Source organism: Aethalodelphis obliquidens, unplaced genomic scaffold (genome assembly GCF_003676395.1).
Source record: "Aethalodelphis obliquidens isolate GAN/ISIS:26980383/991018 unplaced genomic scaffold, ASM367639v1 scaffold51, whole genome shotgun sequence".
In the NCBI taxonomy this organism is placed as follows: domain Eukaryota; kingdom Metazoa; phylum Chordata; class Mammalia; order Artiodactyla; family Delphinidae; genus Aethalodelphis; species Aethalodelphis obliquidens.
In genome coordinates, this window is record NW_020837995.1 from 791,982 (window position 1) to 860,206 (window position 68,225).

The following is a 68,225-nucleotide window of genomic DNA, read 5'->3' on the forward strand; positions in this document are numbered from 1 at the left end:
AGATTGTAAAGCACTTTGTACATGTTACATGCTATGGTTATTCACATTAAAGATCCAATCACAGCAGGAGTGTCTTCCTCTCTCCCCACCCGCTTCCCCTTACAGTTTAAATCCTTCTCTACTTGACTTTTTTTGGCTTTTTTTTTTTGTAAACTTTGGCCACACACTTTGAGATTCAGCATCAATGGGTCCTTTGGAATGATTGTGGCAGTGAATACTCCCCCAGGATCAATTTATTTATACTAACAATGGTCTAGCCTCATTCTTTTTAAGGATGCTTCCACAAAATAGCTTCAACTTCCCTCCGTACTGGCCATTCCTCCACATTCAATCAACTTTACAATTGCTTCCTTACCTCCAGATCTCAAAGCCTGGCCACACTATCTGAGAATGTCCCAAAGTCTGGAGGCTTTGGGGTCTCCAAGCTGAATTTTAGCATTGAGGTTCTGGGAAGGAAGGGCTCAGTTCCCTCTAATATCTTTGAAAAGTATGTAATAATACCCTGCAGGGACAACCTTGCAGGGCTCTTTCTCTGCTGCCCTCTTATGGACAGCTATCAAGTCAAAGTCCAAGCTATCAGTGTGGACTCATTTCTTTTCACCATCAAGAGTCCCTAACGCACTGCGCAGTTGTAACTATACGATAAACAAGTCATCGGGTACTGCATGGATAATCAATTAAAGGTCCCATTTAACTCCCAGTCAATAGTACAAACCATCTTTTCTCCTCCCTCATATCATATGCAAGTCCCATTTGGGGCCTCTCTGTTTCAAGGTGTCTCCCATCGTTAAAAAGTTAAAAAAAAATTTTTTAAGCCTCTTTCTTAGACCTCACATCTTTCCTCCAACCACTACTCCCCTATGTAGCAAAATTTCTCAAATGTGTTATTTGTACATGCTGTCTCTACTTCCTCATCTCTCATTCTTTCTGGTGTCCAGTCTAATCAAGGTGTTGAAGCTGAATCCGGCCTCTGTACCCCGACACCGAATTAAATCTCGGAGACAAAGTTTTGGATGCAGTAGAAAAGAATAGCTTTATTGCTTTGCAAGGCAAAGGGGACCACAGAGGGTTAATGCCCTCACAATTGTGTTTTGAGGCAACCTGGAGGGGATAGTGAGGAGTGTTATAGTAATGGTTCAAAGAGGGCGTGATCAGGTAGTGGATATTCTTCTGATTGGTTGGTGGTGAGGTAAGTGGGAGTCAGCCTCATCAACCTTTGGGTTCCAACCAGTCTACGCGCTGGTGGACAGCATACAGTTAACTTCTCCTACCAGGTGGGGGTTTCAGTATCTGCAAAACAGCTCAAAGATATTGTTATGCATGTCCCTTGAGGGTTGGAACCAGGACTCTGCCCCAAGGTTGCACTATTGTTTCTTGCCTCTTCCTCCCTTGTCTCTGCATCCCTTCCCTTCCCTAATTAGCATCTGTTTGAACCTGCCCATTGGAACTCAGAGAAGGTCATGGAGTCTGAAAGAAGCCTATTTCCTGTAACCAATAAGTGGGGGTGGAGGGGAATTCCATGGCGGTCCAGTGGTTAGGACTCCGTGCTTCCACTTCAGGGGACACAGGTTTGATCCCCGGTCCGGGAACTAAGATTCCTCATGCCACGAGGTGTGGCCAACAAACAAAAAAAAAGAAGTAGGGTCACAGAAAGGCTTTTGTGCCCAGGAGCCCCACAGGGTCCTGCTTGGTATCAGTGTCGTTCTTGTTACTCCACTAAGACTGAAACAGGAGGGAAGGGGGCAGGGCACGACATTTGAAAGAATGACATAGCCCAAGGACAGGATATAAATGGATTAGAACCAAATGAGTCCAAGATGGCGGACAAGTTGGCTTCCACTAGACCTTGAGCCTCAGTCTACGCTCACTGTAACACATCAGCAAGCTAAATGACACACCCACAGGTGCCATGACAGTTCCAAGGCCGACCATAAGGATCAAAAAGTGGGCGGTGGCCCAATTCCTGGAAATCCCCACCCCTTCCCCAAATAGCTGGAATACTCCTCCCACTTATTAGCCTATGAAATTACCCACCCCTATAAAAACTGACAATCCCATACCCTGGTGCCTTTCTTACCTTCTGGGGTGGCCCACACGCTGTCTGTGGAGTATGTTTTTCTCTAAATAAATCCACTTCTTACCTATCACTTTGTCTCTCACTGAATTCTTTCTGCCATGAGATATCAAGAACCTGAGCTTCATAAAGTCCTAAAACCAGGTGTGTGATCTCAGTTGGAAGACTGTGGGTTTTGGCTGGGTTCGAGTCCCGGCTGCGTGGGTTCAAGTCCCAATCTGAGGTGCACGGTTTCAAGACTACATGTCAAGGTAAGCAGTGAGTGACCTTGACTGCTCTCTTCACTTGTCCTCCAAGACATCCTATTTTCTGATTTTCCTCCTACCTCACTAATGGGTCATTCTCAAATTCCTTTGCTGAATCATTCCCCACATCCTGATTTCTGTCCCCTAGATAATATCATTTAGATCATTTGCTTTAATGCCATCAATATGCTAATGACTTCCAAATTTATGTACCTAGCTTAAATCTCCTCTCTTTGATTCCAGACTCATTTATCCAACTGCATACCCCACGTGTCCACCTGGAGGTCTAGACTTTTAAAACTTATCAGCTATAAAAGCAAACTGCTCCTCCCTAAGCGTCTCTTCTCAGTAAATGGCAGCTCCATTCACCTCACCTATTGGGGCAAAAATTTAGGAACAATTCTTGATTCTTCTTTTCTTCTCATACTTTTTTCCAATCTATCAGAAATTCTTGTCTACTCTATCTTCAAAATATCTCCAAATTCTGACTTCATCTTACCACCTCCTTCACCATCACTGATGCAAACCAACTTTTAACCTGGTCTACCACAGTGGTCTCTTATCTGATCACCCTACTTCAATTTTTGCCCCATACCATGGATTTTCTACAAAATAGGCAGTTGTGTTGTTTGTGGTGGTTGTGTTGTTTAGGGTAAATCAGTTTTAAAAATCCTTTCATGCTCAAAATAAAATCCAAACTTCTTACCATGACCTACAACACCTGCCCACATCTCCAACTTTGTCTCCCACCATTATTTCCATTGTTCACTCTACTCTAATAATATCGGCCTTCTTGCTGCTGCTAAATTGCTAAGTTCCCTCAGAACCTTCATGCTAGCTGCTTGAACACTCTTCCCTAGTCATTCCATTGCTCACTCCCTCCTCTACTCAGGTGTCTATTCAAATGCCAGCTCCTCAGGGAGGCCTTTCCAGCACTAACCTATTCGAGAAATCTCTTGCTTCTTTATTACTTTCTCTCTCTCTCCCTTTTTTCTTTCCCCTTGGCCACGCTGTGCGGCTTGCAGGATCTTAGTTCCCGACCAGGGATTGAACCTGGGCCCTTGGCAGTGAGATCATGGAATCCTAAGCACTGGACCACCAGGGAATTCCCTTTTGTTTAATAGCCTTAATGAGGTATATTTTGCATGTCATAAAATTCACCCATTTCAAGCGTACAATTCGATGATTTTTAGTAACTTTACTCGGTCGTGTGACCACAACCATAAATCAGGTTTGGAACATTTTTACCCCCTGAATAAGATCCCTTATGCCCATTTACATTAATCTCCTTTTCTACTCTGAGCCCCAGGAAACCATTAATCTACTTTCTGTCTCTATAAGTTTGTCTTTTCTGGATATTTCATATAAACAGAATCATAGGATACATGCTCTTTTGTATCTGAATTGTCTTACTCAGCATGTTTTTGAAGCTCATCCATGATGCAGCATGTGTCTGCAGTTTGTTCCTTTTTATTGTTGAAAAGTATTCCATGGTATGGCCATACGTTTTATCTATCCATTCACCAGTTGTTTCCAGTTTCCATTATTAGTAAATGTTGCTGTAAACATTTATGTGTTAAGTCTTTGTGTGGTTGTGTTTTTATTTCTCTTGAGTAGATACCTAGAAGTGGAATTGCTGGGTCACATAGTGGTTTTAATTTTTTGAGAAACTGTCAAAGTGTTTATCCAAAGTGGCTACGCCATTTTACATTCCCAGCAGTGATGTATGAGGGTTCTTGTTTCTCTGTATCCTGCCAACACTTGTTAATGCCTGTCTTATCTATTATAGACATAATAGTGAGTGTGAAATGGTATCTCACTGTAGTTTTAACTTGCCTTTCCTTCCTCTATTACTTTCCATCCCCTTACTTTGATTATTTTTTCTTAACACTTATTGTTACCTTAGATTTTTTTTTTACATTTGTATTTATTTGTCGTCTGACTCCTGAGTTAAATATAAACTCCTTGAAGGCAAGAACATTGTCTTGTTCTTCTCTGTTTCCCCAGTCTCTAGAACATTTGTTAGTAAATGGATAAACATACCCTCTTCACGTTTATCTTTCTCTCTGCACAGCAGCCTGGAGAGGTGCACTCAAGTTTTCATGGACAGACAACAGTTTATAAGTTGATAATTTGGGGGGTTAGCATACATATGTATGTATGTGTATATGCATATGTATGTACACACACACACACACACACACACACACACACCCCTTGGCATTTCTATATAAGCCTTAATACATCTGATTATCAAAAGGACATAGTTCAAAATAATTGCGGAAAAAATGAACAAATATCAATGCAATACAGTGTTGTCAAGTAAATGTTATAGTTATGAGTGACCTTCGTTGAAAAATGTCAATACTGGGTAAAGGCTGATGACAAGACCTGACACAAACGTCACTTGAATAATCAAACAGGGTTATTTATCCAAAGGGCACAAAATAAAGTCAGCTCAGTCAGAGAGATGAATAAATGTTTCAATTCAGACAGAAGTACAGACATCTTAGAAAACAAGCTTATGCTTACCAGGGGGGAAAGGGGGTGGGGAGGGATAAATTGGGAGACTGGGATTGACATATACACACTACTATATATAAAATAGATAATAAGTACCTACTATATAGCACAGGGAACTCTACTCAATACTCTGTAATGGGCTGTATGGGAAAAGAATCTAAAAAACAGTGGATATATGTATATGTATAACTGATTCACTTTGCTGGACACCTGAAACTAACACAACATTGTAAATCAACTATATTCCAATAAAAATTTAAAAAAAAAAGCACAAACATCTTGACTCCAGCACCTTCACCAGAAGGTGTATTATTACTGAAAACTTTAAGTAAGTGAGAGTCATATTAGACTATGGAAATATAACAGTATTTCTCAGTCTAGTCCACTTGTACTCCTAAGCAAGTGTGGATATGCCCAGAGCCCCTCCTTGGGTAGAAGCACCTCAAGTTTCTGGTTTATACAATGTACAATCCTATTGCAGGGTACAGTTTTGTTCTCTAAGGCACCTCTCTCAGACTCTCCAGGCTAGTATATTCTGGTCTGAGAACATTCCTGAATCCAGTATTGTGTAACCTTACCAAGGATCAGTTTTCTAGATCTTTGGGAGTCCTGCTAACAAGCCTTTAGACCAACCGTAGAGCTATCCTGAAGTAACGAGTCAGTAGGTAGGAAATATTTTAGAAGCTGGATGCCATAAAGAATGGCAGAATGGCAGAACATATCCAAAATTACCGTTACCATAATTCCATATTTGTTTTTTTAAACAGTGTTGGTTCCTATCTGTTTGTGAAGGAGGAGGGTAATTTAGGGGAGCAAGCATCCAAGGAAACCTAATGACTTCCCTCTGTCCCTCCAGATTCATGATCTTGCAGGTCTATCAGTGAAACTCCAGAGTGAGAACCTTCCCACCTCCAAAACAAGTATATCAGAAACAACCACTGTGGGCTTCCCTGGTGGCGCAGTGGTTAAAAATCCATCTGCCAGTGCAGGGGACACGGGTTCAAGCCCTGGTCCAGGAAGATCCCACATGCAGTGGAGCAACTAACCCCATGAGCCACAACTATTGAGTCCACGTGCTGCAACTACTGAAGCCTGCGAGCCTAGAGCCCATGATCCACAGCAAGAGAAGCCACTGCAATGAGAAGCCCGCGCACTGCAATGAAGAGTAGCCCCCACTTGCCGCAACTAGAGAAAGCCTGCACGTAGCAACGAAGATCCAACACAGCCAAACATAAATAAATAAAAAATAAATTTATTAAAAAAAACAACAACCACTGTGCCAAATATCAACTACATTCCTTGATGGTAATTAAATTATTTTCATACTTCATTTGATGGAATGGGTAGGATATTAACAATGGTAGTAGCTCTACAGTATTATTTGGAGGGAACAGTGGAGATTAATACTGTGAACTGGAATTGACCTGGACAGTCTTTGATGGGTAAAACGAACACTGGATAGAACTAGAACACCTCAGGCTACATATAAAGTCGTACTATATTCCTACCAATCTTTTATTATAAAATTATAGCCAAAGCTCAAGTAGAAACAGCTCAAAATAAAATAGGAAAAGCAAAGACAAAGGCCAATATCAAATAGCTGGCTGACAAGCAAAATGGTATTTTAAAAAATGAATAAAAGAGAAGGGAAAGAGGACAAGAAAAAAAGTGATTTGCAAATGAGCTAAAGTAAGCCTCCTAAATGAACAAACTCAGAATGGAAGTGAAAATGAAAACCCGATGGAGGAGTGGAGGAGTTCTCTGACCCCAAAACAAGAGAACAAAGGCAGATTAATACCAAACAATTTCAAATCTAATTTAGACTAAAGCTAAAAGTCTGGCAAAAAGATTAAAGACAGGAAATTTTCCATTTTTATTAAAATCCAAATTTACAATAACAGAAAAACAAGGCAGGTAGCCAGTGTTTATTCAAATGGCGTCCCTTAGAAACAAAATGTAATTATGAAAAACAGAGGCCTATTTACAAGAAAGAGCAATGCAAATCTAAGCCAGATCAAATTTAGATGCAAGGCACAGCACGGAAGGAACAGTTCCATTCTTCTTCACCTTCTTTTAAAGGGGCAGCAACTCTTTGAATCTATTTGTAATAGTAATCAACTCAGACTGGGAAATAGCTAAAAACGAACAAACAAAAAACAAAAAAAACCCAAGCATACTCTTCCTTTGGTTCTAAAAAATTTGAGTGACAGACATGTATTCTTGACAGCATGGACCTAATTCATCAAGTAAGCACAATAATTAATAGATGTGAAAAGATCTCCAAGATACATTAAGGTAAAATAAAATAGCAAGGTGTAGAACAAGAAGTATAACATGCTAACTTCTGTGTATAATAATAGGAGAAAAAATAAAAATATGTATTTTTATTTGTTTATATTTTTATAAATCCTGGAAGAATGCACAAGAAGCTAATAAAAGTGATTCCTAGTGGGGTGGGGAAGGAAGGGCAGATGGAGGAGAGGACTGAGATGAACATTTTCACTGTATACATTTTTTGTGGCATAATTTTTTAACTATGTGATTCTATCACCTATTCAAATTTTAATCCAAAAAAAAGAGAAAACTAATTTGACTTAAGTGTATATTTTTATTTCTAAATTGCTTATGCTCTTGTCTTTATGTTTTTTTTTGTTTTGTTTTGTTTTTTTCTGTGGTATGTGGGCCTCTCCCGTCGCGGAGCGCAGGCTCTGGACGCGCAGGCTCAGCGGCCATGGCTCACGGGCCCAGCCACTCCGCGGAATCTGGGATCTTCCCGGACCAGGGCTCGAACCCGTGTTCCCTGCATTGGCAGGTGGATTCTTAACCACTATGCCACCAGGGAAGCCCTGGCAGGTGGATTCTTAACCACTGCGCGACCGGAGAAGTCGGAAGCCTCCCCGCTTCTGGTTAGGCTTTAGTCCATCAAAATACTACAGTGTGATTTTCCCATCAGTCCTTAGTTAAAAAGCTGGCCACTTGCCTAGAGAATAAGGTTCGCACTCCTTAGCCTGAGATCAGAGCTCTAAACAATCTAGCCCCTCTCCACCTTATCTCCAACTGCTCGCATTCATGATTTCTTCATTTTAACCTTTCCAGTCTGTTAAATTAGACATCCCTGAATTGGCCTGCATGTAGTGCTTTCAGCTATATCCTCCTCACCTCTCTTTCCTATAAAGCCTAACTTGAGTCCTACCAATCCTTTACCCATTCCCCATCCTCTGTAGCATGTTATCATTGGCACTTAGCATGTACTACTTTTCACACATTATTGTATTCCTCTTTCAAAAACAATTTTTCTAAACAATGACAATATAACACACAAAAAGACTAAAATAGGCATAGAGGGTACCACTAATTCAACCTTGTTTTTCCTTTTTTATGCATATATCCTGTCCCCTGTCTAGACTGAAAGCACTTTGTCTTATTACCAATTTATATTATGGTTTTTAAGACAATGTTCTATACAAAATACATGATTAGTAACATTTGGGTTTTTTTTTGGTTTTTTTGTTTTTTTTTTTTTTCAGTACGCGGGCCTCTCACAGTTGTGGCCTCTCCCGTTGTGGAGCAACAGGCCGGACGCGCAGGCTCAGCGGCCATGGCTCACGGGCGCAGCTGCTCCTCGGCATGTGGAATCTTCCCGGACCGGGGCACGAACCAGTGTCCCCTGCATCGGCAGGCGAACTCTCAACCACTGCGCCACCAGGAAAGCCCAGTAACATTATTTTTTTTTTAATAAATTTACTTATTTATTTTTGGCTGTATTGGGTCTTTGTTGCTGTGCGCGGGTTTTCTCTAGTTGTGGCGAGCGGAGGCTACTTTTCGTTGCGGTGCGCAGGCTTCTCATTGTGGTGGCTTTTCTTGCTGCAGAGCACGGGCTCTAGGTGCATAGGCATCAGTAACTGTGGCACGTGAGCTCAGTAGTTGTGGCTCGGGGGCTCTGGCGCACAAACTCAGTAGTTGTGGCACATGGACTTAGTTGCTCTGCAGCATGTGAGATCTTCTTGGACCAGGGCTTGAACCTGTGTCCCCTGCATTAGCAGGCAGATTCTTAACCACTGTGCCACCAGGGAAGTCCTAGTAACATTACTGATGTAGGTAAAATGACCATGATAGGGTCAGGGAAGAGAACATGACTTGATGGGGTAAGTGTGTTTTGACACATATGATGAGGCTCAAGAAACTGAACCCATATTTTCGGCATTCTGTAGGCCCCTCTGGAGAGTTTTTTTTCGAGAACTACCCTTCTGTAGGCGGCCCCCCCCCCGAGACCTATCTCCCTGACTTTGTGTTTTTATTCTTTTGCACACCTCAATTGATACATTCATTTTGGGCTGGGTTCGTTGGCATTTTGAAACTGAAAATACTTGATAAACCAAATGTGGTGTAGCCATACAAGGGAATATTAGTTGGTTATAAAAAGGAAGGAAGTACTGATACACGTTACGACTTAGATGAACCTTGAAAACATTATGCTAAGTGAAAGAAGCCAGTCACAAAGTCCACATCATTCCATATATGATTCTATTCATATGAAAGCCCAAAATAGTTCACTCTACAGAGCAGAAAGTAGATTAGTGGTTGTTTGGGGCCAGGGAGGGTGGGAGTGGGGGTGGAGTGTACAGTGACAGCTAAAAGGTACAGGTTTCCCTTGGAGGTGATGGAAGTGTTCTAAAATTGACTCTGATGACGATTGATTGTACTTATCTGTGAACATACTAAAAATCTTTGAATTACACACTTTAAATGGGTGAATTTTATTTTATGTGAATTATATCTCAGTAAAGCTGTTTTCTAAAAATATTGAAGACACTGTGTGGTCATGTTTTTCCTCCCCAGCCCATACCCACCTTGAAACTAGAATTCTAGTGAGTTTAGAATTAATAATTATTATCTATAATTAAATGACTAGGGACTTCCTTCGTGGTCCAGTGGTTAAGACTCCATGCTCCCAACGCAGGGGGCCCGGTTCGCTACCTGGTCAGGGAACTAGATCCTGCATGCCGTAACTAGAGATCCCGCACATCGTAACTAAATATCCCGTGTGCCGCAACTAAGACTCGGAGCAGACAAATAAATATTTTTTAAAAAATGACTATTACTTGCCTGTAGCTACTTTCCTTGTCATAGCTTACTTTGTACTATAAAGAATATATAATTTTGTTTTCTGTCACCATGGGGGTATATTTAATGCCCTAACATGAATATAGTAATATATACTTGTATAAAGTAGGTGAGTTCTAATTTTTGTGCTTAGATCTAAGGAATTAGACTCTTGAATTAGGACATCAAATGCATAATCTTCTTCATTAATCTAGTATTCTATTATGAAATACAAGATATCTTCTAAATCTAAAAAGGTAGAAATGCCCTTAAATATTCCACTCAAGTCTCTCTGGGACGTATTTTTCAGATGACACCATTCTGATTCCTGATCCATCTCACCAAGAAGCAGATCCAGGGTAAGAAAGCCAAGCACCAAATGCAGCCCTCCTCTAACCCCCAAGTACCCATCTGCTATGTCTCCATGTCTTCTGTTCTAGTCACACCTGTTGTGACAATGACCCACAAACATTGTGAGCGCTTCGGCTCACCCTGATGTGAAATCCTTCCTCCCTTTCATCCTTGAAGACTAAGCTCAAAGTTAAACAACCTTTCTCTCAATAACCAATCTCAAAGTCCAGTGCATACTTATAATCAGTTCATCCTTTGGACTCGCATAACATGTGACTTGTACCTATTTTATACTGCCTTATATGAACAATTAATAGCTTTACAAATGTGTATCTGTTAAGACTGTAGGGCCCTTGAGAGGGAAAGACCATTTTTATATTCTCAATTTAACATTTTATTAGGCTAAGAGTGTTATACAGAAATATTCAATAACTTGATTAAAAAGAAATGTAACTGTGAATCACTATTGTACATCTATAACATAGAATATTGTACATCAACTATATTTCAATTAAAAAAATAAATTTAAAAAATGTCTATAAGCATCTCATCAGATGAACAAGTTACTGTGATGTGTATGTATCTAAAGGATGCACAGTCCTTCCCTCTACACCAGCTCTCTCAGAGACAAATGACAGACGCTAGCAGATTGCCAGGTAGGGTTTTAGAGGTGGATGAAGGTACAAAGAACGGATGAAAAGAAGAGTAGTTACAGGGCCACTTCAGGATACCTTTTCTTTGTGCTGGGCTCAGCTAGGTAGGTCAGGTAGCAAACAAAGGATGATTTGAAAGTTTTCGAAAGCTTTCCTGCCAAAATGCCTCTTGCATGTTTCGGGGTTTTTTTATGCGGTACGCGGGCCTCTCACTGTTGTGGCCTCTCCTGTTGCGGAGCACAGGCTCCGGACGCGCAGGCTCAGCGGGCATGGCTCACGGGCCCAGCCGCTCCGCGGCATGTGGAATCTTCCCGGACTAGGGCACGAACCAGCGTCTCCTACATCGGTAGGCGGATTCTCAACCACTGCGCCACCAGGGAATCCCAGCTCTTCCATGTTATACTACTAACTGAAATGTTACCACTGTTGTAGAGTCATCCAGCTCTACCCGCTGTCGAAAGGCAAACAGGCCTGAGTGGGTGGGGATAGTATGATTTTCAAACGTGCCAGCCAGCTGAATGCAAGTTGATAAGCGCCAGCAGTGCAATGGGCCAACAAAAGGTAATGCCTAGGCTCCTGTCACAGGGAGGTTCTGACCAAGAATGGTGAAAAGGAAAACTAACACCCAGGAAAAAAGCAATAGGAGGCAAGGAAGTGCTCCAAGAGAAGAGGCCAGAGTATGAGTCAACTTCACAGGGGCTGGCAGGACGCTAATCAGCAGTGGAGCTGCCGGCAGCAGAGAAAGGGGTATTTGCCACTGCACTGTCAGAATGGAGTGACAGAATGTATGGGTGTCACGAACTATGGCAGAGGTTAGCGGCGGCGGTGGGGGGGGAACCGAAGGAAACCAACAAGAAATACAATTAGGGCTTACCAAGGATGTGGCAACTGTGGAACATAAGCTGAGATCAGTGAACGAATTCAGAGATTCATGAGAGCTGACAGAGAGAGAAACAACCAGAAAGCAAAAGGACAGAGGCAAGACTGATCTGAGGGAAGTGGCCATCATGTACAGTCCTTCCTTATCTTCTAACACTGTCTTTCACCTCTTTGCCTTTCCTCCATCCTTTCCTGCATCCACATACCATCTACCTCAATTCTTAGCTGTCTGAGAGGCAGAGAGTCAAACCACAAGACACGTGGTCTCATGATTGGTTTCATGCCAGTCTTGGCCTGTGCCCCACCCTTATCCCAAATTACACAAAAATAAAGAAATTATTTCATCTTTCTCTTTATTCTCAAAATATGATAGTATAAAACTCCAAAAGGAAGAGGCTGTTCCTTGTGTGGTCTCCAGTGCTTTGAGGAGCAGAGCTGAGCCCCCAGGAATGTAAGAGGATCATCTCAAAAAGCTAGCAGTAGCTACTAGGCTGAGTTCGACAGCCCCAAGTCAAATCCCTGGATGTGTGGTAGGGCTTGGGCTCTTGAAGAGGAATAGGGGTGGAAATCATTTTGTGATGACAGCTGAGCAGAAGAGCACTCTGTATCAGAAAGGTCTGGTGGGAGAAGCAGGGCAGGTGACACTCCTTTCTGCCACTACCTAAGGGCAGAGGCACGTGACTCCAGCAAGAGGCCAAAGTAGGTAGCAGCTCCTTGGATCCCAGAAGGGAGATGCCAGACCACTCCAGGGCTGGTTAACTGGCATTGTCAGGCAGTGGAATGCTAGCCATAAGAATGGAGACAAATTGCTCCAATTTCTGCGTAACTTGCTTCCCGGCCTCTAGTACTTCCTTGTGATTGGCCTTCTCCTGGCTTTCATAATCCAAGATGACCTTGTTAGTGATGAGGGAGAAGCCAAAGACTCGAAGTCCACAGTGCCTTGCAACTATAACTTCCGGTACTGTGCTCATGCCTGATGTGGAGAAAGAGGGAAACCAACTGTCAGGATCCGCAAATGACTCTTTTCCTCACCCTTTAGCCTCACCTCCATTAATCACCTCGTTGACAATTTAGCATCAAGAAAACATCCAAAGAAACAGCTAAATTCGTGTCAAGCTTAGGCTGTTCTGTACTGCCTAAAAGAGTCGGGCCTCAGAGGGCCTTGCACATCTCTTATAAATAGAAATTTCTATCTGTTTGTGGTCATTCTAAAGTCAGTTCTAATGATGCAATTCTATCTTCCAGCCAAAGGGTACAGAAGGTGGCTATAATGATATTTGTTAAAATAATCAGAAACAGTCATCAAATTATGGACCGCTCATTAGCATTGCAGTGGTTAGAGCCCTTGGTGGTGGGTGGTGAGTTGATGCTACGATGCAAACCTTCCACCACCTTTCAAGTCAGTTTAATTCAATCTTCCCTTAAGTCAGGCCCTCTTTCAGTTTATCATCTAGGTCTATAATCTTTTTCTCTTTTCCATCTTATTTTGCCAGAACCCTCCCTCTTCAAGCCTCCAGCCAAGTTCCCCTCCTCACCAACAGCATCTGCTCCCAGCTTCTGCAGCAGACGACACTCTGCCACAGTCTCAAAGCTGGGGCCTGCCACCATCACATAGGTTCCTTCCCGTAACTCTCTCTGCTCTCCCATTTGTTTCCAGGTACTGTGAGCCTTCTGCCTCATATCCCGGTCGTAGGCATCAGACATGGCAGGGAAACGAACTCCAAACCTAGGGCACAGGTTGGATTATCTCAGATTAATGGAATAGAATAAGCTCTCTCCCAACTCCCAGACAAGTCCTTAGAGCCCACCCATCTATACAAAAAGGAGCAGGATAGCTACCTTTCATCATTGGGCCCTCTGAGAGGGTTCTCACCGCAGAAACCAGGTAGATTGATGTGATCGCGGATCAGCATGATATCTCCAACCTCAAACTCGGGGTTGAGCCCTCCAGCTGCATTGGTGACCACTAGAGTGTCCACACCCAGAAGATGGAAAACCCTCACTGGGAATGTCACCTTAGAAGCAAAAGATAAAAGATCAGAGAGTGTTCTTTAAAATGTCACCAATCCACCCATGCAGATGATACAGCATGATACAGCATAAAAGACGAGATACAGCATGATACGGCATAAAAGACGAGAAAGAAGGGGACCAAAAATCTACTTTGCCTGGGTAGTTAGGTAATAAAATAGGAGAGCTCTCTCCCGCTTCGTCCAGACCCAATCAGGTTTGTGTCCCTGATTTACCTTCCAGAGCGGGTAGCCTTCATACATGTGGAACCTGCCCTGCATCATCACACAGCCTCTGCCATTCAAGATCCCAAACACCAGTCGGCCAGCATGACCTGGCACTGTACACAAAAAAGAAAGGGAAATGCATGGACAGATGCTTTCATACAACACATATCCACTGAGTACCTACTCTGAGCCAACTCACTGTGCTCAACAGGTGAGGGTATACTTAATCAAAAGAAAACATTATCATCTCCACTCTCAGAAAGTTTAAGTCTGGTGGGGGAGATAGAAACTAATCATAAACTTAGATATAAGTACATCCTGAGATTAGAGCTATGGGGGTGAGGATGTTCAATGTGAACACACATCAGTTTCTTTTTAAAGAAATTTCAAAAGAATGAGAAAGCCATACTGTAAGAGAATAAAAGAATAAAAAATAGAATAAGTGAGTAATAATGAATGCAGTGAGTGTCGTAATTATAGACCTCTTTTCCAAAATTTCCAAAACTCTCAAAATCTGTATCCTTACTACCCTAACTAAACTATATGCTTCCTCCCTCCTGAGAGGGAGCTCATGGTATATTCTAGCTTCCTAAGGAGGCTAGGAACAAGGAAAGGGGCTGAGGTTGGACCCATACAAGTCTCCTTTGTTACCCACAAAACAATCCTGTGGGAATACGTACCCTGAATGGGGCATGCAGGGGCATGGGAGTGCAAAGATAACTCTCCACACAGACACAGTAACCATTATTACCATTTCTCTCATCTAACATTTCTCCTTTAATGGACATGGCTGACCTATCCCTTAGAGAATGGATGGTCTGGGAGAGGGACCAAAACAAAGAGGGAGAGTTGAGGGATACTCAGAGATTGAGGAGCTTATAAAAAAATTACAGGGCTTCCCTGGTGGCGCAGTGGTTAAGAATCCGCCTGCCAATGCAGGGGACATGGGTTCAAGCCCTGGTCCGGGAAGATCCCACATGCCACGGAGCAGCTAAGCCCATGAGCCACAGCTACTGAGCCTGCACTCTAGAGCCCGACAGCCACAACTACTGAGTCTGCGCTCTAGAGCCCGCGAGCCACAACTACTGAGCCCACGCGCCACAACTACTGAAGCCCGTGCGCCTAGAGCCCGTGCTCCGCAACAAGAGAAGCCACCGCAATGAGAAGCCGGCACACTGCCGCGAAGCCCACACGCAGCAACAAAGACCTGACACAGCCAATGAATAAATAAGTAAAATAAATTTATTTTAAAAAAAATTGCCAGTAGTAGAGCAGAGGTGACACAGTTAGGGAAACCCAAATAAAGTATAAAAAGTAAATTGATAAAGTTTTAAAAAATTAATCCACTTAGTTAGTGCAGTGCCCTTCTCACTGCAGGTAGGAGTGGCAGGTGGAGCCAGAGTCACTACTATCTCTCTTAGAAAACTTTGCACTCCCTTCTCTCACTTTTTAATATTTCCTTCTCCAACCCCATCCCCACCTCCCTGCTCTGGTCTCCCAGTCTTGCTCCAAAGGGCATGAAAAATATCTGTTAAAACTCTTAACTCTCCAGGGAAAGAGGAAGGAAAGTAGAATCTGAAAAATTAATAAATAAACCAACAGAAGTTAGTTATCTGAGAAATTAATAAGTAAACCAAATAAACTACTCTTGTCCTTTACTTGGCCCTTTCACCTGGCCCTTCTCTAAGCCTCATCCACAGCATGCGGAACGTCCCCGACCAGGGACTGAACCCACGCCGTTGCAGTGGAAGTGTGGAGTCTTAGCCACTGGACCACCACGGAAGCCCAGCCTTAAGCTTTTGGCTGCTATCAGGATGCTGGATACACTATGCTCAGAACTCCACTGTGCATAGGGGGCCCTTTCCCCCTCCAAAGGGTCAGTGTGAATCAAGTCCTGTGTATTCATGTATCACCTGGGTATTTGTCTGCAAGAACGTGGCAGTCTGTGTGTTCATTTGTTGCTGTGCACCAGTGTGTGCCTTACCCTACGACTGGAGTTAGAGCTGGGGAGATTGGGAATGGCAGGAACACATGGGACAGGGAAGGCCTGACTTTGTCTGGGAGCTTACAGGCACTGCTCTTTCCACTTAGGCTACAGACTGAAAGAAATGAGAGAGGTGTATGAGGATATGGTGACCATAGTGTGTATGGGGAAAGAGTGTGCAGGGGAAGTGTTGTAGAGCTTTAGGGAGCTGAGTCATTAAAGCACAGGAAATATGTCATCATACAGTAACATAAACATGCCCTACTAAAACATTTCTACTGGGGGAATTTCCTTCTAAAGTCATTCTGATTCTTGGTGGGTTTTTCCCTCTGTTACAACAGTTGTCTCTAGTCAAATGCTATAGAGGATAGCCAGGGTGTAGAAGCATTGCCCTCCCATCAGAATCCCATCAATATCCCTCAGTCCTATCCCTCCTCCCCCTTGCCAGCACCTGTACTTTTGGGAAAGTTCGGTATTTCATTGTAGTCAAAGATCTGGGCCTGAGTTAATCTGTCACCCAGACCTCCTAACCCAGAACCACAGATCACCGCCACTTGAGGTCGGTGTTTGGTGTGAGACAAAAGCCATTTTGCAGTGTTCTGATAATCTTCATACTTGAATCTAGGAAAAAAAGGAAAACCAAGGTGAGTTTCACTTCCATGCCAAGGGTATCATAAACTAATGACCTTCAGCGTAGAAAGGCTGACTGAGGTACTAAGGTGACAGGGGACAGAGAAGTGGGCCAAGGAGCTAGACAAGCTACTGCACAAAAAAGCAAACCCAGGCCACAACTTTGGTTGTCAACAGCTGGAGCAGAACTGACTGCATAAGTTTCTCAGCAGCTGCTTGTGAAAACTAGACTCTGGAGCCCACCCCTACAGAATGGGGAGAGACCCCAGAATCGCTATTTCCTACAAAAGTGCCTCAGGTAATTCTGATTCAAAAACCAGGTTTCAGAATTCTGGTCTTGAGGAAGCAGAACTCAACAGGGATTCTAGTCCCAATTTTGTCTTTATTAGGCAGGTAACTTGTGCTTCAAATTCTTTCCTCTAATGTAAAGCAAGGGAATGTAATCGGCCTCACTTATCTAACAGGCTCAGTTTGAAAATGAATTTAAAATTTACTAACAAGCTCCAAAGACCTTTGACTCCATAAATCATGGTTCAGGTCCACAGCACCTGAACCTCTTTTACAACTTTCCCCCCCTGCCCGTGTTTCCTCCCTGCCTTCTCCCATCTTTCCTTCTCTTCATCAAGGTCCAAGGTCCTTTGCCCTTCAGAGACCTAAAGGCATACGCTTACGCAGAACCCAGACATCCCCAAGAATCAACTGGGAATTTTTCTCACAATTCCAGTCCAATTCTCTCATACCTAGCTGGAAAAAACAAGGAGAAGGGACGGGGCAGGGGAGGAAACGACGACTGAGGTGTGACAGAGCTGAACACAACTAACCAAGCCTCCAGAGGAAACCTCTTTCTTCAAAAGTGCTGCCTTTACAATACACCGGGCTACCCTCAGGGAAGTAGCTGGGTAAGGGACCGGGTCGGGGCAATAGAAGCGGGGTCATAGAATGATGAAGAGAGAAGCGGTGAGATGGTAAAAGTGAATCAAATAGCATCCCCAAGAGGCGCCAAGGAAATGAAATATGTGTGAAGCCCTGGCCACCCAGCGCATCTAGCCACAGCTTACAGGACTTCCTCATTGGCCAGCAGTCTCCCAAGAATGCCCTGAATCCCTTGGGCACCCAAAAGCCACTTTGATCCCTACTGCTGGAGACTTGGGCTGGGACTTCAAGGACCAAAGCCGAAATAAGCGTTTTCAAAGGTGAAGTGGGGGGAGGAGGCAGGATCTGTTGCTCAGTTCAGTGAATAAGAATTTCCTTCTCTCCTTGGAGACGACATCCCCAACTTAATTGAAACTCCACCTTGGAGGAAAGAGAGGCGTTGTCGAGGGACGTGAGCAATCTCTCCTCTGAAGGAGGAACTCCAGATATGGGCGCCAAAAGTACCTCACGGCTTTACCTAGACTCTAGAATGGGAATCTGTGACGAGCACGTGGGTTGAAAAGACCTTCTCTGTATGTGGGTGGGGGAGTACGCTCCCTCTACACTCACATCGCAACGCGTGCGTGCACGCACACACACCGGCTTCTTTGGCGAGTCGTCTACGGTCTACTAACCTGTCCCCTTCCTGCTCTGGTGGCGCCACCCCTGCTCGATTCCCGCGCGCGCCCCTGCCAGCGCTGGCCGCCCCACTGCTCTGCCGCCTTGCCCCTGATACTGGGCTCCGAGCCAGGCCTCTCTGCATCCCCGGGGCGCTCGTTCCCTCTCCTGGCCCCCTCGGTGCCCAGAGTGCTGGGTTTCCAGTTCTCGATGACAGCCATTTCCCCTCCCCAGGGGCCTACGGGGTTCCCTGGGCCTGGTACCCGCCTCACCCGTCGTCCATGGTCCCGCCGACGCCCTCTCGATCAGTTTGCCCTTCTCCGCTCAGACCTACTCCACTGAGCTAAGCTACCGCCAGTCACCGGGTACGATCCACACAGCGCATTGTTTGCAACGCGCTGGCTTATATCCCCAGCTCAGGAGTCCCAGCCAATGGCAGGCGAGTACGCGACCGGCCCCGTCTCCATGGTGACACGCCCCGACTCAATCGCCGGAGGCTAGGGTGTCAACCTAATCTGAGGTCTTCCCAGCTGCAGTACCTTTCTCGATCCTCACCCTACCCACCGCGGGGGAGGGGTAGGAGCATCCAGCATTTCGCCGCTGCACCCATTTTTAACTGCAGGTCCGGATTTTCCGGCACGGAAGCCTATGAGGGAAGAGGGTAGGAGTCGGGAGGAGAGCCCCCGAACCATCTACCTGAAACCCCGTTCCTGGTTGTGTCTACAGCAAATCATGAGATATTTGAACAGAGAAAAATTTAAACCTTACGTGGTGCAAATCCAGAATAAAATTAAGTGAGCCTGTGTCTGAGTTGCTTCCTGGGCAAAGGAAAAAGGGTCGACTCTAGCAATAATGCTGCTCTGGAGGTTACAGGATATGGGAGAACATATAAGGGGTCTAAATCCAGGCCCAGATGAGGAGAAGACAAATTTCTGCGGGTAAGTATCCCGGGATCCTCGCAGGAGGATGCAGCAAATCCCCTTCTCCAGGTGTTTCCAAATTCCCTGTAGATATTAAGCTTTGGGATTTGGGAATGAGAAATAGGAATTTCCAGGAATTTCCCCAGTATTCCCCAAATTATAAGTTATTCATAGAATACTTACTTCCATACATTCTTTACTCATTATTATGGATATCTAAAAAAATTGTTATATAAATAAGAAACAGTAGTATTTACAAAGAATTGTAACCTATAATAAAGTTTTATTGGAAAACACACACACACAATTCCTGGATCCTTGACACAGACAAAGGATGGGGATAGGGTGGGGATGGGATGGGGAAATGCAGACAGACCCTTGATTTACACATACTCAATCCAAGGAATTCAGATAATTACAGAAGGATTCTTCCCCAAAATGAAAATTCCTGTAACAGAACTACGCAGCATAATGTCTTTGTAAGAATTTAGCTATTTTCTGCCTCCACTTTTATAATTTTAACCAAATTCACATCAAATCACAAATTGTCCTTGCTTAGCTATTGGAATCCTCCACCTATTTCCACCCTCCTGAGCTCTAACCTTTCCTGCTTGCTGTGTTAGCCAACACCATGACCCAAACCACTGTTTCCCAGCCCCGTTTCTACCTCATTCATGTAACAAATACTTATTGAGCATCAACTATGTACCAGAACTGTTCTAGTGTTAGGGACACAAGAGTAATGACAATATATGTAAACACAAAAATAACATATATAAAGAACTGAGCACAGTGCCAAATGAACGGTTTATTCTACTGTCATTATTGGATTATTATTATTATCCTTATTCATCCAGTAATTTTAGCAAAGGTAACAATAGGGTGATCTAAAGGTAAAGTTTCACCTTAGTAATGTGACTCTGTACAATTGAGACACTGAAAGCATGATTTTGAATGATGGGTAAATTCAGTCATAAGTAAAAATCAGCCCAAGGGTAATATGTATCAATATTTGATTGCTGAAAGTTTTTTGTTTGTTTGTTTGTTTGTTTTTTGCGGTACGCGGGCCTCTCACTGCTGTGGCCTCTCCCGCCACGGAGCACAGGCTCCCAACGCGCAGGCCCAGTGGTGATGGCTCGCAGGCCCAGCCGCTCCGCGGCATGTGGGATCTTCGCGGACCGGGGCACGAACCGGCATCCCCCGCATCGGTAGGTGGACTCCCAACCACTGCGCCACCAGGGAAGCCCTGAAAGTTCCTTTTTAAACACCTCAAATCCAATCAAGTTTACACAAAAAACAAGAGTAGAACATAATTACATCTAAGAAAGCACAAACTTAATCAATTAATTTTTTTTTTTTTTTTTTTTTGGCCTTGCGGGGAGGCTTGTGGGATCCTAGTTCCCTGACCCTCGTCAGTGAAACCACTAAGTCCTAACCACTGGACCACCAGGGAATTCCCTTAATTAATTTTAATGGACTCTGTCTAAAGTAAGTGTAGATGATCTTCAATATATCTACAAAAGGAAAACTGAGGGACAAGGCTCAATCTTCTGTAGTGTTTCTCCTATGTCATGTAGGAAGGAACATACAGAATATATAAACATTTTGGGCACCAAAGAAATGTACTGCTATATGACAGGCAAGGACAGGTTACCAGACTGCATCTTGGCCGGGGTCACATAACCTTCAGAACCACACAATATACTTTATTCTGAATTCAAGGTCAGCAACCAAGCTTCTGAACAATCATTTGGACCCCCAATCTTTTTAATCTCGGATTCACCAATGGCCCTATGAGTTACCCTATGAGGCCTAGCAGGCCTCCTCAGGACACATCTTAGTGGTCTATCCAACAGAAGGGCCCAGGTTCCAGATTGCATCAAGCCCTTGGGTCCCATCCTACCTCTAACCTTGGTTTGTTTGCATCTCTCATTGCTTTCCTCACAGGATTTTTACCTTTAAAGGGTACAGATTTAGGCGTTCTGTGTGTGTGTGTGTGTGTAAAATACTTAATGATCATATATATGAAATGTCTATTAAATGTCTATTATTTCTCTTTAGGCCATCTCAAGCCAAGCGTCCACAGTCCATTTTGATCTCTTTGCAATACCCCAGTCCAGAGGTTCCCAGTTTCTTAATTTATAGCGCACTTAGGAACTCAGAAAATTTTTCACAGCACCCCTAGGTCAAAAGAAATACCTAAGAGTTTTGCTTTTTAGGTAGCTGGTGCCTAACAGCTTAGTAACCATTTGAAAAAAATAATACAGACAAGTTGAAAGAAAAAATAGTTTTTGTTTTTTTCTTAAATAAGCACAAATAGTTACTAATGGAATGTGTGTGCCTGCTGGGCACTGCCCAACTTCTCAAACCTTGCAGTGCAGCACTACTACCCACATTTCCTGTTCCGGGCTGATTTCCACACAGTACTTACTTTTTTATCAGACGACCTCCTAAAAGCCAGCTTTGCAAAGATATTTTGTCATCAAAGGAATGTAGCAAGTCTTTTTTTATTTTTTATAAATTTATTTATTTATTTTTGGCTGCATTGGGTCTTTGTTGCTGCGCGTGGGCTTTCTCTAGTTGCGGTGAGCTGGGGCTACTCTTCCTCGAGATGCGTGGGCTTCTCATTGCGGTGGCTTCTCTCGTTGCGGGGCACGGGCTCTAGGTGCTTGGGCTTCAGTGGTTGTGGCACATGGGCTCAGTAGTTGTGGCGCACAGGCTTTGCTGCTCCGCAGCACGTGGGGTCTTCCCAGAGCAGGGCTCCAACCCGTGTCCCCTGCACCACCAGGGAAGTCCCGATGTAGCACAATCTAATGTTCAAATTGTGAACTACCTTGAGCTAGCAGTTCTCATAGTATACAAGAGATGTCAAATATTGCTGTGTTTCCCTTAAAAAAATTTAAATATCCCACAGTACTCCTGTGAATTTGCCCCTTGGCACAGAGTTTGGGAACTATGGCCCCAGGCACTCCTTGCCACCTCATTCCTGAATCTGTGTAGTGTAAATGAGTGGACTCTAATCAAACTACCTGTGAATGAATTCCATCTCCACCCCTTACCTACCAGCTTGTGATCCAAAGCAAGTAAAAAAAAAAATCTCATTATGCCTCAGTTTTCTCATCTGTAAAATGGTGATAACAATAGTACTTACTCTTGTTGAAAGGATTATATAAAATGCCAGTTAAATGTTTAGATAAGTGCCTGGAATTATAGTAAGTACACAGTAAATATTGACTATTATTATTTTTCCCCTTTGTCTCTTTTTCTTTTTGATTTCTCTAGACCCACCTAACCATGAATTGGATCAGAACAAAAACTAGAGGTACGCCCAGCCCATCAACAGCAACTCTAATCCTGCATTGTTTAAAACAGAAGCCACTAGCCAAATATGGCTATTTCAATTTAATAAAATTAAAAGATAAAATAAAAAGTAAAAATTCAGTTCTTAGTTATGCTAACCACATTTAAACTGCTCAAAAGCTACATGTGGCTAGTGGCTACCACATTGCAAAGCACAGAAACATTTCAATCATTACAGAAAGAATAGTGCACAACACTATTCTCACCTTTTCTAGTCACTGCTCCCCAGTCTCCACATTTTACAAAGCTGGAACTATGTTTTATTCTGTACTTGTAGGGTTCCTGTAGTCAGGAACCAAACAATTATCAACTTTAGGGTGATTATAGCTCAGTACTGCCTTATTACCCTTTTTCTATCTTCTTCTCACCCCTCTTTGAAGTTCTGAGGTACTCCCATGTCCAGGCACACATGCAGTAACACACCCATCTTCCATGCTCAATATCAAGGAAACTGAAGAATGGAAGTGGTAGTTTCTAAGTCACTAAGTATTGGCTTATGGAGTGGGAAGATATCTCGAGATAGTGACTCCCAATGGCAACTTTTATAGAAGGAGGCTCAGCCTCTTAGGACTTTTTAGGCAGGAAACCTATTTTATTCCTGCCCTCTCAACTGAAATTTCTCATTCTCTCTAGACCACAAGATAGTTGTTCTCCTATTTAAATACCTACCCCACCATCACCAAGAATCTTTGACCTTCCATTTTCTCCAGTTCCTGAAACTAAAATGTTATTTTAGTTTAGTTCCTCCCGCCCCCCCCACTCCCCCCACCTCCCCGTAAAAGGATCACTTTCATTTCTCTTCTCTGTGTGAGATCTCTATTTGTGCCTCATTCAGTGCAGGAACAGAGTGAAGATAAACAGACTGACCTAACAGATCAATCCCCAGATAGAGAAGCTGACTACACCCTAAAGGAAGGGGCAAAGCACTGGGGCATGGAAAGGACATAAAACAGAAGGGAACAAAGGTGTAGAGTGATAAAGAGAAATAACCCCTTAAAACTAGACCACACCCTACCCCACTCCATCCAACTGCCCATACTACACCTCATCTTGGTTAATTCACTCTGCACATTACCAAAAACATTCTTTGCCCTGGAAATGGAGTAAGGGACTGTGTTGGTTTCACACAGGTGGCAAACTACCACCTCAGGAAAGGGTAAAGAAGAAATAGGGTAAGTGGAAAGAGAAATCAAATTGGGACCCTGGGTGGCAGAAGCCCAGCAGATGCCTCCAGCCCCATTCTCTGCCATCTACACCGTGTGATAGTTACCACTTGGTTGGAAGCCTGAAGAAAAAAACCTTCCAAATCTTTGCAGTGTCTTTCTTTATATCCTCCTGTTATGGACTCTTAGGGACTATCTTAAAACTCATATGTTGAAGCCCTAATCCCTTAACCCCAAAGTGACTATGTTTGGAGATAGGGTCTTTAAAGAGATAATTAGGTTAAATGAGGTCACAAGGGGCCCTAATTCCTTATAAGAAGAGGAAGAGGGCTTCCCTGGTGGCGCAGTGGTTGAGAGTCTGCCTGCCGATGCAGGGGACACGGGTTCATGCCCCGGTCTGGGAAGATCCCACATGCCGTGGAGAGGCTGGGCCCATGAGCCATGGCTGCTAAGTCTGTGCGTCCGGAGCCTGTGCTCCGCAACAGGAGAGGCCACAACAGTGAGAGGCCCGCATACCACAAAAAAAAAAAAAAAAGAAGAGGAAGAGACAGCAGGGATGTGTGCTCAGAGGGAAAAGGCCCTGTGAGGACACAGTGGAGAAGGTGGCTATCTGCAAACCAAAGGCAGAGGCCTGCTGACACCTTGATCTTGGGCTTCAAGGCTCCAGAACTGTGAGAAAATAAATTTCTATTGTTTAAGCCACCCAGTCTGTCATATTTTATTATGACAGTCCTAGCAAACAAATATACCTCCATAGCCTGATTTTTCTCAGTCTATGTGAGAAGCCCCCATCCCATAAGTAAGATACCTGGTACCAGGGGTAACATTGAAGTTATTTACCTGTATAGTACAGGAGCCAACCAATCAGAACAAATGCCAGCCATAAACTGATACCAGCCACACTGGAGTGTCCCAGCTGAATATCCACCCTGCTTGGGACTACAGCTGACAGTATTGCTCAGTACACAAAGTTCCCTCAAGATAGGGCTTAAGGTAATTAATTAATTAGTTTAATAGTCATTTATCAAGCAACTTCTATGTGCCAGGTATTAAGCATCAAAAGGCCTCCATCTCAGATACCATGCATTCTGCCACCTCTGCACTTCTGCCTTTTCTATATGCCTAGTAGATGATGTGAGTGCAAAAGCATTAAATCGTAAGTCAGGGACTTTCCTGGTGATCCAGTGGTTAAGAGTCCACGCTCCCAATGCAGGGAGCACAGGTTCAGTCCCTGGTTGGGGAACTAAGATCCCACATGCTGCACAATGCGGCCAAAAAAAAAAAGAACCATAAGTCAGAAGACCTCGACTTTTCTGGACTTTTTTTTTTTTTTTTTAATTTGGTTATTACTTGGTACAGTGAGGGGAAAGCACAAGCCATGAAAAACTGAAGTGTTGTCAGTTAACAGGGTGCTAGAAAGAACTTATTATAGAAATGGGCTTGTGTTAAGAGATTTTGAAAGGGTTTAAGGAAATGCGATTTTGCTCTGGATTGAATGCTGTCAGGAAGTAGAGTAATTCTATGATTGGGTATCTAATACATTTTGTCTAGAAGGAGAGAAGACCAGATACGAGGCCAAGCTCTAATACGTAAAAAAGTAGCAGTCAGGGCTTCCCTGGTGGTGCAGTGGTTGAGAGTCTGCCTGCCGATGCAGGGGACACGGGTTCATGCCCCGGTCCGGGAAAATCTCACATGCTGCGGAGCAGCCAGGCCCGTGAGCCATGGCCGCTGAACCTGCGCGTCCGGAGCCTGTGCTCCGCAACGGGAGAGGCCACAACAGTGAGAGGCCCGCGTACCAAACGAAAAAAAAAAAATGAAGTAGCAGTTATTCATATTAGCTGGGGGAGGAGGATATTGGGGATTTTTGTAGCTTGGAGTATGTTCATGTTTTGTTTTGTTTTGTTTTTTAATTAAAAATTTTTTTATTTATTTTATTTTTGGCTCCCTTGGGTCTTCGTTGTTGCGCGGAATCTTTCTCTAGTCGCGGTGAGCAGAGGCTACTCTTTGTTGTGGTGTGCGGGCTTCCCGCTGCGGTGGCTTCTCTTGTTACGAAGCACGGGCTCTAGGCGCACAGGCTTCAGTAGTTGTGGCACGTGGGCTCGGTAGTTGTGGCACACGGGCTTAGCTGCTCCGCGGCGGGTGGGAATCTTCCCGGACCAGGGATTGAACCCACGTCCCCTGCATTGGCAGGCGGATTCTTAACCACTACGCCACCTGGGAAGTCCTGGCTGTATGTTTAAATGTTTGAGCTGCTTAAGATCTTTTCCAATACTTGTCAGAAAAACCTCCATTAGCAGTCTCCTGGCTGGGGGCAAAGCAGAGACAAGTCTAAAGACTGTTATGCCATATAAGGTGACTAAAATCTCTTTGAACTTGATTGGTAACTCAGTCAAAAAACTCTTATCATACATATATGTTTATAATTGGGGGTCACAAAATTGAGTAAAATGATGAGACATTCTTGCAGCGATAGAGACAGACTCATACAAAGATGCTTTCATAATTTAACCAGGGATGGTGGGAGGGTGGGATCTGCAAGGCAGCTTCCTGGAGAAGCCGGTCTTGTGTCCTGTTCCAGAAGTGACTTCAGTGAGAAAGTCTGGGGTGAAAATCTTAACGTTTTAATACATTTCCTTCTGGCACATCTTCACCCTCACTTTTTACAGGTATTCCTTTGAGTAGAGTGGCTAACTATTGCCTACCGTTCCTACTCCCGGTGCTTAGAACAGCCCAAACTCCCTCACGCTTTCACTGCAGCTCATTGAGCCACGCCCCCAGGTTCTGGCTCTAAGTTCGGGCCAATAAAGTTGCGCCCCAAGGATCGCAGGACCAGGGAAGGGAAGCCTCCAGCCAATGAGAGGCCAATTATAACCTCAAAGAGTAGAAAAATCTTTTAGTGATGTTTTTGGACTAATGAGGAGCAATGACTATGCGCCCGCTCTGGGCGTCTGACAGAGGACCGGCGGCTGCCTGAAACACCAGTGAGCTGAAGCAGCCCTGCCCCACCTCCTGGTCTGGAGGTAGCGCGATGGGCCACGCTTCCAATAGCTCGAAGAACTTCTCGTCACGTGCAGTTTTTGCAGGCCCAGCGGCGTCCTGAAAGTCATGTGACAGTTGACGAAGGCGCCACTCTCCCCAATGGAAAATAGAAGCTGCCTTCACAGGACCAGAAATTGGTTTGTCTCCGCGAATAATAGCACGACGGGGGCGGGGATAGCCTATCAAGTGCTGTGGGCGAAACGGGGCGGGGCAGGCCACTGGTTGCGGGCGAGCTGGCCGCGCGGCGCGCAGGCGCCCTTGGGACCCGGTAGCGGCGGCGGTGGCTGCGGCGACGGCGGCGGCGAAGAGCCGGATCCTTGGCCAAAGCGGGAGGCGGCGGTGGAGGCCATGGCGGCAGATGGAGAGCGATCCCCGCTGCTCTCTGAGCCCATCGACGGTGGCGCCGGCGGCAACGGATTAGTGGGGCCGGGCGGGAGTGGGGCTGGGCCCGGGGGAGGCCTGACCCCCTCCGCACCACCGTACGGAGCCGGTAAACATGCCCCGCCCCAGGGTAAGACGGGGCGGGTCCGAGGTGTTCCCGGGGGTACTCTGAGAGGAGCAGGGGGCGGGACCGGGGGCGGGGGCGGGGCCCAAGCGCCAGGTGCGGAGCTGTTGCACCTGTGACCGGGGGCGGCTTCCTTCCCTCCGCAATCGCGACCGGAGCTTCGGAGCGGAAGGGGGTTCTGAGGAATCTGATCGAAGCACTGATCATAAGATCCCGCTGAGCTTGTCAGAAGGCTTGAGGACCAGCAAGAGTTGCCCTACTCCGTGTAGCTTCAGTGGGGGTGTCAGCAACTGATGCCAGCCCTTCTTTTTACCTTCCTCTCCAGCATTTCCCCCGTTCCCCGAGGGACACCCAGCCGTGTTGCCTGGGGAGGACCCACCCCCCTATTCACCCCTGACCAGCCCGGACAGTGGGAGTGCTCCCATGATCACCTGCAGAGTCTGCCAGTCTCTCATCAACGTGGAAGGCAAGATGCATCAGCATGTAGTCAAATGTGGCGTCTGCAATGAAGCCACTGTGAGTTATACAAATCTGTGAAATGGGTCCTGTTTCCTAGATCCTCTTTCTGATCCCTTGATTCTAGACCCGGACCTTCAGGCGTTAGCCAGCTGCTCTTGATGAAACCCAGGTTTCAGTTCCAGGCGTCTCACACAGCCATTTCCCCAGAAGCCACTCACCAAAGCTAATATTTACCATCCCTCACCTTCATACCTATCTTGGATACTTAAGCTTAGTTTTCATTTGCAAATCTCATGTTATATGCCTTTCATTTCTCTGTCCCGTCTAAGATTTTATCTCTCTGATCGCTCCTCAGAAGGTTTTTGGAGGAATTGGAAGGAATTGGGATTAGAGGTTTGCTTACCGATGTCCCCATTATTCTCTAGCCAATCAAGAATGCACCCCCAGGGAAAAAATATGTTCGATGCCCCTGCAACTGTCTCCTTATCTGCAAAGTGACTTCCCAGCGGATCGCCTGCCCTCGGCCATACTGGTGAGAGGGATAATTTGGGGAAGGGCATTAGTGGGGAAAATCGGAAAGCCGAAAAAGGGTGAATGTTTATCGAGAATGTAAAGGTGAGAGAGACTGGTGTTTATTTAGAAGGAGAAAAAGCTAAGGACTGTTGTGCCTCTAGAATGCTATAGCCATCTTTCTCATCTCTCAATAAAAAGATTGGGAGAAAAGTGGTGTCCTTTAGGAAGATGGAGAGTGTCAGAGACTGGGTGAATTATCCTGAGGTAAAAGGGAAATTAGAGGCCTGAAGTTTAAGCGATGCTCTTCCTCAAGGATTCTCTGCGGTAGGGCTGCGGGTGGAGGGGGGGGCAGAGTATCTTAAACGTACAGAGAAGTAGAGGGACTTAGAGAGCCAGGGAGTGGGGGATGTAAAGGAGGAATAATGTAGGGATCCTTAGGATTGAAAACTTTAAAAACATAGTCTTTTTCTTCTGTACAGCAAAAGAATCATCAACCTGGGGCCTGTGCATCCGGGACCTTTGAGTCCAGAACCACAACCTGTGGGTGTCAGGGTCATCTGTGGACATTGCAAGAATACTTTTCTGGTGAGGAGAGGTATTGGGAAGCCCTGGGGGACGGGGGGTGGGCAGCGGAGAAGTAGTCATGAATATATTTCTGAGTTATGATAATGAATCCTGAAAAGGTCTGTTTTATGAGGACCCATTTCCCAGCCTCCACTGCCCCAGGGCTCTCATTGAAGATGATGCTTGCTGCTTCTACTATTTATTGGTTTCTCTTTTCCTTTCTCCGTAGTGGACAGAGTTCACAGACCGAACCTTGGCCCGTTGCCCTCACTGCAGGAAAGTGTGAGTGATTAGAGAGCGGCATCGTTGAGCTGGGTAGTGAATAGAGTAAAAGCTACAGGGCCATTGTAAGTATCCATTTTTGTTTGCCTCCCCACAGGTCATCTATTGGGCGCAGATATCCACGAAAGAGATGTATCTGCTGCTTCTTGCTTGGCTTACTCTTGGCAGTCACTGCCACTGGCCTTGCTGTGAGTAACCTTGATCCAACCCCTTTCATTCTGCAGCCTCGTCTCTGTAGGCTAAGATTGGGGAAATGGCTATCCTAAAAAGAAGTGAAAGAAACTGTTTTTGTTTGTCTTGTTTTAACGTGCAGATGAACTGAAGTTGAAGGAGACTGATAAACGGTCTTCACTGTTACTATCAGAGTAGAAAACAGCTATCTTCTTTATACAGAGGATAGAAAAATAGAGCAGTGGTTTAGATTGAGTTGCTATTAGGAAACCTGGCTTGGTTGTCAGACATGAAGAAAAACTGACAGATGTCTGGGATTGTTTATGTTCCTGCCTAGTGGAGGGAGCTAGACAGCTGGGCCTTTTAAAAGGTCCCTGAAGGCGGCTGCATGTGGATAGGGGACAGAGACTGAAGCTTGAGTTCCATGTTACTGTTACTAGGGCTCCTACAAAGTGGTGAGAGATCAACAGTAACCTCATCTTCCTTTTTCTTCTTCATCAGTTTGGCACATGGAAGCATGCACAACGATACGGAGGCATCTATGCAGCCTGGGCATTTGTCATCCTGTTGGCTGTGCTGTGTTTGGGCCGGGCCCTCTATTGGGCCTGTATGAAGGTCAGCCACCCTGTCCAGAACTTCTCCTGAGCCCCACGATGACCCACAGACTGCCTGGCCCCGTCCAGGTGGGGACACTGACACTATAAAGGGAGTGATGGTAAAAGGCTCCCTGGGCTTCTATAAGGGGAGCCAAGCAGCTGCCTTCCTTTTCCCTGCAGAGAGGTAGGAAGGAACCAGGCCCTCACCTAGGTTTGGAGGAATAAGTAAACCACTGCTGGCCATCTGCTTTCCTCCAGTGGTTGCTGTGTTTAGGGTGAAGTAGGCGGAAAGTTTCCCCTAAACCTGGGTCCTAAAAGACGGTTCTAGCCTTGTCCTTCCTATACGCTCCCTGAGAGCCATTCCTGTCCCTTACACGTTCCAGGGCAGGGTGGGGGTGGGTAGCCCTGGGGGTCTCCCTCCCTCTTGTGCACCATTAGGACCTTGCTGCTGCTATTGCACTTCATCAGGGGCTGGCTCTGGTCTCAGCACCCTCAGTCTCCTCTCCCCCATTCCACGTCCTCTGGGGGTGGGGTCAGCCGCTGCTCTGTACAGAACCACAGGAACTGATGTATATATAACTATTTAATGTGGGGTATGGTCCCCTAGTCCTGTATTTCCTATAATTTCTCCTTTTCAACCTTACCCCCCAGTTGCAGTATTTAACTGGGCTGAGTAGGGTTGCTCTGTCATGGGGGAAGTTAGGGACTCATCCTGTGCTTGTAAATAAATAAGGTCATGACTCTACTCTTCCAGTTGTTAAATCTGTGTGTATGAAAGGATGAGGGGAATTTTTAGCCCCACAAAGGGGTAGAATACAAAGACAGCAAGGCTGAAACTATGACTCTTTATTTTCACATGGACAGTTCAAAGGAAGTCATCAGTAGTTTTGTTTAATGTAAAAAAAAAAGTATCCCGCCCCCCGACACACACACACATAAATCATGGAGAACTTAATTCTGTTTCTAGAAGCCTGGTTAAAGGATTCATAGTTTAGAAGGGAAATAACAGTGCAGATTTCTCTAGAGAGCAGTTTTTAAAGCTTGGGAGTAAGAAGTTTAAAGCTAGTTTAGTGGGCTTATTTCCCAGGCTCAAATTGATTTGGGGGAGGTGTCACAGTGCTAGATATAGAGTGATGGGACAGTGGTCACTGCCCAGAGCCTTGGAACGGATCTTGCTGTCACACAAAGCAGGCAACAGAGAGTGAGACAATAAGAAATAATCAAGGCGCCAACCAACGTTTTTGGATCGCGCGTTCATCATGTATGTCCAAAAGGTATAGGCATAGGCCGTGTTGGGGTAGAGGTGCCGGAAACTGTCAGTCAGTGGCACAGCCTGCAGCAATTCCCCAAAGCCATGACGCTCTTCTGGAGTGAAGCCAGCATTCTTTTTGTTTCCCTTTGGGTTGCGAAGATCAATTTCTTCATGAGCCACATTGAGGTCCCCACATAGCACAAGGGGCTTGCGGGAAGCCAAACCCTTCAGGAATTTGCGAAAGGCTTCATCCCAGCGCTGCCGGTACTCCAGGCGCACCAGACCTCGGCCTGCATTAGGTACATAGGCTGTCACCAGCACAAATGCATCATATTCAGCCACAATCACTCTGCCTTCCTGATCATGTTCCTCTTCACCTACAGAAACAATGAAACAATTAGCAAAAAGAAGTTTAAGAAAGGGAAAGCAAAGAATAAAGGGATCAAGAATTGGGGCTGGAGTGGGATATCAGCAACTGGTTTGGAAGAGCTGGGCTTTAGGAATCAACAGGGTCTCACCAATGCCATAGGAGACTTTGAGTGGGCACTGGCGGGAGAGTAGGCCCACACCACTGTACCCTTCCTTGTCTGAAGGAGCTGACCAGTACTGATGGGATAGTCCAGAGAGTGCTTGAAGTTCAGCTGGTAGTTTGTTCTCAGAACATTTGGTCTCTTGGAGGCACAGGATATCTGGGGCTTCCTCCTTTACCCACTGTGAGCGAAATGAAAGGTAGAAAAAGTATTATCAATTCAGCAGACATTTACTGAAGAATCTATGTGCTAAGTACTAGAGATACACAGGTGAGGGACTTCCCTGATGGCACAGTGGTTAGTTAAGAATCCACCTGCCAATGCAGGAGACATGGGTTCATCCCTGGTCCGGGAAGATCCCACATGCCATGGAGCTACTAAGCCCGTGTGCCACAACTACTGAGCCTGTGGGCCTAGAGCCCATGCTCTGCAACAAGAGAAGCCACAGCAATGAAAACCCCGTGCACCACAACAAAGAGTAGCCCCTGCTCACCCCAACTAGAGAAAGCCCGCGCGCAGCAACAAGACCCAATGCAGCCATAAATAAATAAATAGGACAGTCTCTGCAGAAGGAGTATAAGTCTAGCAACACAGTATTTGAAGTTATAAATTACATAAGTGGCAGGGAGACAAGAAAGAGTGTTCCATGCAACACTGAGAAGATTGGTTTTTTCCCTATAGGCAATGGATAGCCAGCTAAGATTTTTTAAGTAGTTATTTAAATGTTGGATATGCAGGAAATAAAATGGAACAAGTCCAGTAACGAGGTTTTTCTGACATGCTAGGAAAAAGATGAGGACATTAAATAAAACAATGGCAGTGGAACTGGTGGAATGGCATCTAAGAAATACAAGTGGGGGGCTTCCCTGGTGGCACAGTGGTTAAGAATCCGGCTGCCAATGCAGGGAACACGGGTTCGAGCCCCGGTCGGAAAAATCCCACATGCTGCGGAGCAACTAAGCCCGTGCGCCACAACTACTGGGCCTGCGCTCTAGAGCCCCCGCTCCGCAACAAGAAAAGCCACCGCAATGAGAAGCCCCCGCTAACCACAACCAAGAGTAGCCCCCGCTTGCCACAATTAGAGAAAGCCCCCGCTTAGCAACTAAGACCCAACGCAGCCAAAAATAAATTTATAAAGAGAAAAGAAATACAAGTGGTATGATTTGGTGAAAACTTTGTATCTCTGCCACAAGAAAACGACAGTGCTAGGAACTAAAATGGGAAAAGGTGATTAACCCCCAAGATCAGTACCCCGCTCCCCTTAATTCCACTCACATCTAAACCTTTCTTCTTAATCCAGGCTCGAAGCCCATCCACATTCCAGGAGCAGATCTTCAGTGTGGCTGATTTGCCACCGGGTGAGGTTTTCTGATCTGGGGGGTCCTCATACATGACTGTCCCCTCTCCTGCTGCCTCTTTTTCATTTTTTTTCGCTCCTGCCTTGCTCTTCTTGGCCTCTGGCTCTATAAAATAAGTAATACACAATGATGTAAGTTGGCGATAACCAACTTTGATCCGCAGTTAACTATAGATCCACCGAGAGCCTGCAGTTGCCGCGACTTCTTCACAAACTGCAAAAATGAGTATACAGTCGGTCCGTACCTCTCGTTCATCAAGGGAATTATAGACATCCCCATCGCAGCCTCTAGGGAGATGGGCCTATTTCATTGTCTTACCAATCTTGGGCTCTTCCCCGTCTTCTGCCACCGCTCCCTTTTTCCCACGTTTCGGCATCACTGTAACAAACACCCTTCTGCACCAGTTCCACGTCGCCCACCGAAGCAGTATATTTATCGCGTTGCCTACAGACGCAAAGAAGTAGTGAAACCAGCTAGGCCTGGGGAAGACTCCCCCCTCGGGCGCCCCCGCACCAAGTCCCGCCTTTCAAACCGTATTATCTCTGAATTCTTTTCCCGCCTCAGTGCACCATCGGCCTTTCAGCCCCTCATTCTCAAAACTAGATCATTTCATAGTGCCTCCTACCCTCCTCACGAGATCGGCCCTCCAGCCAATCGACGGACTTAATTAAGAATCCCGACTTAGGCTTGCCGATCAAAAGTCCTGAGAAGTCCCTACGATGGGCCAAACAACAACAACCCTGTAGCTGACCTGCTTGGGTCGCAGCCTGGCTCCTCCTTAACCCAGCACAAAGAATGGAGCACGATGTGCCCCCACGTGGGTGACTGGCGTGGTCACGTGATCTGAGATGCGCCTCCAGTGGCGGAGGAATGCGGGTGATTGGTCTGTTTGTACCACGTGACCGAAAGCTCAGCCGTCCCAGCCTTCTCCGTGACTCCGGGGCACTGAAGGCCCCAATCCTCCATTCTTGGGCTGTTCATCGCTATGCCAGAATCACGACTCCTTCTGCCACCTTGACCGGAGATCCCAGAGCTGTCTAAGAGAGAACAAAATCAGTGGAGAAGGCTGGGCTGGACCATGGGAGAGAGGCAGAGGAACGGATAGGAATTTAAGGAGCAGATGCCGACTCAGTGTTCCTGGCAGTTAAGAGAACAGGTCCTCGAAGGGGCCTTGATGGGTCGCCGTGACGACAGGGGTTGGAGCTGGCGCCGGCGCGCTACCAGCGGGAATTCTTTGGTATCTGTTCTGGTGCGTGCTGCTCCTTAGCAGTCACCGACTCGTTTTCTTCAGCGACCCAGAGTCTGCGTCCCAGCACGGACTGGTGCGGCCTTCACGGCCCCAGTGGTAGCTAGGAGCCATGCCGGCGGTTTTGGGTTTTGAAGGCAGCGCCAACAAGATTGGCGTGGGAGTAGTACGGGATGGCGTGGTGCTGGCGAATCCGCGGCGGACTTACGTCACGCCTCCAGGCACAGGTACGGGAGTAGGGAACTTATAGTTTGCGGCGCACTTCTCCGCACAGCATCACCTGCAGTCTTCCTAAACATTAGTGAAGAAAGGTGTGGAGCGCATTGTCCCCTCATAGTTTTTGATCTGAGTCTCTGAGATTATGTGACAGTGTTATCACAAGGCTGATGGATAGAAGAGTCACAGGCACTTGAACCTGGATCTTCTGAGCTCCTTCAGCATCTTTTACGTGCTAATCGTCAGCTGGCTGTTGGCTACAAAAATAGATGTATAAGCTTGTTATGGAGCTGGACATGTAGACAGAACTTCACATTACAGTGTGATAAATAGTAGATGCAGTCAAAATACACTAGAATGAGAAAGAGTGTAAAGACTCCCAGCCTAGGTGTAGACAGAACTGGCTGGCTTTGCAATATTCAGTAGTTGTTTTTGGACTTCTGTATTCTTGAAATGAGAACGGTAATACCTGCATCATTGGGTCTTGAGAATTAAAGAACCAGACACATTATCACTTTTAGTAAACGTTATTTGTAAATTATATTGTAACTTGTTTACCCTCCCCGCAAACATCTGCTTATGTAGGAGAAGGCAACTGACTTGCATATACCTGAAAAGCCTCTGTGAGCAGGCGATGTTGTGACAGGTTACTCATTAGGAATGTATATATATGTTTAGCACTCACTCTTGGCATTTGGGCACCAAGAATGTGAAGATAAATAAAATAGCCAGTGCTTTGAGATGCTCATGGTTAAACTGGGAAAAGTACGGATAATTATAATGCTATAATTGTTATATGTTACATGTAGTATGTTAAATTCAATGATGTGTTAAATTCATGCACACGATTTGTAGGGTCACAGAAGATCACCAAAAAGTATGAGATAGGTATCACTTGAATTGAGTCCTGAGTAGGAGTTGGGTATGAAGAAGGGCATTTCTGAGAGCTGTTTAGCCTAGCTGAACAGGCTGGAAAGACTATATCTGAAAACATAGAAGACAGGATGCTTGAGAAAAGGGAAAAGGACTCTTCCTACCCCACTAAAACGTCTGTTTTGACTTCTACCTCCCTTTCTATAGAAAAACTCTGTGATCTCTGACTTGTGTCCATCTCTTAGGATTCCTTCCAGGTGCTACTGCCAGGCACCACCGAGCTGTTATCCTGGACCTCCTGCAGGAGGCACTAACAGAGGCTGGATTAACCTCCAAGGATATTGATTGCATTGCATACACCAAAGGTATGGCTGGGAGAGTGGGTGACAGTGGAAGAATATACCTGGAGCCTGGCTAGGTCAAAACAGCCTGCAGCTCACCTCTGCTACCACCACTAACACCACCCAACCTTCACATCCCCTGCTTCCCCCGGCTCTGTTTTTCCCAGTCTCTATAGGATTCTCACTCCCATTTCTGTGCCCGTAGGTCCTGGCATGGGTGCCCCACTGGTTTCTGTGGCTGTCGTAGCCCGTACTATGGCTCAGTTGTGGAATAAGCCATTGCTGGGCGTTAACCACTGCATAGCCCACATTGAGATGGGCCGCCTCATCACTGGAGCCACCAGCCCAACTGTGCTATATGTCAGTGGAGGAAATACACAGGTATTTAACAGTACTTCACCGTTCCTTCTTTTTGTTTCCCCTCAGAGATTTTTCGTTATTTTTAATGACTGAAACAAAACAGGTCTAAAACCACAGCTTCTGGAAGAACCATTTGTTCTTGCTGGTCTTTCTTCAGACTTGATCTTGGCCTCTTGTTGGGCCGTGTGTTTAAGAGCAGGGTCTCTGAAGACATGCTTGCTGACAACAGTTTTTTCCAAGGGGATATCCACAGAGTACCTTGTGGGCATGAGGTGATTATAGTTATAAACTTTCACAAAAGACTTGATCTCTGACCTCCTGGCGATTTTCTTCTTGCCAGTGGTAGCCATCACTTTGCAGGGATAGCGAGATACCATCATCAGTGTTCTTCATGATGACCCACCAGGAGCAGCACCACCTTCCCAGGTTTCATGAACTTGTCCTTTTTTTTTTTTGAACTTGTCCATTTTGACGGAAACCACTCAGGACTACGGCAGAAAAGCTCCACCATTCCTTCTTAATTTCTAAGGCACTGTACCAACAACTTTCATGTTCCACCTGAGTGGTGGGAACTGCAAGAGCAAAGCTGGGCTCATCTGAAACTAAAATATGATATACTAGAAAACCCACAACAGAGTTTATGATATCGTATGTTTGGGCAGTATGATAGAACATTAGATGACCTTTATATATATGGCTGTAGAGATAAGGAATTTCCAATTTAGAGAAGGAAAGAATGGTAAGGATTGAAGTATTCAAAATAATGAAAGGATTTTCATTATTTTGAATCTTATTTTTCCTATGAATCTTAGCAGTTAAAACTAAGGGGCACTATCCCATTTGTATCTTTACAACAATTGCATGTTTTGTTTTAGTTACTGGTGATAAATATATAGAAGTTTTTACTCTAAGAGTATGAAAATATAAATAATTTAGAAAACATTTTTTGAATGGCAGAAGGTATTTTAAACTTACAGGTGAAGCCAGAGTTGTTTGGGATACCTTATAAGATCTTTTTAGGTTGGGATTAGAGAACTCCAGCCTTCCTTTCCCACATAACACCTGATGGGATTATTGTCAGGAATGGTCATTGTCTCCAGCTTATGAAAGGGTTATGTTCTAAAACTTCATCTTGTGAAATAGTTATTAAAGATGAAGCACAGGGGCTTCCCTGGTGGCGCAGTGGTTGAAAGTCCGCCTGCTGATGCAGGGGACACGGGTTCGTGCCCCGGTCTGGGAAGATCCCACATGCCGCGGAGCGGCTGGGCCCGTGAACCATGGCCGCTGAGCCTGCGCGTCCGGAGCCTGTGCTCCGCAATGGGAGAGGCCACAACAGTGAGAGGCCCGCGTACCGCAAAAAAAAAAAAAAAAAGATGAAGCACACATTCCCGTGAAAATGATGTGGCAACTTTAATGGGTAGAGAGCGAGTAACTGGTTGAGGCCTGAAGGATATCATACAAGGTCACGGACTTGAGGTGTGGAAAGTTTCAGTGGAAGCTTACAAGAGTTTATGGAGATGAGCAGCGATGGAATTTTCTGTTCTTTTCCTCCTCCCTTTTTTTTTTTTATTTTTTTTTATTTTTGCGGTACGCGGGCCTCTCACTGTTGGGGCCTCTCCCGTTGTGGAGCACAGGCTCCGGACGCGCAGGCTCGGCAACCATGGCTCACAGGCCCAGCTGCTCCGCGGCATGTGGGATCTTCCCGGACCGGGGCACGAACCCATGTCCCCTGCATCGGCAGGCGGACTCTCAACCACTGCGCCACCAGGGAAGCCCTCCTCCTCCCTTTTGAAGCCTGCTTAGGTGTGAAAAACAGAAGATGATTGGGTAGGGAAGTGTAGATGACAGAAGTAGAAAGGCAGAATTTTTTCTTTCCTCTTTTGTTGCCAGCTTTTGACAGTAGAGTAAGAGCTACATCCGAATGGAAGAAAATCCCCAGCAGCACCAGAAAGGGAAAGGGACTTATGGTCCTTAGGAAGTACTCACTGTCAGCAGTGTGGAGCATATGTGTCAGTGGGTGATAAATACTCTCTGTGCTAGAAGCTGGTCACGTATGAAGAATGGACATAAGTTGGTTGCCAGTGCTGAGTTGGATGGGCCATTAGTCTGACCCAGAATGGGGTTTTTGAGTTTGGGGTTTTTTTTGTTGTGTTTGCTGCACTGCGTGACTTGTGGATCTTAGTTCCCCAACCAGGGGTTGAACGAGCACCTTCAGCAGTGAAAGAGCAGAGTCCTAACCACTGGACCGCTAGGGAATTCCCTGGGATTTTTGAGTTTCTTTTAACTCTACCTTGGTGGTTTCTAAATACCACCACCCTCGTAGGATAACCTAGAAGAACTCTGGTTTCCTGCTTCCAAGAAGGAAAGCCTTCCCTGTTACACACTGTCTAGACTGCTTTTAAAGGAATATTGGGAAGCTCCAAGCAAGAAAAATGCATCCAAAGTGATAATTTGCTTCTCCCCTGACCTAGACTACCTTCTGTAGACTAGGAATCTCCTCTGGGAATCCTTGGGGTATATATAGACTTCTCAGATAAGCGCTATTAAAAAGTACCCATTGAGGGTTTGGGAAAGTAGTTTTTCCCATTGCTTATTGCTTTTTGGAAGCTCTAGTGACCATGTTGATCCTCTGCTGTGTTCTTCCCCAAAGCCAAATGCTCCTCTTTACAGACTTGAGGTTTCATGGACATCCTCATCACCCTTAGGTGATTGCGTATTCAGAACATCGTTACCGCATCTTTGGGGAAACCATCGATATTGCTGTGGGTAATTGTCTGGATCGTTTTGCTCGAGTGCTGAAGGTAAGCCATTGAGGCTACAGAGAACATAAGATGTGAATGTATTTGGGGAGAGCCATGGAAAAGGAGGAGGAAAGTAGTAAATTAGCTTCTTAAGCTTCCTGGATACCTGACTTCATCCTCTTTTTCATTCTGCTAGATTTCCAATGACCCAAGTCCAGGCTACAACATTGAACAGATGGCAAAGCGGTAAGGGGAATAAGGTGGAAGGAGGCTGACTGGTGGGGCGCCAGGGATTTCCCTGTATATGTGTTAATGAGGTTTGGGAGGGCTTTGGAGGGTGAGCAGCCAGCTGACTACAGGCTTAAGTGCCTCATATACTCCCTCCCACATAGAGGCAAGAAGCTAGTTGAGCTGCCATACACTGTAAAGGGGATGGACGTCTCATTCTCAGGGATCTTGTCTTTCATTGAGGTGAGTGTGGGAGAGGTGAGGAGATGGGCACTTCTCATGCTTTTTAATGAAGCACATGTGTTTTGCTCACCAGTGTATTTTCTACATATAGCATAGTACTGGCCCATGTTAGATGCTGAATAAATTCATTTAGCAAATATTTATTGAACATCTTTTGTGTGCCAGGTGCTGTTCAAGGCAGTTGTGATACAAGATGGAGCAAAACAAAAATCCCTGCCTACTTGGAGCTTGCATTTCATGCAGTGGGGGTGGGAGACAGAAAAAGAAACAAAAAAAAAAAAGAGGGGAAATAATAAAATAAAAAGGGTCAGATGGGGACAAGTGCTCTAGAGAAAAATTAACTGGGGTAGGGAATGGAGGATGCCAGGGTAGACATTCATAATTACTGAGTCTTTTTTTTAAGATAATCACAGTATTTTCTTTCTTTCTTTTTCTTTTTTAAAAAATTTTTTCCCCATAATTATTGAATCTTGAAAGACTTCTGCTGGTTTTATAGCTCAGTGCCAGTGAAGGGCAAGGTTGTCGTATAGGATGTACTGGTAAATTGAATTGTGGTGAAACATGGTGATACTCCAAGTGCACTAATTTTTTGCTCATATGTCATCCCCAGACCACAATTCATTGTTTTGTATGTTTTCCCCTTTAACTATAGGATGTAACCCAGCGGATGCTGGCCACGGGCGAGTGTACTCCTGAGGATCTGTGTTTCTCCCTGCAGGTAATGGAGTGAAAAGCTGGGACAGAAACTTGAAGCTGGAGGAGCTTTTATACAGTAGACAGAACTAAGCTGGGATTGTCTTTGATGTTTTCACCTTGTTTGCCTTCCACAGGAAACTGTGTTTGCAATGCTGGTAGAGATCACAGAGCGAGCCATGGCACATTGTGGCTCCCAGGAGGCCCTCATCGTGGGAGGTGTGGGGTGTATGTATCACTGGACTGTGCTTCTCTTTCCTATTTTGGGGCATGTGTATCCTCCTCCTGATACTCTAAATCTCTAAGGGTTTGGGGAAATTACTCGTTTTATTTCTTGTCCAATGCTTCCCACTCCTTGCCCCTGGAATCCCTACTTCGTTTTCCTAAGTCAGTGCACATGAGGTGTACAGCCAGACTGTGGAGAAATGGCTAAAGGTAAGCTAACTGTACCCCTACCTCTTTGTAGGTAATATGAGGTTACAGGAAATGATGGAGACGATGTGCCAGGAGCGTGGAGCCCGGCTTTTTGCCACAGATGAGAGGTAAAGGCCCATTCCCTTTCTTTATTTCTTTTTTTTTCCCCTCCAATTACTATGATTTTCCATGCTTAGATCATGAATTTCATACCTCTTTTCCTTCCCAGATTCTGCATTGACAATGGAGCCATGATAGCCCAGGCTGGCTGGGAGATGTTTCGGGCTGGACACAGGACTCCTCTCAGTGAATCTGGGGTCACACAGAGGTGAGCAGCCCCTTGGAGGAGGTAAACAGGATTAAATGGGAGGTAGGCAAAAATGTTCAGCAGGGAAGAGGATCCAGAATCGTGAGGGCAGAGAAGAATGGAAGGTGCTAAGGGGTAACTGTCCACCAAGTTTTTCCTATTTTTTTTTTACAGGTATCGGACAGATGAAGTAGAAGTGACCTGGAGGGACTGACAAGGTTAACAGAATCGGAGTAGATAGCGCCCTACGTGGAGACCAAGGGACCCTGGGCCTTAATCTTTATCCTGACGTGAGAATCCTGGCAAGGCTGTGGATGCCCCTCTCCTATCATTTGAACCTCAAGATGACTCAGCATTAAAAACATTTTTGTTTTTATATGTTGATAATCAACTTGTGTTCAGGAAGGATACACAGTTGGCACTGGATAAATTCTTGTTGATGGGGTGATGGGTAAGAAGGCAAGGGGTCAGAGCGGCACCCTGGCAGACTATGCAGGTTGCCTTGGGAGCTGCTGCTCTGGAGCTAAAATTGAGGGGAATCTCTTAGATATTCTAATCTCTTCTTAGTAATGCTATTATCATTGATACTATTTTAGCATCAGATCTTATGCTAATTGCTTTACATTTATCATCTCATTTAAATTCTTTGAAGTATAGGTACTCAGAATTTCCCTGAAAATAGCCTGAAGCCAGGTGTAATTTCATGCTAATTTATAACTCAAAAGTAAAACCATCCCTCTTCCAAACCCTTAGGCCTACAGACATTTCCATTGGCAGCTTGAGGGGGCGGGCCCCAGGTATACACATCTCTGAAATTAACAGCCAGTCATTAGCAAAAATCCCACATATGCTCAACCTTTTCTCTGTATGTTCCCTTTTTATAGTCCTGCTCTGAGCCCTGATTTCTCCTGAGGACTCTGCTTCTTTTAGTAGTGGTGGTGGTTTCTCTCACACCCATTGTACCACTGGGCCTGGAGGCAGTACAGGTGTCCGCATTTTTTCTTATACTGTATATTTTTTAATATTTATTTATTTGGCTGTGCTGGGTCTTCGTTGCGGCATGCAGGATCTTTAGTTGTGGCATGCGAACTCTTAGTTGCGGCATGTGGGATCTAGTTCCCTGACGAGGGATCGAACCCCGGTCCCCTGCACTGGGAGCATGGAGTCTTAACCACTGGACCGCCAGGCGAGTCCCTTCCTCATACTATTTTTAAGACTATTCTCTCTCATCTCTAACATACCTCAGCTTTGAAACACAAGTCAGTACCTGTCATAAATCTTGGTGATTTAAATATCCATGTAGATAATCTTTCTAACACTCTGGTCTCAGTTCTTTGCTCCTCCAGTGATCTTGTCCTCCACCCCCACTTCAGCTACTCATTCCCTTGGTCATATTCTAGACCTACCACTACTCCATATCTCAATCTCAAACATCCCACCCTCCCACCATTACTTCCTGTCTTTCCAGTTTATTCCACATGCCTTCACTTCCCTCCTCCCACTAAATTCCAGTCATGAGCCCTTTGTTAAGGGCTCACCTCCCTTGCTTCTCTGGCTTTTGTCACACTCAACTCTTCACCAACTTTACTCCTAGATCCATGCAGCTGAAAGGGCTGGGAAGAAACAGGTTGACTTGTCTTTAAATTCATTACCATAAAACTTGAGTGAGTCCTTTATGCTACTAGCAATATCCCCTGGTCCTTTTACTTGCCCTTCCTTTTTTTTGGCCATGCTGCATGGCTTGCGGGATTGGAGTCCTAACCGCTCCGCCAGGGAATTCTCCACTTGCCCTTGCTTCTGATCTCTTAAATCTCCAACATCCCTCATTCTCAGTGTTACTTTGGTAGAAAATAGAAACAATCAGAAAAGGTTCACAAGCTCCTACCACTATACCTACATACCTTCCAGCATTTATACCTGTAAGCTCTGCTTTCTCTCTTGTTATTGTATACCAGGGATTCTCAACTGGGACTGAGTTTGCTCCCAGAGGACATTTGGTTGATCACAACCAAAAGGAGGTGGTGCTGCTGGGTAGAGGCCAGAGATGCTGCAAAATAGCCTACAATGCACAGAACAGCCCTCCACAACAGAACCGTCTGGGCTTAAATGTCATTGGCGTCAAGGTTGAGAGATGCTGCTCTAAACAAACTGTCCAGGCTCCTGTCCAGCCAGTCCCATCATTTGGCTTTCAAGGACATCTTTCAACAGTTCTCCCTCCTTTTCTGTAGCGTCAGTATTCCCCTTTCTCTCCTGGAATATCCTGTTGGCACACAAATATGCTGTCATTTTTCTTACCTTACAAAGACATAAACCTCTCTTGACCCCATTTCCCCTTCAGTTGCTTCCAATTTTCCTGGTCAATTTTTTAAAAACATTTTATTACTACGTTTTTAAGTTGAATTATGTTGACTTACAATATTAGTTTCAGATGTACAGCATAGTGATTTAGTAAGTATTCTTATAGGTTATACTCCACTTAAAGTTATAAAATATTCACTGTATTTCTTGTGCTGTACAGTATATCCTTGTAGTTTGTTTATTCTGCTCTGTTTTATAGCAGAACATCTTAAAAGAGTCTTTTCCACTTTCCACCAATTCCCTATTCAGTCCACTGCAGCATGACTGTTCTCATCGTGGTCACCAAGGACTTGCACAAACCTAAATCTAATGGCATCTTCTGCTTTATCTTGCACAGGCTATCAGCAGCATTTGACACCCCCTCTTTGAAACACTGTCTTTACTTGGCCTTAGGACATGTTCTCTGGTTTGCCTCCTAGTTTACCAAGTACTCTTTCTTAGTCTGCTGGTTTCTCCTCATCTCCGTAGTGCTCTAGAGTTCAGTCTGGACTGCTTTTCTGTTTACATACATACCTGGAGTGATTTCAGCCAGTGTTACACATTAGAGCCATTTCAGTGTGGATGACTTCCCATATTTTTAGCTCCAATCAGGACTTCTGAATACCTAGCTGCTCTTGGCATCTCGACTTGGATGCTTAATAGGCATTTCAAATTTAACATATACGAAACTGAACTTACTTTCTCCCCAGCTTACTGCTGCAGTCTTTCCTATTTCAAGTAATGACAACTCCATCCTTCTAGTTGTTCATGTTAAAGTGTCTTGGTATTATCTTTGGCCCCTCTTTTTCATCTCCTCCAATTCATCAAATCACGTTGACTTTACCTTCAGAATACATCCAGAATCCAATTGGTCACTTCTCTGCTGCCACCCTAGCCCAAGCCAGAATTTTCTGCCTCCAAGATGAGGGGTCCCCAACCCCTGGGCCATGGACTGGTACCGGTCTGTCAGCGGCCTATTAGGAACCGGGCTGCACAGCAGGAGGTGAGCAGTGGCGGGAGGGCGGGGTGGGCGAGTGAGGGAGCGAAGCTTCATCTGCTGCTCCACCCCCCCCACACACCCCCACCCCCACCCCCTGCCCCCATCGCTCGCGTTACCACCTGAACCATCGCTTGCATTACAGCCTGGAAAAATTGTCTTCCACGAAACTGGTCCCTGATGCCAAAATGGTGGGGACTGCTGTCCAAAATTATTGCCGTAGCTGGTCTACCTGCTTCCACCATTTCCCCCTTACAGTCAATTCTCAACACAGCAGCCAGAGTGAATAGTGTTAACACGGAAGCCAGATTATGTCACTCTTCTCAAAACCCTCTGTGTTTTCCTACCTCAGAATAAAACCCAGAGCCCCTTAAAGGCCTGTAAAAGCCTCCATAACCTGCCCCACCCTTCCTCAAGTAATGCTTTGACCTCACTTCCTGCTACTTATCTCCTTGTTCACTCTGCTCCAGCAACATTGGCCTTTCGTTCTTCCTTAAACACTGAAGGTGTGCTGCCCCTCAAGGCCTTTAGACTTGTTGCTCCCTCTGCCTGGAAGCTCTTTCTGGAGGTATAGTCTTTAAGTCTGCTCAACTTTTTTTCGTGAGGGCTTCCTGACAACCCTACTTAAAATTGTACTCCTCTAGCGCTTTCTAGCCTACTCCCCTGTTTTATTTCTCTTCGTAGCACTTAGCACCTTGTAATCTAATAGTTGTTTTTATTATGTTCATTGTTTATCTCTTCTTGTTGAAATATAAACTCCCTGAGGGGAGGTGTAGCTTGTTTTATTCATTGGCATATCATCTCCCAGTACTTAAAAAAGGTCTGGCACATAGTGGACATTCAGTTAGTATTTGCTGAATGAATATATAAGCTGATGAGGAACTAAACCAAAGAAATAATCAAAGGACTATAAGGTAAGACTTGAGCTAAAAGATTTTAAAAATTAGGATTACATGAGCTTGGGAAAAGAGGAAGTTTCTGATTACTTACTAAGTAGAAAGTGATGATAAATACTTTTTTTCATTTACAAAGGATAGACACATAAATGGGTTGAAATGCATTAAGGCGTGGAGGTTTAAAGTAGAAACTTCGAGATGGAAGATAGAAGATAAATTCTTGTTGAATATATTTGAGAACAGGAATAATCTGTTTTTCTAGGCTTCGGGAGTTTTCAAGTATGTTATTACACAGCCTCAGGTATTTATTTGTAAGTTTTTATTAATGTTATGGGGTGGAATGGATTGTGGAGGAAGGACCTTCTTTGGCACTGCAGCCGCAGTTCGTATTGCGTAGTCGGGGAGTTCTCTCCCTAGGAAGCCTTGGGCTGTTGTAAAATCCTTGTGTGTCCAAAGCTTTGGGCTACCCAAGGGTGGACTCAAAAAAGTTTGTGGAGCCGGGAGATTAAAATCTTGGCTCCTTGAGTCCTAAATTATGGACTCCTCTTCCTAGCTGTCTTTCCTCCTGAGTCTCACTGACAGTATAGGGTGAGTGTGTGCTGCTGATTTCAAAAAATGAAGGCAATGGGGGATGTCAGGCCCCTAGACAGCATCTCCAGCCAGGTCATGTATAGGGCCCCAGGGCAGGCTGACTGAGGGATCACAGGTAGGCTCCTGTTATGTACGAAATGGAACCTGTTCCTCAGCTTCTCTAGCCATTGGACTAGTCCTACCCCTGAGCTCTATGCCCCTGCAGTTTGAAATCTTCCCAGATTCATGACTGTGAGGGCAGCCGTAGGACTTCATGAAGGCATGAATATTGCCATACGACTTTATGAAGGCACATGTGCCACTCTGACTGCATGGTTAGGAAAAGTGAGCAGGGACGAGGTGAGCGCCATTGTCAGTTTGTACTCTGGGATGACTGCGCCCACTTTAACAGCCCTGTTCCTGTATAACTACCTGCTTTTGGTTTGTCTTCAGGTCCTGCTCAGGGATGTAGCCTGAGGGAGCAGGAGTGTTGAGAGAGGTAGATGCCAAGTTCTCCTTTGGTGGTGGCTTCTGCACCTGCTGTAAGACCACCAAGTCTTCAAAAGCCTTTTGGCTACAGAGAAAGGAAACCCCAGATACAGAAGGGAACAGAAAGTATGTCATCCTCTGAAATTTCTGTCCTTGGGGATTTAGGGATAATAGGGCTTCTTCACTCTTTAGTTTTTCTGTTTTGCTGCCCAGCTGGCATTTCTTTCAAACTGGTAACCATAAACCTGTTCAGATGTAGGTAGACATTAGCCACTGTCTCCCCACAGCCAGCCCCACCCCTGCCACAGAAACTCCTCTTCCATCAGATTTCGGCTCCTCCTACATGAATCCACTTAAGTCATTACTGTTTTTTGAGCATCTACTCTATGCTGGGCAGTGGGCTTTATCTCTCTAACCTTCCCCTCTGGTTCACTCACCTGGTAGTAATCAGAGAGCCCATAGAGGCAAGACCCTGGCTCTCAACATCTGCCGAAGTACTAGCCATACTGGCACTCTGACCCTAGGCAGCTCCCACTCTGCACACCCAGGTCGGTCCTATGTCCTAAAACATCTCAAATCATACAGGAGCCTGGAAATGAGATTTAGGACACAAACACTCCTTCATGGGAAGAGAACCCCAACCCAAAGCAGTAGGACTGTCTAGGTACCACCAGTGCCAAAGCGGGTAATGGAAGTGTGTGTGCGTGGGGTTGGGGGGGACAACCAAATCTGATAATCAAAGGGCACTATACAATTCATTAATGAAACGAGGGATGGAGAGAACTGGTGAAGGAGGGGATGGGGGCCTACCTGCATATAAGCTACTTTTAATGTAATTGATGAATGCCTCTGGCTCATTTCATCACCTAGCCCCTCAGAGAAGCAGAAACCAGGGTTCCAGGTCATTCTGCACTGAAGGCAGGAGTGGAGGGCCTTACCAGCTGTGGCAGAGATGCCCAGGTAGGAAAGTATGGTCCACGTGATGGCAAGGATGGTTCCTTTGGGGGACAGCTGCAGCAGGGTCCTGGGAACAGAAGTTGAACCATCAGTGGAGAGGGAAGAGGGGTGATAGAGTGCTCCAAGCCTGGACATCCGTGTCACCTTGAGGTCCCTAGAGATACTGGTCCTGGTGAGTACCCCAGTGGCTGAGGAGAAGAAGATGGAAAACATACCAAGGAAACTGCCCTCTGGACCGTGCCCACCACTGCGGGACAATATTATGGAAGAAAATGCTTTCTACAGAAAGGAACAGAGAGAAAAGATGAGGTTTTGAGGAGCACCTCCTGCCTTCCTCTGTTCAGCCCAAATTATTACCCCTCTACCCAGTTTAGTGTCAGTGACTTAGGTTAGGCTGGGAAGCATAAGGGATTTTTGGCCCAGGGACTTAACAGGGCTCTGAGTGATCTGATGGCCAACTTGTGATTGACATACAGAATCAGAAGTTGAGGGTTCTTTTCTGAGGAGGACAGATTTCTCAGTCAGTTTCCCACTGTCTCACCTTGGTACCCAAAGAAGCCAGTGGCTTGTTGGCTGGGGTTTGTGGGGAGGAAGTCCCCAGCAGGTAGTTGGTAAGAGAAAGGAAGATCAGGAAGAAGAAGATAATCTGGGCCTGTAATACCTTGGGTGATGCCACCCCCCTCCACAGAGAGAGGGAGAAAGAGGGAGGGAAGAAGGGACAGAGACAGAGAGGTGAGTGGAAGGGAGGTAGTTCTCCTCCTCACTTTCCTTGTCTCATCTTCACTCTTCTCTCCAGTCCTCTCGTTCTGTTTCCTACCAACCTCCTCCCATAAAGGAATGTGGCTAAATGGGTGTCCTTTTCCTTCTTGCCTCAAACTACAAAGCATCCCTTCCCATGCCAGAGGGGTGAATATCAATGTTGTAAATACTGGGAGCAAGAAGCAGGGCATTTCTCATCTGGTAGTCATGTCTAGTGCTCATCCCAACAGATCCTCAGAAGGAGTCCTCCTTACTTTCCCCTTCAAAAACTGGCATGTGGAGTCTCTCCCAGCAGAACCGGCTAGCTTCAGGTCTGGGTCCCTGGAAATCTGCTTTGTCAACTACCCATGCACACAATCCCACATCTCCCCACATTCCGCCCCTTCCTGATCTGTCCAGCTCTCACTGCCATCCCCTTAGTCTTTTCACCCCCAGCTCAATTCCCCCTCGCCTGCCTTGGACTCCCACTCCACGCCTGCCAGTGCCAACGCCTACAAGGATAGTCACGGTCACCAGGCCCACCACCCGAAACTCATTTTCAAGATCCATATTTGGTAGCTGCACCCCATGCTCCTGGAAGGGCAGAACACAGAGGTAGGGGGTCACAGAGATTTTTTTTTTTTTGCGGTACGTGGGCCTCTCACTGTTGTGGCCTCTCCCATTGCGGAGCATAGGCTCCAGACGCGCAGGCTCAGCGGCCATGGCTCATGGGCCCAGCCTCTCCGTGGCATGTGGGATCTTCCCGGACCGGGGCACGAACCCGTGTCCCCTGCATCGGCAGGCGGACTCTCAACCACTGCACCACCAGGGAAGCCCAGTCACAGAGATTTTTAATTGGTACATCTGATTCTTAAAATGACTTGCCCAGGCTGGAGCCACGAAAATGCAAGCTGGGTGGTCAGCTGACTTGAGAAAAGGATGCGTGAAGGAAGGGAATGGGCATCACCCGGAACAGGTCCAAAAGGGTCTGTGTGAAGCCCACTGTATGCACAGCCACAGCTACTGCATAGGAGAAAGCAAATATGATTCCAGTGGAACTGCCAAGCTCCAGACCCAGGCTGTGCAAGACAAGGAAGTAGGTACCACCTGAGAGGAGAGGAAAGAAGAGTCAATCGGTCTCACCAACTCCCAACAGGACCGGGGGCCCTAAGAGGTCATGGAGTCACAACAGACTCACCAGCCTTGACTCTGCCATTGGTGGAGATGGCTGAGATAGACAGGCTGTTGATAGTAGTGACTGAAGCCGAGAGCAAGGTAACGAGCGATCTGAGCCCTGGAGTGGGATGGGAATGGGGCTCCTTTAATTCACTGAGGCCGAGTCCCAAATCCCTTCCTACTGTCTAGCAGAGTGCTGAACCCACACCTATGCCAGCCTGAGCAGTGATCCAAGGCAGCTGCAGGTAGAGGATGATGCCCCTGATCATCAGGGAGGGAGGAGTCACGGTCACCCTTAGCCCTTTCCTCTCACCCTCAGAGGGACCCTTGAGACTGTCCTCTGGAGCGAAGTTCTCTTTCCCTGCTTCCATCCCGAACCTTTGGGAACCCTAAGCACCAATCCGTTACCATGACTCCCATGACCCAGATAAAGCCAATGGGGCCTTGCCAGGCCTGGCCCCCGAATTCTCCACATCATTTTTGGGGAGTATGGCTCCACATGGGGCTCCTAAGCAGAGGTGGAAGTAATACTGTCCCCTGGCTGAGATGCCAAGACCCTGCCCCAATCAGCAGGTCAGCAACAAGAAGGACGGCCAACAGACCTGGAGGTGCTATGGGGGGAGGTCAGCCATAACGCATTTAATGGAGGGTGGACGATTGCACAGAAGAGCAGGTTTCATCCAACCTTCGGGGATTCGCTGTGGGGTATGGGTCCTGCCATGGTGGAGCCGAGCAGAGCCTCCAGAGACACATGGCTGTGGTGGAGCTGTCCCAGGACCATGGGGTTGGCAGAGAACGCAGATCAGGGTCCAGTGTCCTTGTCCTTGTTGGCAGAGGGAGGGCAGAGGCTGACCTGGGGTTTGTCTCTGCCAGATAGCGGTTCCTCCTCTTCCTGGTGGGGGCCCAAGGTGTTGGCCACCTTGTCTTGCAAAGGGGAGGCCATAAGAGGATCCACACAGAGGCTGGTCACTATTGCCCATTTCACAAGCCAGGACAACCATGGGCTGCCTCTCTGTTTACCCATTTGGAGGAGTGCAGCCCGAGGATTGGGTTCGGCTCTCTCACCACCAACTCCACGTTGGCACAGGGAGGAAACCCCTCGCTACGGGTGGGTCACCCGTGGTCGGTAGCCCTGACCCATGCCCCTTCAACTCCCACACTCCTCTGCCCTTGTTGGACCAGATGGATGGGTTATATTTGAGTTTCACGTCAGGATTGTTCGCTCCAGGGTCCCAGCTTTATCATGCACAGAAAAATTAACAAAGGCCAGGACTGACCCCAAACACACGCTTCACTCTTTCTCCCCACTTTCCTGCAGGTGTGCAGAGTCCAGACTTTCTTCACGCACCCCCTCCAGCCCAGTCCAGTGAGGAAGCCTTTCTGGCCTGGCTCACTCCACCAGATCCCCACATCCTACTTGGCTTCTGAATTTGCCTCGCTCAGCACCAGGGCATGACCTACAAGTGGAAGGGGAGAGGAGGTCATCTCAGGTCAGGCCCAGGGGATTGGGTGTCAGAGTTTGGGCACCTGGAGACCAGCCCCCAGCCTGCCAGCACTGCCTATAATTAGCTGGGTTCGGTCAGGGACGGGGCCCCGGGGGTGCGTTCCCTCTGCCACACTGTCAGGAGTAGAGCAGGCTCAAGTGAGAGGGCAAGCAGAACGCTGGTGTCTTAGGAGGGTGACTACTGGCATGGGGGCAAGACGGGCAGGGTACAGTTCCGGGTACTGGATGTTTACACATAGATCTTGCGTGCTTTGCTGCACCTGGGGAACCTCAGAGTCGCGTGATGTGGCCTACACGCTCGAGCCCTGGGATGGGGGGAGGGGGTTGAAGTAGGAAGAGGGACTGACATGTCGCCGGACTGGAGGCAGGGCTTCCTCTGGCCTCTGTGGGCCCAGCTCTTACCCTCTCTTCTCTTTCCTCTGCTTACCTGCAGCAATCCAGTGAGCTTGGGCCATGAGCGTCTCGGACTCGGCACATCGTCCCTCAGACCCTGAACAAGTCTCTCTTCCCGTCCAGAAGGACGGCCTTGGCCTCCCTTTGCCCACCAGGAGAACCCCCTCCTGGCCTCCGTCCCCAGACCAGGATCCTGGTTTGCCTCCCTTTCCTCTGGAAGAGCCTGGCCCCAGGCCCATGGCCCCGGGGAGCCTTCCCTCTCCAGCCTTGTCCCTAGAGAAAGAAGAGGAGGAGGAAGAGGATGAGGACGGAGAAGACGCAGAGGAGCCCGAGGAGCTGCGCAGCGAGGCGCATCCCAGCCAGTTTTTCGCGGAGGCACAGCGGCTGCGAGAGCAGAGGTTGTTGCTGGATGAAGACGTGTCAGTCGGGGGGCGAGTATACGGGGTGCATCGGGTGATCTTGGCTGCAGTCAGCAGCCTCTTCAGAGGCAGGTTGCTGGGCAGCAGAGGTCTGCAATGCCCCCTCAGCCTGGATGTAACCCCCGGGGCCTGGGAGGCCGTGCTGACCTTTGCCTATGAGGGGGTGCTGGGACCCGCCCCACGGGAGGATGTGCTGGTCGCGGCTGAAGCCCTGGGCGCACCCCGGGTGAAGGCTGCGGCCCAGTGGGGACGCGAGGGGGCTGGAAGCACCCGGGAAGATGAAAAGCAGCCCAGCCAGGCAGAGGAACTGAGAGAGAACCTGCGCACCATGGAGCTCCTGTACCAAGAAGGCATCGGGTGTGACCTGGAGCTGGAGGCAGACGGCTGCCGGCTGCGGGGTGAGGGTCTGTGGGGCATTACATTAATGCAGGCGCATATGCCACCTGAAATGGTGTGTGCAAGCAGCGGGTGGTTCGGTCCCTACCATAGTGGTTTTGATCCCTGCTGCGGTCAGAATTTCCCCAGGGTGACCTTTGGCACCTCTCCTGACCCACTGAGAATGGAGCATGCGCAGTTGAGTTGTTTTCTTAAGAGCACTGACAGATTTATGCTGTGGCTTTCCCTGTGCCCAGAAACAAGAAATTTACAGTCAGCTGGCTGGAGCTAAGGGTATATAGTCCATGCCAGTAGAACAAGCAGGAGGTGATTGACTCAAACAAAGATTAACCAAAGGCCCTTCTTGGCATCTTCTATTTAGGACACAGGAAAAGCCAGAGGAACACAGTGGAAAAATTCAGTGTGTCCTTTCCCCTAAGTGAGCTTGACACCATGGCAGTCGTGGACCCTACAGCTAGTGAGCAAGGTCTGGTACTGTTTGGCCAGAATCTTAAGGCTACCAGTTCATGGCACTTTGAAGTTAACTCTGCTCATCACCAGGAAAGCTGAAGAGGGTTGAATAAGTTGAGATTTATTCAGATTCTACTAACATTTAGTGAGGTACTGGGTACCAGGAATTTCTTTTACACATGCCATCTCTTTTCATCTCACTGAAAACTAGTGAGTTAGATATCATTATCCCTGGGTGCAGATAAAGAATATTAAATTCAGAGATGTTAACAGGTGAAAACCAGGATACAGGCCCACATCCACTAACCCAGTCTGCTGTCACTAGGCCATGCATTGCCTCCTATGCAGTCAAGTCAAAGACACATAGCACCTGGCAAATGGAGTCAGAGTGCAGACACATAAAAGTTTAACATTAAAAGGGATTTGTTTAGATATTATCTAGTTCAGCTCTTACACTTTATTGATAAGGAAGTCAGTCTTTAAGACAAGTCCAAAGTCACATAGCTACTGCTCATTGGAGGAATGACTGGCACCCAAAGTGCTTCTGGGACTCCCCAAAGGAAAAGGATCCTATCTTAGTCAGCTTGGGCTGCTATAACAAAAATACCACAGACTGGGTGGTTTAACAATAGAAATTTATTTCTCATGGCTCTGGAGGCTGCATCAGGGTGTCAGCAAGGTCAGGTTCTCGTTAGGGCCCTCTTTCTGGTTTGTAGATGACCACCTTCTCACTGTATCTTCACACAGCAGAGAGAGAGGGAGATCATCTCCCTCATGTCTCCTCTTATAAGGGCACTAATCCCATTCATGAGGGTTTCTACTCTCATACATAATTACCTCCCAAAGGCCCCACCTACAGATACTATCACGTTGGAGATCAGGGCTTCAACATATGAATTTGGTGGGGGCGGGGAACACAAACACTCAGTCCATAACAGACTTCTAAAGTGTTTGTTATCATTTCCAATAGCACTAGATGCAGGGGGAATTTAAAATTTCATAGTTATAAAATTCTCACGAGGGTTTGGAATTTAAACATCCTTGTATTCAATATCACTGCTTTCACTTCCTTTAAGAAACATTCCAACTTAGTGGTGGAAACCTGTCACTTAAAATTCTAAGGAATAATGATGAGTGAGAAGGGGCACAAAATACAAGTGGTTGTGAATCCTTTGTCAGTGGCTCTGAGCTATAGTCTGATTGATGGTATGGAAGATGAGATGGCTTACCTGCTTTACGGAATGCAGATTTTCTCAGGCAATATGGAAGCTGTCACTAATGTTTACTGCTTGGGAAGCACCAAGCTACTACCTACTGCTCAAAAAGACAGTGGAAAGCCACGCCGATATCACCTGCCCTTTGAGAGAAGTGAACATGCTGCAACTGATCAAAGCAGCCTGAGGTTCATCAGCCTCACTGGGAGCTTGGGTCTGTGTGACCTGCCTGAGAGGACTTCTAGAAGCATTTCCCCTCTTTTTTTAAAAATAATTAATTAATTTATGTTTGGCTGTGTTGGGTCTTCGTTGCTGTGCGCAGGCTTTCTCTAGTTGCAGCAGGTGGGGCTACTCTTTGTTGCGGTGCGGGGGCTTCTCATTGCGGTGGCTTCTCGTGTTGTGGAGCACGGGCTCTAGGTGCACAGGCTTCAGTAGTTGTGGCATGCGGGCTCAGTAGTTGTGGTGAATGGGCTTAGTTGCTCCGTGGCATGTGGGATCTTCCTGGACCAGGGATCGAACCCATGTCTCCTGCATTGGCAGGTGGATTATTAACTACTGTGCCACCAGGGAAGTCCTCCTCTCTTTTCTGTTATGAAGCATTTCAAACATAGCAAAGAAAAGAGAATATTAAGATGAACACTCAAACACCCATCACCCAGGCTTAACAATTAACATTTTACTATATTTGTTTCATTTCTTTATTTATTTTTTGCTGAAGTTTAAAGTAAATCTCAGACATTTCACTCACAAATACTTGGGTATGTGTCTCTCTAAAAGAGGACATTTTCTCATGTAACCACAATTTATCATATCTAACAAAATTAACAATGATTTCTTAATATCGCATAGTCCACATTGAAATTTTCCCACTTGTCCAAAAATGTGTCTTTTAGAGCTGCTCTGTTCAACCCAGGAGCCAATCAACGTTTGCACTGAACTCAGATATATGTCTCTTAAGCTTCCTTTACTCTCGTACAAGTCCTCTCTCCCTTTTTTATGACTTATTGAAGAAACAAGATTAGTTGTCCTATAGAGTGCTCCATGTTCTAGATTTGTAAGCATTTTCCCTCATGGTTTTGTTTAACTCATTCTTTCAACCTCTCAATTTCCTATAAACTTGAATTTAGATCTGAAGGTTTGATTAGATTTCGGTTAAATATTTTGGTAAGGATACTCCATACTTGATGCCAACTGCCTCAAATTGAGTTACATTAGGGAGCATATAAGGTCTAGTTATTTTATTTTATTTTTTTTGCGGTACGCGGGCCCCTCACCGCTGTGGCCTCTCCCGCTGCGGAGCACAGGCTCCGGACGCGCAGGCCCAGCGGCCATGGCCCACGGGCCCAGCCGCTCCGCGGCATGCAGGATCCTCCCGGACCAGGGCACAAACCCGTGTCCCCTGCATTAGCAGGCGGACTCTTAACCACTGCGCCACCAGGGAAGCCCAGGTCTAGTTATTTAATAGCATTTTTGAATAGGATATTTTCAGAGTCACAAGGGCCATGCAGATAAGCAGGGAACTGATACACAAGTATGCTCACTGCAGCCTGACATCAGTTACAGTGATCTGCCCAGACAGCCCCTGCATGGAGATAGAAAATGAATCACTGCCTTTCACTAGGACTCAGTTTCCATATCTTAAAAGGAGCAATTGAAGCAGGTGATTTTGAAGGCTTCCCGTTTACAAGCACTAAATCTTGGGTAAGAGGAGATGGCAGTTAGATGAGTGTGGCTCACAACCATTCCTGAGTGTGGTACCACTTTCTGAGTAAAATCTGACTAGCAGAATGGCTGATGTCAGTGGCTCTTATAATTGTAAAGAACTTTATTCTGTGCACAATATAGAAAGACCTATATAAGTTGCACACCGGTCTTTGCAGTTTATCTTGTACCCCCTCTTAGCAAATGTTCTCTGTAGCATCTTCACTTGATTGCTCAAGACCCTTTCTCTAATTGGCCTGCATCAGGAAGACTAAAGCAATGTTTTTCAAAGTGTCTTCAGGCCACTAACATGAGAATCATGCAGGGTGCTTGAATATGTGAAAACACAAATTCCTAGGGTCTCCGTCTAGAGCTACTGAATCAGAATCTCTGGAGGTGGGTCCATGAAACCTTCACTGTAACAAGCACCCCACGTGGTTCTGGTGCATATACCGCAGTTTGGCCTGTGGTCTTGGGTGGTTGGCCCAAAGTTGGGGCTGTGAAGACAGGGGAGTGCCTTGCAGTTTGCAACACTCTGGGTCCCCCTCTGCTTCTCCCTCTTGCAGTGCACCGAGCAGCCCTCGCCTGTGGCAGTGAGTTCTTTGGGGCCATGCTCCTGAGCGGGATGAGGGAATCCCAGGGCACAGAGGTGTCTCTGCATACCGTCTCTGCCCAGGACCTGCGGCTCCTTGTCTCCTTTGCCTACTCTGGGGTTGTGCGGGCAAGGTGGCCAGGACTGCTGAGAGCCACCCAGGCTGCTCTGCAGTACCAGAGCTCTTCCTGCCTGGCTCTGTGCCAGAGAGCCTTGGCACAAGGCCTCAACCCTGCCCGTTGCCTGGCCCTGATCCCCATGGCTGAAGCCCCTGGGCTGGAGAGGCTCTGGAGCAAAGCCCGTCACTACCTCCTCACCCACCTGCCTGCTGTGGCTTTGTGCTCCACTTTCCCATCTTTACCGGTCGCCTGCCTGGCTGAGCTCCTGGACAGCGATGAGCTACACTTGCAGGAGGAGTTCGAGGCCTTTGTGGCTGCACTGCGTTGGCTAGCTGCCAACCCTGACACCCAGGAGTCAGAGGCCAAGGCCCTGCTTCAATGCGTCCGCTTTGGCCGTATGTCCACCAGGGAGCTGCGGAGGGTAAGAGCGGCCAGGCTGCCTCCACCCTTGGGCCCGGACCTACTGCGTCAGCTGATGGTGGAGGCTGAGGTTCCAGGACAAGAGAGGCGGAGGGAGCCTGACCAGGCACTAGTAGTGATTGGCGGGGACGGGCTCAGATCAGACATGGCCACGAGACAGCCGTCCCGAGGAGTGTGGTGGGCCCGGGCCTTTCGCTGCGGGGTAGGACTGGTTCGAACTGTGGAGTGGGGACGGCTGCCTGCCCTGCCTGCCCCCGGGCGCTTTCGGCACGGGGCTGCGAGCCTAGCAGGAAGTGAGCTCTACGTGTGTGGCGGACAGGATTTCTACGGCCACTCTAACACCCTGGCTTCGACTCTCAGGTATGGCCCCCTGAGAGCGGCCGGTCCCAAGGTGGGCAGCTGCGGGAGGTTGGCAGCCCAGCCAACCGCAGACTCCCAGGGTCACTCTTCCCATCTCTTGTCCCACTGTGTCCAGGTGGGACCCCAGGCAAGAGGACTGGGAGGAGATGGCACCTTTGTGCCAGGCTCGGAGCTTTTTCCCCCTGGTGGTGCTGGATGGACTGCTTTATGCCCTGGGTGGACGAGACAGTGGTGTTGCCCTCAGCTCTGTGGAGACTTATAGCCCCAAGCTCAATATCTGGAGGTGAGCAGGGAAGGGGGTGTTTCAGGCATCAGGGAGAGGCTAGGAGTCTTGGAAGAGGAGAACGGAAGATGACTGTTGCCTGATCACGTGCCCTGTTCTCCCACAGGCCGGCACCTGCTCTTCCAGCACCACGCTTTGCCCACGCAGCTGCTGTTTTGGAGGGCCAGCTGTACGTGAGCGGCGGCTGCAGTGGGACTGGCCAGTACCTGGCCTCGTTGCTGCACTATGACCCCAAACTTGAGAAGCCGGGGACACTTCTGAGCCCTATGGGGGTACCTCGGGCTGGCCACGTCATGGCTGCTCTGGGTGGGCGGCTGTATGTAGCGGGTGGGCTAGGTGAGACTGGGGACCTGCTGAGCTTCGAGGCCTATGAACCAAGGACCGATAGCTGGACTCACCTGACCCCCCTGCCCTCGCCCCACGTCGGGGCTGCAGGCGCTGTGCTGCAGGGGGAGCTACTGGTGCTGGGGGGCTACAGCCACCGTACTTATGCCCCCTCCCACCTTATCCACGCCTTCTGTCCTGGCCTGGGCCGATGGCTGTGCCTGGGAACTCTGCCGAGGCCTCGGGCTGAGATGCCTGCCTGCATCCTGACACTGCCCACCGTGCAGCAAATAGCTTTGGTTCCCACACGACACCAAACTAAACCTGCCGGGTGAAGGGGGAGTGGCGGTGGATGGCGTGAGGAAGGGATAAGAAACATTTTGAGAGGATAGAAATGATGGGGGCAGGGATAAAGAGAAGGCTTTATTCATGCTCATGTTTCATTCTAGCACAGTGCTTTACAACTCACACAGCTTTTGTATGTATGATCTGCATTGAGGAAAAGGTGGTTCTGGAATTCCTAGGGAAAGAGCGTTGGGGAAGGAGAGGCAGCTGAATACCTAGGTAAGGAGAGGAGACCCAGGGGCAACTGTACAAGGTTTAGATTCTTGGTGGGGAAAGTGCATCTGGCTGGGCAGACAGTCAAGAAGCGTCAATGGCCAAGGTGTAGGGGCCATGAGAGGTCAGTTGGGAAAATGATATTCTGATCAATGGACGAAGGAGAAAAACGTGGAGAGGCCATCCGTGAAAGAGCTGAGGAGTGTGGGGGAAGGACTGCGATTGCTGCTTCTCTTTACTCTCCAATCCCTGGGACACCCAAACCCTCCTGAAAAGGTTCTTTCTCGGGTAAACTTGTAGACCCAGTCTAGCGTTTCCTCAGCCATACAGCACAGGCTGCCCCTAAGAGCCTCTTGGTTTTCAATCTGAGGAGGATGCTCCTGTCTGGACCTGGCACAGCACAGGGGCCCGAGATGCCAGGGCGACGAGGTGGGAGTGCTGCAGGCGGGGAAGATGAAGACGGGAAGGAGGGAGGCGCCCATGGCGGCAAAGGGATGAAACAGGATTTGAGGGCATGGGGTGGGAGAAGTCAGGAGCTTGGCTGGCTTCTTTCCTTCCCTTTGGGGTGAATCGAGGGATCAGGAGAGAAAACAGTACAGTGTGGTGTGAGGTCCTAAGTTGTGAGAGGAAGTGGCAGAGAGAAGAGTAAAAGGCAGAGGAGGCCCAGAAAAGTGGTTCCTTCCTCTGTCCCTTTCTTCCAGAGTTTTTTGAATCCATTTCCCTTTTTCTTGGCCAGGGAAAGTTGAGTCAGATGTTTCCTCTCTCTCTTCCTCCACCCTGCTTTTCCTTCCCTTTTTTTTGCTCTTTTCTATCTTTTCTCCTTTCTCCCTCACAGTTATTAATTATCTACTGTGTGCCGGGTACGATGTGGGGCACTAAGGATCCCAAGGTCAGGGAGCTCCCGACCAGCACACAGACTTGTAAGCAAATACAAGTTTGACAGTGGACTTAGAGGTATGGACACTTGCCTCATACCTCTCCCGAGAGCCGCGTACCTCACATGCCTCGTAGTTGAAGGTATGAGAGCCCAGACGATGGAGGAGGGAACTCTGTCCAGGGAAGACTTCTGTTAGGAAGGCATCATCAGATGGGTGTAGATTGAACTGGATCTTGAAGGCTTCCTGGAAACTCACCTTCAGAGAAGGAGGGAGGCATTCCAGTCAGAGGAAAGAAGCAAATGGGGCATGTGGTGCCCTGTGTCTCCATAGCAAAGCGGAAGTCAGTATTCCAGGGATTCTTCAGAGAATTCTGCTGCTGTGCCAACCTACTCTCTTCCCTGGAGCCTTCCTGAAGACAGTGGCTTTCACCTAATTGTATGTTCTCTTCCTCCACAACTCCCCTACGTCTTTCCTGTCTGGTATTTCCACTTCTGACCCCTGAACAGCTTAAGGCAAAGAAGGGCCACTTCTTTGTACAGGTCAATTTTCTCTTACCCTTGCTAATTTAGATTCTCATGCTGCTAAGGGTGAGATGAGGGAGCCTCCCTCGCATCTTTCTTCATCCCGGCCAGGAGAGACTTGACATGTTTTTGTTTATTGTTTTGAGATTTCATTATTTTATTAAGGTTTCCTTCTATATCTCTGTTTAGGAACGTAGTTGAAAATGAGGAGGGGTAAGTAGGCTATATAAGAGAACAGAGAAGAAAGATTGAAGAAGACAGGGAAGAAGGAAATCGGAAACACTGAGAAACTACGAGGATTGAGTCTTTAGGGTGAACTTCTGTGAACACGCTCTGTGATTTGTATGCAAAGACAGGCTTAAATAAAGGTTTCACCATGACTGAATCATTCTTGTCTGAGTTTCTCTATTGTAAGAAACATTCAATATCCCTTGTAATTTGGCTTCTGTCTCCACCACACTACTGAAACCATCCTCCTTCATTGTCACCATGACCTACTTCTCACCAAATCAAACAATCTAAGGCCATTCTCATTTTTCTTCATCTTTCTGCAGGAATTGGCTGGCTTGAAAATTGGCCTAAACATTTCTCCTTCCCTGGCTCCAGAGATAGCACACTCTCCTACTCTTCTTACTTCTCCAATCCAAAGAGGTGGCAGAAAGTCAAATCATAGTGTCCAAGAGGGGCTGGTGCCATCCCAGGCAGAGCTGACAGCCAAAGGGCCCGAACTGTGTAGATGGGGGAGCTAGCTGCAAAAGGCTCTAGCTTTCATCACTTAGGTTTTTTTGTTTGTTTTTTGTTTTTGGCTGCACCCCACGGCATGCGAAACCCGTGCCCCCTGCAGGGGAAGCACAGAGTCTTAACCACTGGACCACGAGGGAAGTCCATTTGTGAAATTGTGGTTAGAATGAGAAGAGAGGAGGAGGTTTCTGATGTGAAGCAGGACACTGGTCTTGCTCTTGGACCACTCTTCAGTGAGAGGGGCCTGATACAGGCAAGGCAATGAGCTGGGGCCCTGGGCAAGTGCACTGAGATTCAGGGTAGTATTTCGACCCCAGAAAGGAAATAGAGTAAGGATCAGGAATTGGGACAGAAATCACTCCTACGGAGCAGGCAATCATGGCAATCCAGGGATTAGGCTACAGTCTGGTGAGTTCCTAGAGATGCAGGATTCTTATCTTTAGTAAATCAGATAATGAAGCAAGGTGTTGTAGGTACTCCCCTACTACCTGCCTCCACTCTTCCTTCAACTCTTCCTTTGTGGGTGAAGGTGGAATTTACACACCTGTGCTCATCGTTTCCAGGTCAACTCAGGAACTGGAGAGAGCTGGGGGTGTAGGTTCAATACCAGTAAGTGTGTTGGACTATATGAGTCTCCTATGCCTAATTCTGGGTTGCCCATGTGCTTCTCTTACTTTGCTTCATGATCCTCTTCAGAAAGCTCACCTCTCCTCTATCCCAAGCCTTAATGACTCAACTGGGTTCTAGTCATATTATTATTATGTTTTTTTTAGCAGCCCTCACCTCTACTTGGATTTACCACTGTCATCGGTTCAGACTCATCATGCTTTGTTGGCACTATCATTTTTCCTTTTTCCTAGACACAAAACTTTGTAATCATCTTGAGCTTGCTCTCCTCTTATCTTTTTCTTCACTCAACTCATCATGTAATTTTTTTTTTTTTTTTGTGGTACGCGGGTCTCTCACTGTTGTGGCCTCTCCCGTTGCAGAGCACAGGCTCCGGACGCGCAGGCTCAGCGGCCATGGCTCACGGGCCCAGCCGCTCCGCGGCATGTGGGATCTTCCCGGACCGGGTCACGAACCCGTGTCCCCTGCATCGGCAGGCGGACTCTCAACCACTGCGCCACCAGGGAAGCCCTCACCATGTAATTTTGAACTACTTAAATAGAAACCTTACTGGTCTCTTCTCCAGATATTTTCCCTGTCAAATATACTATATATATGTGTGTGTGTGTGTGTGTGTGTGTGTATATATATATATATATATATATATATATATAATGCCCTGGACATCTGGAAAATCGACAACAGAAAAGCTTAAAAAATGAAAAAAAAAAAGGGGGGGTAAAAATCACATAGAAATCCTACTAGCTGCAAAACTAAGTGCTATTCTTTATCCAGACGGACAGTCCAGGAGGTAGAAGCAACAATGTCTAACCAAAAGAGTGAAAAACTGGATAGAAAGATTGTTTAATAGAACCACGGAATGAAGAGATTTTGGATAGTGCAATTCAAACCCTTCTCTACACAGTGTAGGAAGCCAAGGCAGGTGGCATAGTCTGGATAATGAACAGGAAGGCTTTTCAATGAGAGCAGTCTCCAGGTGACATACTTACAACATCAGGACCAAGAGACTCGCTGAGACAAGCATCACAGGTTAGGTCTACAGGCAGGACAGTAATTATGACATAATTACTCTGTCAGGGCCACAGACTACATTCCAAATCCTAGCTAACTCTTGGGATCAAGGGATCATAGGTGGAAAAGTGTGAATTTATCACAACTTCTGCTAATACAACTACAAAAATATACATACATTACATATATATACATGCCTATGCATAAATACATGCATGAATACATGTATATGTCATTAGTGGTGAGATTATAGTCGTTTTTTCTCTTAGAGATAGAGGTTTACGGTATTATTATTATGGCTGACGATTCAAGATACAATAACCTGTATTTCTGATTTAGAATTGTGAAAAAAGTATAGCTTGAGAGTGTGAATTAGAGTGAATTAGAATCAGTGTCTTGGATTCAAGCCCCAAATCAATTGCTGTTTTGGTAATCATGGGTAAGTCCTTTAATCACTTTGAATACCAGTGTCTTTTTTTAATATATATACATCTTTATTGGAGTATAATTGCTTTACAATGTTGTGTTAGTTTCTGCTGTACAACAAAGTGAATCAGCTATATGCATACGTATATCACCATATCCCCTCCCTCTTGAGCCTCCCTCCCACCCTCCCTATCCCACCCCTCTAGGTGGTCACAAAGCACCGAGCTGATCTCCCTGCGCTATGCAGCAGCTTCCCACTAGCTATCTATTTTACATTTGGTAGTGTATATATGTCAATGCTACTCTCTCACTATGTCCCAGGCTCCCCTTCCCCCTCTGTGTCCTCAAGTCCATTCTCAACGTCTGAATACCAGTATCTTAATCCATAAAATAGAGATAATACCTGTGCTATCAACATCATAGTGTTATTACAGTCATGAGCTCCAGAGCTTGGGATAGTCCTAAGGATCTCTACACACATTTCAAAAAGTGTACCCTGGTACTCTGAAATTAAGTTTCCAGGCTATACCCTTTTAGATTAGCAAGCTAGGTGACACCAAACAGGGTGGCCAGTGTGCTGTAGCACCCCTGAGACCATGAGTGCCATACAGAGGGTTACAGGTTTGTCCCCAGCTACTCCAGACTAACACTGCTCCTGAGATAGGGATATGGATTCATGTGGACTCCAGCTGAGGCTAAGGCATTTAGGGAGCTAGAGGTCTTCTAGTTGTATACCAGCTTGACTCATTACCAGACAGGTAATCTGAGCCTCAATGCATTGCACACTTTTCAAGCAAACTGTCACTGATTAAAGCCAACTCTCTCACAAGGGAGTAAGAACTGCTTGTTTTAGAATATAGCTAACATTGTTTAAGTGCCTGCTAAGTGCCAGGCAGTGTGTTAACTGCTTTACATGCATTGTCTCATTTAAATGCCAAACAACCCATAAAAAGTGGATGCTATTATTATCCCCATTTTACAGATAGGAAAACTGAAGCTTAGAGGAGTGAATTTACTCACCAAAGGTCACACAGTTTATAAATGTTGAGCATGTATTTAAACACAGGTAGAAGGACTTCCAAGCCTGCTGTCTTTATTATGCCACATCTCCAATGCAGATTCACCTCCATGGAGTGGTAGGCTTTATTCACAAAACTCATACTTAGACTCGACAAGTGGGAGCAGTTAAAGGGTATTAATATCTTTTAACAATCTATAATGGAAAAGAATCTGAAGCTCCTCTGGGATGCCAAGTGCAACCAAATAGGTGCTTGTCCATAAATCACTGCTTGGGTGATTCTTTGAAGCTGGCAGTGGATAGACTGAATAGAAGCACAAGCTGTGAATCTAAAGGTAAATATTCACAAAAGGGAAAAGAAAAATCTGGTGAAGCCAAGGGTCTTTATAATCCCCAGGCACTCACTGCCCTCTTAGCTTCTTATCAGAGATCTACCCTTCCCAGTTCAAAGTCTACTCCCTCCAGGAAGTTTCTCACGGTCCCCCCCTTCACAGAATCCTGAGTTTGTTCCTTAGTAGAATAGAGCATTTCTCATAATTTGCCTTGTATTCTTGTGTCTCCTGCATGTGTCTGTCTCCTTCACGAGACTGTGAAGCCTTGAGAAGAAGGCATGTTTTATACACTTTACATACTGTCTTGCACTTCATAGGTGCTTAACAGATATTTATTGACTCAAAACGGGGGAGGATAAGAAGTGTGCAATAAAACTGACTAGAAGAGGTGAGCAATTTTTAAAAATTTAACTACAATTGATGTACAATTTCAGGTGTACAACTTCAGATTCTTTTCTATTATAGACTGTTACAAGATACTGAATATATTTCCCTGTGCTATACAGTAAATTCTTGTTGTTTATCTATTTTATATATAGTGTTGTGGACCTGTTAATCTCATACTCTTAATTTATCCCCCCACCCCTTTCCCCTTTGGTAAGCATAAGGTTGTTTTCAAAGTCTGTGAGTCTGTTTCATAAATAAGTTGATTTGTATTTTTTTTTTAGATTCCACATATAAGCAATATCAGATATTACTTGTCTCTGACTTACTTCACTTAGTATAATCATCTCTAGGTCCATGAATATTGCTGCAAATGGCAATATTTCATTCTTTTTTTATGGCTGAGTAGTATTCCATTATACATATATATCACATCTTCTTTATTCACTCATCTGTGGGTGGACATTTAGGTTGTTTCCATGTCTTGGCAATTGTGAACAGTGCTGCTATGAATATAGGTGTGCATGTATCTTGTCGAATTAGAGTTTTCATCTTTTCTGGATGTATGTCCAGGAGTGAGATTGCTGGATCATATGGTAGCTCTATTTTTAGTTTTTTAAGGAACCTCCATGCTGTTCTCCCTAGTGGCTGCACCAACTTACACTCTCACCAACAGTGTAGGAGGGTTCCCTTTTCTCCACACCCTCTCCAGCATTTATTATTTGTAGACTTTTTGACGATGGCCATTCTGACCATCGTGTGAGGTGGTACCTCACTGTAGTTTTGACTTGCGTTTCTCTAATAACTAGCGATGTTGAGCATCCTTTCATGTGCTTGTTGGCCATCTGTATGTCTAAAGGTGAGCAATTTTAATAGGTGGTAGGGCCCTTAATAAAGGGGCTTCTAAGGGCTGAGGAGATGGCACAACTTCACCCCAAAAAGTAGTAAGTCTGGACACTGCACTCATCAGTTGGATATTGCAGCTTAATACCACTGATCAACAATTATGGGTGTAGGTTACCTATGGAGGAGAAAGTGAGTCATCCTCTAGGAACTTGCAAATAAGCTCTATGAGAGTTAACCCAGTGGGGAATGGAGTTCCTCCTCAGCTCTGGTAGTTGTTCAGTTGGCAGAATGACAGTAAGCTGAAGAAAGATTGCTTCAACTCAAGGGAGTGGCTAGTTTAGAAAAGCAGGACTCAAAGGAACAAATAATACAGGGTGCATTTAGCACTGTCCACTGAAAAGAAAAGCTGAGTTTGGACTTTGTAAACATCTTGTGAATTGAGAGATTTCCTCTGTTGCAAGGCAGAGACAGTTCATCTGGCTGTCTCAAAATCCAACTGAAATATCCTTTAGAGATCAGTCAGTTACTGTCTCTCTGCCTAGAGAATCATTCTAGACTGGTGATTTTCAAAATGTGGTTCCTGGAACAGAGGTCAGAATCCCCAATACCCAAGAGTTTCCTAGAAATGCAGATTCGCAGGTCCTATCCTAAACCTACCAAATCAGAAATTTTCAAGGGGGGGTGAGCAAAAACCCTAGTTTTAATCAGGGGTTCTTAACCTTTAGCATGTATCAAAATTGCCTGGAGAGCTTGTAAAATACACATTGCAGGGCCTGGCCCCTAGGGCTTAAAAATGCAGACTCCAGACCCCACTCCACCTGTCTAGATCAGTGCTTCTCAAAGTTTAATGTAAGTGGGAATAATCTGGGAATCTTGTAAAGTTACAGATTCTGATTCAGTAGGTCTGAGGTGGGGCCTGAGAGTCTGCATTTCTAACAAGGTGATGCTGATGTTGCTGGTCCACAGCCTATACCTTGATTAGCAAGACCCTAGGGCAGAGATTCCCAAACTTGTCTGCACATTAGTATTATCTGGGGAGTTTCAAAAACTTCTAATGCCCGGGTCCTCCTCTGAAGATTGTGATTTAATCAGTCTAGGGTGTGGCCTGGGTTTGGGGATTTTTAAAAAAGATTTCCAATGGTTCCAATGTGCTGGCTTTGAATTTCTTTGCTCTTGCAGCTAACCAGAAAGGAAACTCTAGATTCTCCTAGTCAACCAGGAAGCAATGGTCACCAGTTGCTACTCTTCCTGTACCACCAGTGTGATGCTAAAATACATTATTTATAAGTTGTAGTTCAGGATCATAAAGGCGACAGAAAAATATTTCTTTTAAAAAGAGTGTAGGGACTAATGGGGTAGGTGGTAAGAGAGGCATCTTAGGAAGTTAGGTGGGATCTGGCTCAACAAATTGAGAATAAAGGATGCCCCTGATTCTGAGCTGAAGCTTCAGTTGTTACCTGAGAATGCAAGGGTACCCGCTACCCTTAGGAAAGGGATATTTCCAGAAGACAGATAATCTATCTTACATGAGGTAAGCATGTTTCTCCTGCTAATATGTTTGGCCCTGCTCTTTATGAAACAGCACCAGCATTACCATCCTAAAGGTCACTTGTCCCTTTCCTGAGCCTGGTCCCACTTTCTGAAAACAGTTCCACATTAGCCATTCAGGATGGCTCCAAAAAATTCTTTGTCCAGGGACCTATCCCAGATGGACATAAGCTTCTTAGTTCACTCTGCCTTAATTATTTGATATCTACACCCGGTTACAGGCCATTGCTTTAGACTTTCCGTCTCCTTTTATTTCCATTTTCACCAAGTAACTTTCGCATGAATTAAGAGTCCCACTATACTATTTGATACCAGGACAAAAGGTGTCCAGATCGGCAGCGAACATGACAAAATCTTTTTCAAGAAATGGTGTTGGAAGATATTACAAAAGAGAGGAAATTTAGCAAAAGAGCGGAATTTGGTAGAAGAGGAAACCTGAGGGACAGGAGAAAAGAGGACGAGGAAGGGGTTGAGGGGGGAAAGGCGGCGAGAGGGAGTGGGAGTAACCTCTGGCCCCAGAGAAGGGTGCAATGCCCTCGCTGCAGTTGCATCGCCAGCCGCGCCTCTCTCCTCCCCGCGGGCCGCGACCGCCCCGCCCCGCGTCTGCGGCGGCGCGCCGTCTCCTCCCGGCTCCCCGCCCCCCGCCCGGCCCCACCTCAGGCTTCCACTCTACTCACCCGCGGAACCGAGAGCCCGGTCCTTTTCCTGCTGCCGAGGACTGAGCGGCCACGCGTGACAGCCAGCTGCTCCAGGCCCGGGTGGCTCCGGGGACGGTCGAGCGCCGGCAGCAGCTGGCCCTGGCCCCGGGTCTAGGCGTGGGTTCGGCCGCCGGGCCCGGTGGGAAGGGCCTAGCACGGCCAGGTAGTGACCTCCCGAGACTCCTCTGGGCAGGCGCCGGGAGGGGTGCCTCGGCCCTGCGCCTCCGGCAGCTCCGGGAGCGGGTGTGGTGTGTGAAAGGGGGAGTGGGAAGGATGAGGGAAAGGGAGGGCCCGGGGATAGAAGGACACAGGAAGAAGGTGGAAGAGACCAAGTGAGAATGGGTCGCTCTTCCTTGTCTGTGTTCTCCTTGGAACGGAAACCCGGGCTGTGCTTAAGCCGGGTAGGCTGTCACACAGCCAACTTAAAAGTGTGGTGGCTATTAATGTGTTAACACGGCAAGGTCTCCAAGGCGTACTAAGTGCAGAATAGTCTCTAAAGTATGATCCTCTTTGTGTAAAACAAAACAAAACAAAAAGGGGGGTGGTGGTGGCTATGGGGGAAGGGAAGGTACAGACCTATACATATATTTGTATATGCAGAGAAAGTGTCTGAAACTCTTCATATAAAACTTAGCAGTGGTTATCCCTGGAGAATGGAATTAAAGATGGATATTTTTACTTTTAATTTGTAGAGACTTTTACTTTTCATTTGTAGGTTAGCTGAATCTCCCTTCACAAACACCAGGGTGTGAAAAACATGTAACTATTTTTCTGTTAACTTAATTTTTCTTTTTTTAAAATTTATTTATTTTTGGATGCGTTGGGTCTTCGTTGCTGCGTGCGGGCTTTCTCTAGTTGCGGCGAGCGGGGGCTACTCTTCGTTGCGGTGCACGGGCTTCTCATTGCGGTGGCTTCTCTTGTTGCACAGCACGGGCTCTAGTCACGCGGGCTTCAGTAGTTGTGGCTCGTGGGCTCTAGAGCGCAGGCTCAGTAGTTGTGGCACACGGGCTTAGTTGCTCCGTGACACGTGGGATCTTCCCAGACCAGGGCTCGAACCCCGTGTCCCCTGCATTGGCAGGCGGATCCTTAACCTCTCCACCAACAGGGAAGCCCTGTTAACTTAATTTTTGTTATGAGATGACTTCTTTTGAAAATCTTGAGTCGATTCTGAGATTCCCCAGTCCTTTCGCTGGGGGCTTATATAGTGCAAAGACATGAGGGAAATGTACAAGCCTATATAGGCCATCATTCTTGATGCAATTTGCCTGCACTTATGTCCAGTGAGATATCCATTGTCCTTTCTGGTTCTGGATTGTCAGTCGATTCAAGTCTTCTTGGAAGTATTCTACATTCCTGTCCATAAGCTCTTGCATATTAAGGATTAAGCAATTGACTTAACAACATACTTATTCCTAAAATACATAAATGTAAATAGGAGATAAGCATTTGTCCAAATAAGAGAGTATGCACATTCCTAATGATATAAATTCAAGCATCCTCTCAGGCAGAGGTTCTTAATTGGTAGTTAATGGAGATTCTAGGAGGTCCGTGGGTGGACTCCCTGAAAATTGAATGCAAAGTAGTATATACTCATGTTTTTTCTGTGAAAAAGCTCCATGGATTTCGCCAGATTCTCAAAAGCTTATGAATCCCACTGACTAGACATTGTGGCAACAACGGTGAACAAGGCTAAAGAGTCTCTGTGCTCAGGAATTTATA

General features: G+C 46.4%; 6 protein-coding genes across 23 annotated transcripts in view; 4 read left to right on the top strand and 2 right to left on the bottom strand.

The window, feature by feature from the left end:
* Window positions 1-12,164: 12,164 nt before the first annotated feature.
* Window positions 12,165-18,613, bottom strand: PNP (purine nucleoside phosphorylase). 2 transcript variants are annotated; one of them, XM_027083734.1, is made up of 6 exons: window positions 18,482-18,613; window positions 16,507-16,670; window positions 14,075-14,178; window positions 13,668-13,843; window positions 13,364-13,554; window positions 12,165-12,801 (listed from the first exon to the last, which is right to left on the bottom strand). In XM_027083734.1, exons 1-6 carry the CDS (start codon window positions 18,490-18,492, stop codon window positions 12,584-12,586), a joined length of 864 nt encoding a protein of 287 aa, XP_026939535.1. In that variant the 5' UTR covers window positions 18,493-18,613; the 3' UTR covers window positions 12,165-12,583. The 2 variants fall into 2 exon arrangements, with proteins under 2 accessions (XP_026939535.1, XP_026939534.1); XM_027083733.1 differs by having other exon boundaries at window positions 16,501-16,670.
* Window positions 18,614-26,700: 8,087 nt separating this feature from the next.
* On the top strand, window positions 26,701-30,531 carry PIP4P1 (phosphatidylinositol-4,5-bisphosphate 4-phosphatase 1). 2 transcript variants are annotated; one of them, XM_027083739.1, is made up of 7 exons: window positions 26,701-27,202; window positions 27,522-27,712; window positions 28,081-28,187; window positions 28,648-28,753; window positions 28,962-29,014; window positions 29,112-29,202; window positions 29,687-30,531. In XM_027083739.1, the coding sequence occupies exons 1-7, from the start codon at window positions 26,791-26,793 to the stop codon at window positions 29,828-29,830; spliced, it is 1,104 nt and encodes a 367-aa protein (XP_026939540.1). In that variant the 5' UTR covers window positions 26,701-26,790; the 3' UTR covers window positions 29,831-30,531. The 2 variants fall into 2 exon arrangements, with proteins under 2 accessions (XP_026939540.1, XP_026939541.1); XM_027083740.1 differs by having other exon boundaries at window positions 26,706-27,181; window positions 29,687-30,527.
* An 80-nt stretch (window positions 30,532-30,611) lies between these two features.
* Window positions 30,612-33,758, bottom strand: APEX1 (apurinic/apyrimidinic endodeoxyribonuclease 1). Of its 2 annotated transcripts, none has more exons than XM_027083745.1 (5): window positions 33,673-33,758; window positions 33,240-33,365; window positions 32,839-33,026; window positions 31,552-31,744; window positions 30,612-31,410 (listed from the first exon to the last, which is right to left on the bottom strand). In XM_027083745.1, exons 2-5 carry the CDS (start codon window positions 33,295-33,297, stop codon window positions 30,893-30,895), a joined length of 957 nt encoding a protein of 318 aa, XP_026939546.1. In that variant the 5' UTR covers window positions 33,298-33,365; window positions 33,673-33,758; the 3' UTR covers window positions 30,612-30,892. The 2 variants fall into 2 exon arrangements, with proteins under 2 accessions (XP_026939546.1, XP_026939547.1); XM_027083746.1 differs by lacking the exon at window positions 33,673-33,758 and adding an exon at window positions 33,547-33,662 and having other exon boundaries at window positions 30,613-31,410.
* Window positions 33,681-50,168, top strand: OSGEP (O-sialoglycoprotein endopeptidase). Of its 5 annotated transcripts, XR_003428155.1 has the most exons (13): window positions 33,681-34,394; window positions 35,502-35,621; window positions 35,803-35,978; window positions 38,663-38,758; window positions 38,895-38,944; window positions 39,091-39,169; window positions 39,822-39,887; window positions 40,000-40,090; window positions 40,329-40,404; window positions 40,506-40,604; window positions 40,758-40,801; window positions 45,837-45,998; window positions 46,743-47,817. XR_003428155.1 is itself a non-coding variant. In XM_027083743.1 (12 exons), the coding sequence occupies exons 1-11, from the start codon at window positions 34,280-34,282 to the stop codon at window positions 40,795-40,797; spliced, it is 1,008 nt and encodes a 335-aa protein (XP_026939544.1). In that variant the 5' UTR covers window positions 33,681-34,279; the 3' UTR covers window positions 40,798-40,801; window positions 50,062-50,168. The 5 variants fall into 5 exon arrangements, 4 of the variants coding, with proteins under 4 accessions (XP_026939544.1, XP_026939543.1, XP_026939545.1 ...); XM_027083743.1 differs by lacking the exons at window positions 45,837-45,998; window positions 46,743-47,817 and adding an exon at window positions 50,062-50,168; XM_027083742.1 differs by lacking the exon at window positions 45,837-45,998.
* On the top strand, window positions 46,747-59,260 carry KLHL33 (kelch like family member 33). Of its 4 annotated transcripts, XR_003428154.1 has the most exons (6): window positions 50,121-50,233; window positions 50,681-51,457; window positions 55,387-56,311; window positions 56,427-56,594; window positions 56,701-57,482; window positions 59,065-59,260. XR_003428154.1 is itself a non-coding variant. In XM_027083736.1 (5 exons), the coding sequence occupies exons 2-5, from the start codon at window positions 50,701-50,703 to the stop codon at window positions 57,251-57,253; spliced, it is 2,403 nt and encodes an 800-aa protein (XP_026939537.1). In that variant the 5' UTR covers window positions 46,747-46,832; window positions 50,681-50,700; the 3' UTR covers window positions 57,254-59,260. The 4 variants fall into 4 exon arrangements, 3 of the variants coding, with proteins under 3 accessions (XP_026939537.1, XP_026939536.1, XP_026939538.1); XM_027083736.1 differs by lacking the exon at window positions 50,121-50,233 and adding an exon at window positions 46,747-46,832 and having other exon boundaries at window positions 56,701-59,260; XM_027083735.1 differs by having other exon boundaries at window positions 56,701-59,260.
* A 7,188-nt stretch (window positions 59,261-66,448) lies between these two features.
* Window positions 66,449-68,225, top strand: part of TEP1 (telomerase associated protein 1) — a 49,572-nt gene continuing 47,795 nt past the window's right edge. For 4 of the 8 annotated variants that reach the window (XM_027083749.1, XM_027083747.1, XM_027083750.1 and 1 more), the window contains exon 1: window positions 66,452-66,669. The gene's annotated coding sequence lies outside the window, so the exon portion shown is untranslated. Of the gene's footprint in view, window positions 66,670-68,225 lie in introns of all 8 variants that reach the window. The other 4 variants (XR_003428156.1, XM_027083753.1, XM_027083755.1 and 1 more) reach the window with 3 other exon arrangements.

Coding starts and splice junctions, on each gene's coding strand:
- PNP (XM_027083733.1), bottom strand. Junction 13,844..14,074: donor AAGGCTACCCGCTCTGGAAG/GTAAATCAGGGA, acceptor TTTGCTTCTAAG/GTGACATTCCCAGTGAGGGT. Junction 13,555..13,667: donor AGAGGGCCCAATGATGAAAG/GTAGCTATCCTG, acceptor CCTGTGCCCTAG/GTTTGGAGTTCGTTTCCCTG.
- PIP4P1 (XM_027083739.1), top strand. CDS start 26,791: ATGGAAAATAGAAGCTGCCTTCACAGGACCAGAAATTGGTTTGTCTCC. Junction 27,713..28,080: donor GCGTCTGCAATGAAGCCACT/GTGAGTTATACA, acceptor ATTATTCTCTAG/CCAATCAAGAATGCACCCCC. Junction 29,015..29,111: donor TGCCCTCACTGCAGGAAAGT/GTGAGTGATTAG, acceptor GCCTCCCCACAG/GTCATCTATTGGGCGCAGAT.
- APEX1 (XM_027083745.1), bottom strand. CDS start 33,297: ATGCCGAAACGTGGGAAAAAGGGAGCGGTGGCAGAAGACGGGGAAGAG. Junction 31,745..32,838: donor TTAAGAAGAAAGGTTTAGAT/GTGAGTGGAATT, acceptor TTTCGCTCACAG/TGGGTAAAGGAGGAAGCCCC. Junction 31,411..31,551: donor CAAAGTCTCCTATGGCATTG/GTGAGACCCTGT, acceptor TTGTTTCTGTAG/GTGAAGAGGAACATGATCAG.
- OSGEP (XM_027083743.1), top strand. CDS start 34,280: ATGCCGGCGGTTTTGGGTTTTGAAGGCAGCGCCAACAAGATTGGCGTG. Junction 35,979..38,662: donor TCAGTGGAGGAAATACACAG/GTATTTAACAGT, acceptor CATCACCCTTAG/GTGATTGCGTATTCAGAACA. Junction 38,945..39,090: donor ATTGAACAGATGGCAAAGCG/GTAAGGGGAATA, acceptor CCTCCCACATAG/AGGCAAGAAGCTAGTTGAGC.
- KLHL33 (XM_027083736.1), top strand. CDS start 50,701: ATGAGCGTCTCGGACTCGGCACATCGTCCCTCAGACCCTGAACAAGTC. Junction 56,312..56,426: donor ACCCTGGCTTCGACTCTCAG/GTATGGCCCCCT, acceptor CACTGTGTCCAG/GTGGGACCCCAGGCAAGAGG. Junction 56,595..56,700: donor CCCAAGCTCAATATCTGGAG/GTGAGCAGGGAA, acceptor GTTCTCCCACAG/GCCGGCACCTGCTCTTCCAG.